Source organism: Arachis stenosperma, chromosome 1 (genome assembly GCF_014773155.1).
Source record: "Arachis stenosperma cultivar V10309 chromosome 1, arast.V10309.gnm1.PFL2, whole genome shotgun sequence".
Lineage (NCBI taxonomy): Eukaryota > Viridiplantae > Streptophyta > Magnoliopsida > Fabales > Fabaceae > Arachis > Arachis stenosperma.
In genome coordinates, this window is record NC_080377.1 from 75985620 (window position 1) to 76057708 (window position 72089).

At 35.1% G+C, this 72089-nt stretch overlaps 3 protein-coding genes, 1 long non-coding RNA gene and 1 other non-coding gene across 5 annotated transcripts; 2 read left to right on the top strand and 3 right to left on the bottom strand.

Annotated features, from left to right (window-relative positions):
* Positions 1 to 620: 620 nt before the first annotated feature.
* LOC130950684 (small nucleolar RNA R71) lies at positions 621 to 728 on the top strand. The gene has a single exon (XR_009073691.1). It is a non-coding gene; the product is annotated as a small nucleolar RNA R71 (small nucleolar RNA).
* Positions 729 to 6423: 5695 nt separating this feature from the next.
* Positions 6424 to 8730, top strand: LOC130981275 (uncharacterized). The gene is made up of 2 exons (XM_057904879.1): positions 6424 to 7091; positions 8727 to 8730. Exons 1-2 carry the CDS (start codon positions 6424 to 6426, stop codon positions 8728 to 8730), a joined length of 672 nt encoding a protein of 223 aa, XP_057760862.1.
* Positions 8731 to 30451: 21721 nt separating this feature from the next.
* On the bottom strand, positions 30452 to 31924 carry LOC130945168 (protein JINGUBANG-like). Its single transcript, XM_057873867.1, has one exon. It carries the CDS (start codon positions 31869 to 31871, stop codon positions 30825 to 30827), a length of 1047 nt encoding a protein of 348 aa, XP_057729850.1. The 5' UTR covers positions 31872 to 31924; the 3' UTR covers positions 30452 to 30824.
* A 1710-nt stretch (positions 31925 to 33634) lies between these two features.
* LOC130981284 (ornithine aminotransferase, mitochondrial-like) lies at positions 33635 to 36812 on the bottom strand. The gene is made up of 9 exons (XM_057904887.1): positions 36803 to 36812; positions 36616 to 36740; positions 35792 to 36022; positions 35187 to 35346; positions 35034 to 35089; positions 34529 to 34681; positions 34335 to 34425; positions 33994 to 34095; positions 33635 to 33883 (listed from the first exon to the last, which is right to left on the bottom strand). The coding sequence occupies exons 1-7, from the start codon at positions 36810 to 36812 to the stop codon at positions 34393 to 34395; spliced, it is 768 nt and encodes a 255-aa protein (XP_057760870.1). The 3' UTR covers positions 33635 to 33883; positions 33994 to 34095; positions 34335 to 34392.
* Positions 36813 to 37118: 306 nt separating this feature from the next.
* Positions 37119 to 37761, bottom strand: LOC130960546 (uncharacterized). Its single transcript, XR_009079157.1, has 3 exons — positions 37676 to 37761; positions 37420 to 37586; positions 37119 to 37334 (listed from the first exon to the last, which is right to left on the bottom strand). It is a non-coding gene; the product is annotated as an uncharacterized LOC130960546 (long non-coding RNA).
* Between the last annotated feature and the right edge of the window lie 34328 nt (positions 37762 to 72089).

Consider the following 72089-nt stretch of genomic DNA (forward strand, 5'->3'; position numbering starts at 1 on the left):
AAACTGAGAGTGGTCTTAGATAGATCAGAGACTATGGTTGCTAAGCTAGAGAGGCTCTGCTCAGAATTCTCTATCTGTTGCTAAGAAGATGATGGAAAAGGCTTGCTATTGCCAAACCTATTTCTCCCACCATTATTATTATTGAAGCCTTGTTGAGGCTTCTGTTGATCCTTCCATGAAAAATTTGGATGATTTCTCCATGAAGGATTATAGGTGTTTCCATAGGATTCTCCCATGTAATTCACCTCTTCCATTGTAGGATTCTCAGGGTCGTAAGCTTCTCCTTCAGAGGAGGCTTCTTTAGTACTGCCCGATGTAGCTTGCAATCCAGTCAGATTCTGAGAAATCATATTGACTTGCTGAGTCAATATTTTGTTCTGAGCCAATATGGCATTCAGAGTATCAATCTCAAGAACTCCTTTCTTCTGAGTCATCCCATTATTCACAGGATTTCTTTCAGAAGTATACATAAACTGGTTATTTGCAACCATCTCAATGAGTTCCTGGGCTTCTGCAGGGATTTTCTTCAGATAAAGAGATCCACCAGCAGAGTGGTCCAATGATATCTTAGACAACTCAGACAGACCATCATAGAATATACATAAGATGCTCTATTCTGAAAGCATGTCAGAAAGACACCTTTTAATCAATTGCTTGTATCTTTCCCAAGCTTCATAGAGGGATTCACCTTCCTTCTGTCTGAAAGTTTGGACTTCCACTCTAAGCTTGCTCATCTTTTGAGATGGAAAGAATTTGGCCAAGAAAGTATTGACCAACTTTTCCCAAGAGTTAAGGCTTTCCCTAGGTTATGAGTCTAACCATATCCTAGCTCTGTCTCTTACAACAAAGGGGAAAAGCATAAGTCTGTAGACCTCGGGATCAACCCCATTGGTCTTAACAGTGTCACAGATTTGCCAGAATTCAGCTAAGAACTGATGAGGATCTTCCAATGGAAGTCCATAAAACTTGCAATTCTGCTGTATTAGAGAAACTAATTAAGGCTTAAGCTCAAAGTTGTTTGTTCCAATTGCAGGAATTGAGATTTTTCTTCCATAGAAGTTGGAAGTTAGTGCAGTAAAGTCACCAAGCATCTTCCTTGCATCTTCACCATTGTTCTCAGGTTCGGCTGCCATGTCTGTCTCTTTTTCGAAATTTGCTGTAAGGTCCTCTTCAGAGTGTTGTACTTTAGCTTCTCTTAGCTTCCTCTTCAGAGTCCTTTCAAGTTCAGTATCAGCTTCAACAAGAATGTTTTTATCCCTGTTTCTGATCAAATGAAAAAGAAGAGAACAAATAGAGTAGTGGAATCCTCTATGTCACAGTATAGAGATTCCTTTATGTGTTAGAGAAAAAGAAGAATAGAAGAATGAGGTAGAGAGAGAATAAGAAGAATTCGAATACAGAGAGAGGGAGAGGGTTCGAACTATTAGATGAGTAGAAGAGAATTGTTAGTAAATAAATAAAATAAATAGAAAGAGATGAGAAAAATGATTTTAGAATTTTAAGAAGAGGGAAAAGAAAAATATTTTTATTTTTATTTAATTAATTAAGTTAGTTTCGAAAATTTGAAAAAGAAATACAAGAAAATTAAAACCTAAAACAATTAGTTAATTAAAAAGATTTTTGAAAAAGTGGTTAGTGATTTTCAAAAATTAGAAGTGAAAAAGTAGTTAGGTGGTTTTGAAAAAGATAAGAAATAGTAAACTTTTTAAAATTAAAACAAACAAGTCAAGTAGTTAGTTGAAAAAGATTTGAAAATAAATTTTGAAAAGATAAGAAGTTAGAAAAAGATTTTGAAATTAAAATTTTTAAAAAGATATGATTGAAATTTATTTTGAAAAAGAAATTAAAAATATTTGATTTTTAAAATTAAAGTTGATGACTTGACTAACAAGAAACTAAAAGATATGATTCTAGAATTCAAGGATTGAACCTTTCTTAACAAGAAAGTAACAAATTTGGAATTTTTGAATCAAAACATTAATTGTTAGCAATGATTTTCAAAAATATGAAATAAAATTAAGAAAAAATTTTTGAATTGTTGTGCATTTTCGAAAACATTAAAAGAAAAATGAAAAAGATTTTGAAAAATTTTAAGAATGAAATTCGAAAATCATAAAAAAATGAAAAGAATTGATTTTGAAAAAGATTTGACAAGATAAAGTTTTTAAATTAAAATTTTGACTTGACTAACAAGAAACAACTAAATTTTTAAAAAATTTTTGATCAAGTCAACTCAAAATTTTGAAAATTATGAGAAGAATAAGGAAAAGATATTTTTTTCTTACTTTTGAATTTTTAATGAGAGAGAAAGACAACAAAATGAAACAAAACATAGAAATTTAAGATCAAAACAAATAATGCATGCAAGAACACTTTGAATGTCAAGATGAACACCAAGAACACTTTAAAGATCATGATGAACATCAAGAACATATTTTTGAAAATTTTTAAGAAAAGAAAGACATGCAAGACACCAAACTTAAGAAATTTTGTACTAGGGACACTAACAATTCGAAAATGCACCAGAAAAACAAGAAAAGACACAAAATAAGAAAAATTAAAAATCAAACAATGAAAATCATCAAGAACAACTTGAAGATCAAAGAAGAACACAATGCATGAATTTTGGAAAATCTAAGAAAAATTAAATTAAAAAAAATTGCAGTTGACACCAAACTTAAAATTTGACACAAGACTCAAACAAGAAACACAATTTTTTTTGTTTTTATGATTTTATTAAATTTTTTGAAATATTTAAAAAAACATTTTGAAAAGAAAATAAAGGTTGAAACAAGAAAGAAGGTTCCCTAATCTAAGCAACAAGATGAACCGTCAGTTGTCCAAACTCAAACAATCCCCAGCAATGGCGCCAAAAACTTGGTGCACGGAATTGTGATCACACTTTTCACAACTCCGGTATAACTAACCAGCAAGTGCAATGGGTCGTCCAAGTAATAAAACCTTACGCGAGTAAGGGTCGATCCCACGGAGATTGTCAGCTTGAAGCAAGCTATGGTCATCCTGTAAATCTTAGTCATGTGGATTCAATTGGTTATGAGTTTTGATAATTGAAAGATAAATAAAACGTAAATTAAAATAAAGATACTCGTGTAATTCATTGGTGAAAATTTCAGATAGGCGTTTGGAGATGCTTTGTTGCTTCTGAACCTCTGCTTTCCTATTGTCTTTATCCAATCATGCGTGCTCCGTTCCATGGCAAGCTGTATGTTGGTGGATCACCGTTGTCAATGGCTACCATTCATCCTCTCAGTGAAAATGGTCCAGTACAGTTTCTGTACGGCTAATCAACTGTCGGATCTCTCGTCTCAGATGAAAAATACCAGGCACTGCTACAGCACGGCTAATCATCTGTCGGTTCTCACTTGTGTCGGAATAGGATCTCTCTATCCTTTTGCACACTGTCACTGTGCCCAACATTCGTGAGTTTAAAGCTCATCACAGTCATCCCATCCCAGATCCTACTCAGAATACCACAGACAAGGTTTAGACTTACCGGATCTCGGGAATGCTGCCAATTGGTTCTAGCCTCTACCACGAAGGTTCTAATCTCACTGATTCGAATGCTCTATTTTCAGGAGAGGCAAGTCAAATCCATGGATCAGAGACCCAAGAGACTATACTCCAGCTGTCGTCTAATGACTACGTTGAACATCATGTATACCGATTGTGGTTGTCAAGCACGCGGATCTTGGCTAAGCGAGTAACGAAGATAGTGGGTGATTGTCACGGGTCACCCCTTCATTCTGACTTAACTGAATTAAGTACGAGAGTATATCTTGGAGAAGAAGTAAGCGTGAATTGAAAGATAAACAATAGTACTTTCATTAATTCATGAAGAACAGCAAAGCTCCGCACCTTAATCTCTGAGGTGTAGAAACTCCACCGTTGGAAAATACATAAGAGAAAAAGGTCTAGGCATAGCCGAATTGCCAACCTCCCAAATGTGAATAATGGCATAAGATCTGAATACAATAGTAAAAAGTGCTATTTATACTAAACTAGTTACTAAGGATTACAGAAAATAAGTAACTAAGTGCAAATAGTGCAGAAATCCACTTTTGGAGCCCACTTGGTGTGTGCTTGGGCTGAGCATTGAGCTTTGCATGTGCATAGACCTTTTCTAGAGTTAAACGCCAACTTGGATGCCAATTTGGGTGTTTAACTCCAGTTCTGGTGCCAGTTCCGGCGTTTTAGGCCAGAAAAGGGTCTCTGGCTGGCGTTAAATGCCAGTTTGCGCCATCAAATCTCGGGCAAAGTATGAACTATTATACATTTGCCAATTTGGACTTCTGTAGCTCCAAAAAAATGCGTTTGAGTGCAGGGAGGTCATAATCCAACAGCATCTGCAGTCCTTTCTCAGCCTCTAAATCAGATTTTTGCTCAGGTCCCTCAACTTTAGCCACAAAATACCTGAAATTACAGAAAAATACACAAACTCATAGTAAAGTCCAGAAATGTATTTTTTGAATAAAAACTAATAAAAATATAATAAAAGGTAACTAAAATATACTAAAAACCCTAAAACCAATGCCAAAAACCGTATAAATTATCCACTCATCAAGCATCAAGACACCCCAGAGGAATGCATGAGCATTGACGTCATTGATTCCCTAGTGGAAGAAGTAAACATGGCTGAGAGTCTCAAGAAAGGGCTGAATGACATCCTTACTGATGAACAGCCTGACTTGGAGGATCCTTTGGAAATTTCTAAGGAAAAGGAGATGCCTCCAAAGCTTGAGCGCAAGCCATTACTGATGAGCGGATAATTTATACGCTTTTTGGCATTATTTTTAGGTAGTTCTTAGTAGAATCTAGCTACTTTTAGGGATATTTTTATTAGTTTTTATGCAAAATTCACATTTCTAGACTTTACTATGAGTTTGTGTATTTTTCTGTGATTTCAGGTATTTTCTGGCTGAAATTGAGGGACCTGAGCAAAAATCTGATAGGAGGCTGACAAAGGACTGCTGATGTTGTTGGATTCTGACCTCTCTGCACTCGAAATATATTTTCTGGAGCTACAAAACTCCAAATGGCGCACTCTCAACTGTGTTAGAAAGTAGACATCTAGGCTTTCTAGCAATATATAACAGTTTATACTTCATTCGAGTTTAGATGATGAAAACTGGCGTTCAACGCCAGTTCCATGCTGCATTCTGGAGTAAAACGCCAGAAACACGTCACAAACCAGAGTTAAACGCCAAAAACATGTTACAACTTGGCGTTTAACCCCAAGAAAAGCCTCTGCACCTGTAAAGCTCAAAGCTCAGCCCAAGCACACACCAAAGTGGGCCCCGAAGTGGATTTCTGCACTTAGACTTATTTCTGTAAACCCTAGTAGCTAGTCTAGTATAAATAGGACTTTTTACTATTGTATTTTCATCTTGGTATCTATCTTTGGACGTTTAGTTCTTAGACTTTGGGGGCTGGCCATTCGGCCATGCCTGGACCATCACTTATGTATTTTCAACGGTGGAGTTTCTACACACTATAGATTAAGGTGTGGAGCTCTGCTGTACCTCAAGAATTAATGCAATTACTATTGTTCTTTTATTCAATTCAAGCTTATTCTTGTTCTAAGATATCACTTGTACCTCAACCTGATGGATGTGATGATCCGTGACACTCATCATCATCCGTCCTTATGAACGCGTGCCTGACAACCACCTCCGTTCTACCTGCGAAAGCGAGAGTGAATATCTCTTGGATTCCTTAATCAGAATCTTCGTGGTATAAGCTAGAATCCATTGGTAGCATTCTTCAGAATTCGGAAAGTCTAAACATTGTCTGTGGTATTCTGAGTAGGATTCAGGGATTGAATGACTTCAAACTCACGAGTGTTAGGTGTAGTGACAGATGCAAAAGAATCACTGGATTCTATTCCGACATGATCAAGAACCGACAGATGATTGGCCGTGCTGTGACAGAGCATTTGGACCATTTTCACTGAGAAGACCTGAGGTAGCCATTGACAACGGTGAAACCCAACATACAGCTTGCCATAGAAAGGAGTAAGAATGATTAGATGAAAGCAGTAGGAAAGCATAGATTCAAAAGGGATAAAGAATCTCCATACACTTATCTGAAATTCCCACCAATGATTTACATAAGTATCTCTACCTTTACTTTAGGCTTTATTTATTTTTATATTTGAAAACCATTATAACCATTATTATCCGCCTAACTGAGATTTACAAGATGACCATAGCTTGCTTCATACCAACAATCTCCGTGGGATCGACCCTTACTCACGTAAGGTATTACTTGGATGACCCAGTGCACTTGCTGGTTAGTTGTGCGAAGTTGTGACAAAGTGTGATTCACGTTTGATAGCACCAAGTCTTTGGCGCCATTATTGATGATCACAATTTCGTGCACCAATTACCATCTTATGCTAAATTCATGAAGGACATTTTGAGTCATAAGAATGATTGGAGAGAGACAGAAATAGTCTTCCTCACTGAAGAGTGCAGTGCAATAATTCAAAACAGCTTACCAGAGAAGGTTAAGGACCTTGGAAGCTTTATGATACTATGCACTCTATGTAATGCTTGTACAAGGACAGCTCTATGTGACCTTGGAGCAAGCATCAAACTAATACCTGCTTCATTAATAAAGAAGCTTTGCTTGACTGAGAAAGTCAAACCAACCTGCATATGCCTTCAACTTGCTGATGGTTCTATTAAGATACCATCAGGAGTAATCAAAGACATGATTGTCAGGGTTGGACCCTTTGCTTTTCCCACTGACTTTGTGGTGTTGGACATGGAAGGGCACAAGAGTGCATCCCTGATTCTAGGGAGACTCTTCCTAGTTACAGGACGAATCCTCATTGATGTTGAAAAAGGGGAAGTAACCCTTAGAGTTAATGAGGAAAAGTTCATATTGAATGTTGTAAAAGCCATGCAGCATCAAGACACCCCAGAGGAATGCATGAGCATTGACGTCGTTGATTCCCTAGTGGAAGAAGTAAACATGGCTGAGAGTTTCAAGGAAGGGCTGAATGACATCCTTACTGATGAACAGCCTGACTTAGAGGATCCTTTGGAAATTCCTAAGGAAAAGGAGAAGTCTCCAAAGCTTGAGCTCAAGCCATTACCATCTTTCCTGAAATATGCATTTCTGGGAGATGGAGATACTTATCCTATGATCATAAGCTCTGCCTTAGAGCCACAAGAAGAAGAAGCACTAATTCAAGTGCTTAAGACATATAGGACTGCCCTTGGGTGGACTATAAGTGACCTTAAGGGCATTAGCCCGACCCGATGCATGCATAAAATCCTGCTAGAGGATGATGCCAAACCAGTGGTGCAACCACAAAGGCGATTAAATCCAGCTATAAAGTGGGAGGATAGCAAGTGGCAAAAAATTAAAATGCAAGAAAGCAAATAAGCATGCGAGGAAATTAAAACTCAAATCAAGTAAAGCAAAAAGGGAAATCAAGTGGGAAAAAGGACTCTTGGCAAGGATTGGAGAATTGAGAATTTCTATCCTAGTCAAAGACCACAAACATGGTAATTGCATAGAATTAATCCTAATTAATCTATCCTAACATTGAGGATAAGTCAAAAGGGCATAATTCATCTCAATCCATAAGTCCTATTCAACTCACTAATTAACTTAGTGAAAGACTAGCGTCAATGGAAATCAAACCAATTAACAATCCTAACACAATATGGAATGGACATCCGTAACTCAAGTTCACCTAATTACCTGATTCCAAGTCAAGAGTGTGAAAAACTATACAAAAGCTAAAAGAGATATTTTATCAAATACCTAGCATGCATAAAAGGAAAAATATCATAAATTACAATAAAAATAAATTCTATAACTATCAATTACAATAAAATGATAATAACAACTCAAATAAGCATTAAAGAAATATAAAACATCAAAATTTTATTAAATGAAATTAAAAGTAACAAGAGTGTTCATAAATATAAAAGTGGCAAAATTGAGAAATTAACAACAGAAATGAAGATGATCAGGACAAGAGAGCAAGAAACATAAATGAAACTACATTAAAACAAGAATTAAATGCTGAAATTAAAGAGAAAGTAAACTAAAAACCCTAAATCTAGAGAGAATGGGGAGCTTCTCTCTCTAGAAAAACTAAACAAAAACATGTAAAAACATAAACCTAAGTACTCCCCCCTTCATCCTTCTTCACTTTGGCTTGAAATAGCTTCAGAAATGATTTGGACTGGGTTTTAGAGGCCCAGAATTCGCTCCCAGTAATTTGCAATTAATGAGCTCACGTGCCAGAATTTGTGCATACACACACTTGCTAAATTCCGACTTGTGCATATGCACATATTGTATGCGTACGTACACTTAAACTTATGTCCACTATGACAAATTGTATATTGTTTTGAAGCTCCAGACGTTAGCTTTTCAATGCCGCTAAAACCATTTCATTTGGACCTATGTAGCCCAAGTTATGATCAATTTAGTACAGAGAAGTCAGGATTGGCAGCTTTCCAAATCCTTCATTTCTTGAATTCTTCGACTTTGTATGCTTTCCTTCCTTACTTCTTCACTCCATACTTGCCTTATAAACTTAAAATTACTCAAAAAAAAAAATACATCAAGGCATCAAATGGAATTAAAGTGAATAAAATTTAGTAATTAAAAGGCCTAAAAACCATGTTATTACTTTCAAGCACAATTTATGAAGAATTAATGAAACTATGCTATTTCAATAGATAAATGTAAGAAAAGTTTATGAAATCCACCTAAATAAAGCAAATATATATCATGAAATGTGGATTCATCAAGTTTCTTGAAGTGTTCATGGATGACTTCTCTGTCTTTGGAGACTTATTTGACTCTTGCCTTAATCATTTGGCCCTAGTTCTGAAAAGATGTCAAGAAACAAACCTAGTTTTAAACTGAAAAAAATTCCACTTTATGGTGACTGAAGGCATTGTTCTTGGGCATCAGATTTCAAGCAAGGGAATAGAAGTAGATCAAGCTAAGGTGGAAGTCATTGAACAATTACCTCCACCAACTAATGTCAAGGCAATCGAAAGTTTCTTAGGATATGCAGGATTTTACAGGATGAAGGTTGTGGTAGGCTTAGAGAAGGGGGGTTGAATCTATGCCTTCCTTTTAAGTTGCTGTTTTGACCCTTTTTAATCAAAGTTACACATCTGATTCTGTTTGAACTCTGCAGCGGAAATTTATGAGACAATTTATTTTTGTCTCATAAATATCAGAAAACAGAACATGACAGAGAAGAAAAAGCTAACACCAACATATATCCTGGTTCGGTTGCTTTGTGCTATGCAACCTACATCCAGTCTCCTCCACAAATATGGAAGAATTTCACTATAGTTAACTGTATTACATACACCAATTTCACACTCAAGTTCTAACCTAACTTGACATTGGCTATGCTAACACCTAACTATACCTCTTAGTGCTAACCCAACTAAGAAAGGGATACCTTTCAGGTACAAGATACAAGACACTTAACCAACCTAAAGAAATCAGAAAACAACTCTAGGCTTTTCTCTCAAGTGTATCTCTCAGCCTTTTTTCACTCATGGCTTTTTCTCAAGCTTTCTCACAATGCCTTTTCTCTCAAGAAATTACAGAAAGATAAGCTTAGAAAAGTACATTACAATCAGTAAAACATGAAGGAGATTGACTTCATCAACAGCCTCTGTGCTATGCGAAAAACCAGATTAGCAAGCCTCTGATTCAGTTCTTCATACTGGCGGAATGCACCTTTGATTAGGTTACACTGTCCAGTTAGTTGAACTTCTTCAAAGTGCTCTCTCAGAACAAACACCTCAGGTTCACTGGTTTTCTCTCCTTGCTTCAGAATGAACAACAATCTTCTTTTTATCTCCTAGCATGTTCCTTGGTTCTTCCTCCAAGGTCAACATCTTGAGCCTTGAGCTTTACCAACCACAGATTCACTTTTTCGCCTTAATCATCAAAGTAGAACCTTTCCTTCTGACTTTTCCAACTTGACCGAAAGCCACAAAGGAGTAACTGAAATTGTTTTCCAATGGTCAACCAAATCTGAACCCTTGAACACCATCTTGGTCCCCAAGTTTTGATTAAGACCGTAGATACACAGCAGAATAGGGCAGAGAACAACTTTCCCTTCAAAGCCATTTTCGGATAGAGCAGAGAGTAGGGAAGAAAGGATGAAGATCTGATGCATGCAAGATGATACGGTTTACCTTTCTTAAGCTTGATTTAGCTTGGGATTTCTGTTTTAGCTTATGTGCTTCAAGCTTCAACTCTCTCTCTCTTGCCTCTTTGGTTAATGGCTTATGGAAGAAGCTTTTCTTCTCTTTCTCTTTCTTGCCTTTTTTTCTGATATCTTGATGTGACTTGATTAGAAGGAAGAAGAACGTTGCTTTTAGTTAAGCAAGAGAGAGGGAATTTCAATTCTGAAACCAGTTCGGGCTTGGATCGGGTATTAGTATGCATGGCCCGATTTAATTTCTTTGGTTTCTTCCTTTGCTTTTGCTTGGGCTCTTTATTTTTCTTTCAGCCCAATGTTCTTTGCTGAATGCCTTTTATTCCATTTGGGCTATTAACATTTGGCCTGCAACAATAAACAATTAGTTAATAAGTAGATATAATTAATCAACACTAATTATTTATTTTGCTCAAAAATAATGTTTGTCATCATTAATTAATTTAGTTAATTTCTTAACTCAACAATCTCCCCCTTGATGACAAACATGATTTAAGCAATAATCAAAAGGAAATAAGTTTGAGTTAGGTTTAGAAAACTCCCTTTGATTTTATGTTGCTCCCCCTATCCTTTTCAACAGTAGCTCCCCCTGAATCTATGCTTTCCTCTTTATCCCTGTTTCACATTGTTCTTAAAGAAAGCACGATAAAGAGTTATGTACAATATATCTTGTATAAGGGATATCAAATGAGCAACATCACATAATCAGCCCAACATCAAACTATTATCAGCAAACAAATTCAGTATGTGAAAACAAGTATTAATGCAGCAAGAATAAGTAAGAGGTACTAGGATCTACTATCCTATCCTATCCTATTGCTAATTTTACTCCCCATTTTGTCATCAAGGGCGGATAAGAGGAACAAAAACAAAAGCTTGTATCCTGCAGAAAAGAGTTAGAGCACAGACCAAAGTACTAATTAAGCTGTTTAAAGTGCACCAATATTAAGAGTTATTACAGTCATCCAAAATGAAATAGTTCAAAAATAGCAAAAGAAGCAGAAATCATGAGACAAAACGAGAGCAGCAGCAGTTTTTATGAGACAAATCCTATGCATCAGAACCATTCCCCTCCGAAACAGCATCCTCTTCAACATCAGTGGCAACATCTTCATCATTTTGAAGGTTATCAATGAAGGTCATCAGTACAGCCACCCTATCCCTTGATTTCTTCAGGAAGTTCTCATGCTTGCTAGCCAGCTTCCTTTTGTCTTTGCTCAATTCAATCAAGTGGTTCGATTGGGAGACAAACTCTTGAGCAACATCCCTGACCACATTCAGCAGAGTGGATTTCTTCCCAGTGGAAATGGAAGTACCCTCAGTGGAAGGAGCAGTAGAATCCTCAGGGACAAAATTCTCATCTTCATCATCTAGGACGACTCGTTCAGATCGAGTGGGTCCTTTGTTCTGTTTCACTGAACCACCCCCTTTTAGGTATGAATGTCTGTTCTCATATTTCTCATTGGTCAAGTCAACACCAAAATACTCAAAAATACAAGTTAGAAACATGCCATAAGGAAGAGCTTTGTCCTTTTCACTTCTAACAGAATCAAACATGTATCTAACCATCAAATATGCAAATGAAATTTCAATTTTGGTGAGAATGGCATATAAAACCAGAGTGTCAGTGTATGAAACCCTTTGATATGAACCACTTTGAGGAAGTATGATGTGGTTGACCATTCGGTGCAACTGAGCACGTTCATATCCTAGGGCTTTGTGTGTGGGTGTAATGCCATCTATTAAGAAAACATGTTCACAAATACTAGCCAGGGCATCATTGTATGAAACACCAACTCCTTCATCCCACTTAACTGACGTGTATGCACAAGGCCCAACATCAGTATACTTCAAAGCTTCACTGATGGTCTCATTGTTTAAAATGATATTTCGGCCCTTGACATATGAATGAGCAGTGCCTTCATGATAAGTCATGTTTGCATAAAACTCTTTGACCAACAATGGATAAACAGGTTTTTTAATGTCAAAAAGGTGATTCTAATCCAGAAAAATTAAGTTGTCAACAAAAGGAAAACCTTTTCTTGTTAAAGATGGAAGATCAGCGAGAAATGAAGAGCATAGGGTACGATACTGGATGACTCCCTCATAAAAATCATTATTCATGGCAGATTTGAATCTATAGGGGTTATAGTTTGAATGAGAGGTCATAAAATGGGCTTTGTGATCAAATGGTCCAATTTCTAGTTCTTTAACATTTTTGAGAGGGACTCGAGTGTTACCTCTCTATGAACGCACAGGAACTGACCTTGCCCTGGGTTGTTGTGGCTCAGGAACAGGTTCCTCCGTCGCCGGACGCTTCCCTTTGGATGAGGGTGGCTTTGAAGAGCCAGGTTTTGAAGAGGCAGGTTTGGAAGGCGTTGCCTTTGGTGGTGGAGTTGGTTTGGCAGAGGCAGGGAACCTTGGAGTGTTCTTGGTTCGAGCCATGGGGTCACACCGAGGAGGAGAGGTAGGAGGAGAAGGAGAAGGGGTAAAGGTTCGGTCTTGAGAGCGAGTGGAAGGCTTTGTGGGTAGTTTGTAAATCTTCTCACGAGGAGCCCTTTTTGCAATGACTTTCTTCCTCATTTTGGTTAAAATAATGCCTTTGATGAAAGAGAGATAGTGGTGTGAGAGGGAAGAAACCGAAGGGTTGAGGAGAAGTTATGGAGGGAAGAGAGGGAGTGTTGGTAACCGTACCCAAAAGCAAATTTCCAAAACCATGCAACTGCATCACCATTTGAAAAGACTTGACAAGACATGACCTCATAAAAGAAAGGATTTTATTTGATTTTCAAAAATTAATTTTAAAATTTGAAAGACAATCAGCATTAAATTGAAACTCCTTTTGGACCAAAGTCAAAAAATAAGGTTGCCAAAAAAAAAACTTTTAACGAAAACTTAAACACACAAGTAAGAATGTAACATTCACATTGGGCCCAGATGTGGTTTGAATTAATGAAACATATAGGACTACCCAGATCTGAATTGATGTTGGCCCAGATTGATTTTTCACTTGCAATAAGCCCAGAACACGCTGTTTTGAAGGAAACATTCATCATCTGCCCAGAATTGTCTCATACCTGTTTATGAGACAAAATTCTCCAGCAAACACATCAGCACTTTTTAAATAAAGAATTATAACTCAAAATTCCTAGACAAGTCCTAAGCATGCAGAATCTATCCTCAGCTAATGGTTTAGTAAAAATATCTGCTAATTGCTCTTCTGATTTAACAAATTGAATGCAAATATCCCCCTTTTGGACATGTTCTCTTATTGAGTGAAATTTTACTTCAATATGCTTAGTCCTAGAGTGCAAAACTGGATTTTTAGAAATATTGATGGCACTCATATTATCACACATTAAGAGAATATTTTCAGCATTTAATTTGTAATCAGCAAGCTGTGTTTTTAACCATAAAAGCTGAGAACAACAAGAAGAAGCAGCTATATACTCAGCCTCTGCAGTGGATAAGGCCACTGTCGGTTGCTTCTTACTTGACCAAACATTTAAGGACTTTCCAAGGAAGCAACATAAACCAGAAGTGCTCCTTCTATCAACTCTGTCACCAGCAAAGTCTGCATCACAATAACCAACTGCAGAAAAATCATCAGTCTTAGGATACCAAAGACCAAAGTTGGATGTGCCATGAACATATCTAATGATCCTTTTAACCGCAGAAAGATGTGACTCCTTAGGTTTGGATTGGAACCTAGAACACAATCTAACACTTTGCACAATATCGGGTCTAGAGGAGGTTAGGTACATAAGAGAACCAATCATCCCTCTATACCTAGTCTCATCAACATCTTTCTCATTTTCTCCCTTATCCAATTTAGAATTCGGGTGCATGGGAGTTCCCATGGTTTTGGCATTTTCAAGACCAAATTTCTTAACTAATTCCTTGGCATACTTTTCTTGATGAATGAAAATACCATTTTCAGTTTGTTTAATCTGTAGCCCAAGGAAAAAATTAAGTTCACCCATCATACTCATGTCAAATTCACTTGTCATGAGCTTTCCAAATTCAGTACAAAGGGATTCATTTGCTGATCCAAAAATAATGTCATCAACATATATTTGGACTAGGATAAGAGAATCATTAGAATTCTTGATAAATAGAGTTGTATCAGTGGTGCCTCTTTGAAAACCATTTTTCAAAAGAAAAGAGCTAAGTCTCTCATACCAAGCTCTAGGAGCTTGTCTTAAACCATAGAGAGCTTTAGACAATTTAAAAACATGATCAGAATGCTCTTTATTTTCAAAACCAGGAGGCTGCTCCACATATACTTCTCTATCTATCACACCATTTAAAAATGCACATTTCACATTCATTTGATATAATTTAAAACCACAAAATGCAGCATAGGCTAGGAGAAGTCTAATGGCTTCCATTCGTTCTACAGGGGCAAAGGATTCATCAAAGTCTATTCCTTCTTCTTGGTCATATCCTTGTGCCACTAGCCTTGCCTTGTTTCTTGCAATGCTACCATCTTCTCCCAACTTGTTCCGGAATATCTACTTGGTGCCGGTCACTTTCTTTCCACTTGGCCTTGGAACCAACGTCCACACTTGGTTCTTTTCAAACTCAAGAAGCTCATCCTCCATAGCCTTGATCCAAGAGGGGTCACTAAGGGCTTCCTTGACGTTTTGAGGCTCCATTTGTGAGAGGAGGGCAATGTTTGAACCTTCATTTGCCTTTCTAGTGGAAGACCTAGTTTGCACTCCATGAGAGACGTCCCCAATTACAAATTCTTCAGGATAATTCTTCAAGAATCTCCATTCACGAGGTTTGGTGGACTTGGAGGCAGATTCGGTCACCAATGGATTCTGTATGATGCTGTCTGCAGAATTTCCTTCAGATTCATGAGACAAAATGGAATTGTCTCTTGAATTTTCAGCGTTTGCTGTTTCTGGTTCAGCTTGTCCAGAATTTTCTTTTCCATGATTCTGAGCAGCTTCATCATCCTTTTGAGCTTGATTTCCTGCATCACCATCTTCCAAAATGCTTTGCACCAAGTTAGTGTCACAAAATGTAACATGTATGGATTCTTCAATAATTCTAGCATCTTGATGATAAACTCTATATGCTTTACTAGTTGTGGAATATCCTACAAACAAGCACTCATAAGCCTTTGGATCAAATTTTCCCAAATTTTCTTTGTTATTCAAAACAAAACATTTGCATCCAAAGATGTGCAAGTAATCTAAGTTTGGTGGGTAGCCTTTCCAAAGTTCATAAGGGGTTTTCTTCAAAAATTTCCTTATGATTGTTCTATTCAAAATGTGGCAAGCCGTGTTAACCGCTTCAGCCCAAAGGAATTTTGGAACATTACTCTCACAAAGCATAGCTCTTGTCATCTCTTGTATGCTTCTATTTCTTCTTTCCACAACACCATTTTGTTGTGGTGTCCTTGGACAAGAGAAGTTGTGAGATATTCCAAATTCCTCACAAAAGGATTCAAACAAATTATTTTCAAATTCAGTTCCATGATCGCTTCTTATAGAAGAGATTTTCAAATCCTTTTCATTTTGAATTTTCTTGCAAAAAGGTTCAAAGGCCGAAAAGGCTTCATTTTTGTGTGCAAGAAATAAAACCCAACCAAACCTAGTATAGTCATCCACAATTACTAAACCATAATGTTTACCGCCTAGGCTTTGAGTTCTTGTTGGACCAAATAAATCAATGTGTAGCAATTCAAGTGGTCTTTTAGTAGAGATGTCTTCCTTTGGTTTAAAAGAACTTTTTGTTTGTTTTCCCATTTGGCAAGCATCACAAGTGATGTCTTTGTCAAACTTTATCAAAGGAAGACCTCTTATTAATTCTTTCTTTACAAGTTTGTTTATTTGAAACATACTTGCATGGCCCAATCTCTTGTGCCATAACCACTTTTCAGAATCTTTAGAATGGAGACACGCTACATTTTGATCTTTTAGTTCATCAAGAGTAAGTCCATACATATTATTGAAACGCTTGGCAACAAACATTACTTCATTTGTCTTTCCATTTACAACACAGCATTCAAGCCTTTTGAAAACAACTAAATATCCTAAATCACACAGCTGACTTATGCTCAAAAGATTGTGTTTTAAACCACATACCAAAAGCACTTCATCAATGAAAGTAGTTTGCTCATTACCTACTTTTCCAACAGTAATGATTTTACCTTTACCATCATCTCCAAAGGTCACGAAACCTCCATCATACTTATTTAGTTTGATAAAGTAAGTTGACCTTCCAGTCATGTGCCTTGAACATCCACTATCCATGTACCACATGTCCTTTTTGTTCTTGGATGCTAGGCAAATCTGCATGAAGAGTTTCAAGTAGCTTTAGGTATCCAAACTAATTTGGATCCTCTGAAGTTAATCCATCTTGGTTGCCCAAGAGCATTGAAATCACAAACAACATTGTAAACTTTATTTCCTACAACTCTCTTTTCAATGAAGCATTGTGCATATGAGTGACCAAATTTCTTGCAATTAACACAATGATTTTCTGATGTGTGCCGCTGAGATTGAGGTGAGTTATATTGCTTGAAATGATTAAATGATTGGAATTTTCTGGTTTTTGGAGGAGATGCATTTCTTTTGACAAACTGATTTTTGTTATAATTATTCTTCTTTGCAAAAATGTCTTCACCAGAATTTTTTTGAATATTTTTACCTTTCGAAAATGAGGTTTTGTTGTAAAATGGTGGTTTCTTGAAAGCATCCTCATTTTTCGAAATATAACCCAAACCTGGCCGGTTTGAACTCGGTTCAGTTTTTGGTGAATGCTCAGTTTCACTTGTGTATACTTCATCAAATTTTTCTTCAAATGTTGGAGCATTTTCAACACCAACTTTGTTTAGTATAGTTTTGGTATTTGATGAAGAAGCCACAAACTTTATAGTGGACATATTAGAAACTGCATCTTCCTTGGCTATGTAGCCTAAACCAGATTTTTCAAACAATGGTCTTTGATTTGCAAGTAATTTGTCCAAGTTACTTGAACCTTGAGCAAATTTTGCTAAGTCACCATTCAACCTTTTAATTTTATCATTTAATCTTTCATTTTCAGCAATCAACTCATGAGAAGGATCCACAATGTGCTTTCCTTTTAATTTTTCAAGTTCAGATTTTAGAAATCTGTTTTCTTCAATGATGTCCAAAGCACATTCAGTTTCCTTCACTTTTTCTTTTAAAAAATTATTTTCAGCTCTTAGCACATCTCTTTCAGATCTGCATTCATTGTATTTGTCAAGCAGTTTTGAGGTGTTTAAGGTAAGATCATCAATAATAGCATGCAAGTCCTCAATGGTCAAATCATAATAATTTACCTCATCAAGATTGTTGTTTCCAGCCATGAAGCAGTCTTTGTTATCTCCTTCTGATTCTTCTTCTTCATTTGAGTCATTCTCAAGATCCTCCCAAGCTGCCATGAGTACTCTCTTCCTTTCCTTCTTTCCTTTGTCCTCCTTTTTGAGCTTTGGACAGTTTGATTTGAAGTGTCCAGCCTCCTTGCAATGATGACACGTTACCTTGCTCAAGTCTATTTTGTGCTCCTTTGAACTTGAACCTTTGTATTTTCCCTTGCTCTTCATCATTCTTCTAAATCTCCTAGCAAAAAACAAAAGCTCGTCATCTGAAATACCATCACTAGACTCACTCTCTTTTGGTTCTATTTGTGACTTGAGGGCTATTCCTTTTTTCTTTGAGTCTGTGTTTGTGTGTGTGGCTTCATAGGCAAGGAGTTTTCCTCTCAGCTCATCATAGGTTATGGGACTTATGTTGTTACTCTCGGTTAGGACAGTGGCAGTGTTTTCCCACTCTTTTGTGAGGCTTCTAAGGAGTTTTCTCACCAAGGTTTGTTCTGCATAGTTTGTACCCATAGCATCAAGGTTGTTGATTATGATTGAGAATCTCTCAAACGCTTCATCAATGCTTTCTCCATCCTTCATGCTAAACATCTCGTACTCTTTTCGCAGCATATCAATCCTCGTTTCTTTGACTTGTTTAGTGCCTTCGTGTGTAACCTGGAGTTTTTCCCAGATTTCTTTGGCTGTCTTGCATCTAGACACCTTCTGGTACTCTTCAAAGCTGATAGCACATTGAAGAAGGTTGATTGCTTTAGCATTCAGCTCTATCTTCTTCTTATCATCTTCATTCCATTCAGCTTCTTCTTTTGGAGTCACCACTCCATCAACACTTGTTTTTGTTGGGATCTTTGGACCGCTCACAACGATCTTCCATAGGTTGTAGTCAATGGATTGGATGAAGATCCTTATCCTTTCTTTCCAGTAGGAATAGTTCTTCCCGTTGAAGAAAGGTGGTCGGTTGTTTGACTGACCTTCAGTGAGGGTGTAGGCAACTATGGTTGTGCCCAAGTTGTTCGCCATTGGATCTTTGCTCCAAGCGGTTAAGCTTGATTCTTGAGACCTTAGCTCCTGATACTAATTGAAGGTTGTGGTAGGCTTAAAGAAGGGGGGTTGAATCTATGCCTTCCTTTTAAGTTGCTGTTTTGACCCTTTTTAATCAAAGTTACACATCTGATTCTGTTTGAACTCTGCAGCGGAAATTTATGAGACAATTTATTTTTGTCTCATGAATATCAGAAAACAGAACATGACAGAGAAGAAAAAGCTAACACCAACATATATCCTGGTTCGGTTGCTTTGTGCTATGCAACCTACATCCAGTCTCCTCCACAAATATGGAAGAATTTCACTATAGTTAACTGTATTACATACACCAATTTCACACTCAAGTTCTAACCTAACTTGACATTGGCTATGCTAACACCTAACTATACCTCTTAGTGCTAACCCAACTAAGAAAGGGATACCTTTCAGGTACAAGATACAAGACACTTAACCAACCTAAAGAAATCAGAAAACAACTCTAGGCTTTTCTCTCAAGTGTATCTCTCAGCCTTTTTTCACTCATGGCTTTTTCTCAAGCTTTCTCACAATGCCTTTTCTCTCAAGAAATTACAGAAAGATAAGCTTAGAAAAGTACATTACAATCAGTAAAACATGAAGGAGATTGACTTCATCAACAGCCTCTGTGCTATGCGAAAAACCAGATTAGCAAGCCTCTGATTCAGTTCTTCATACTGGCGGAATGCACCTTTGATTAGGTTACACTGTCCAGTTAGTTGAACTTCTTCAAAGTGCTCTCTCAGAACAAACACCTCAGGTTCACTGGTTTTCTCTCCTTGCTTCAGAATGAACAACAATCTTCTTTTTATCTCCTAGCATGTTCCTTGGTTCTTCCTCCAAGGTCAACATCTTGAGCCTTGAGCTTTACCAACCACAGATTCACTTTTTCGCCTTAATCATCAAAGTAGAACCTTTCCTTCTGACTTTTCCAACTTGACCGAAAGCCACAAAGGAGTAACTGAAATTGTTTTCCAATGGTCAACCAAATCTGAACCCTTGAACACCATCTTGGTCCCCAAGTTTTGATTAAGACCGTAGATACACAGCAGAATAGGGCAGAGAACAACTTTCCCTTCAAAGCCATTTTCGGATAGAGCAAAGAGTAGGGAAGAAAGGATGAAGATCTGATGCATGCAAGATGATACGGTTTACCTTTCTTAAGCTTGATTTAGCTTGGGATTTCTGTTTTAGCTTCTGTGCTTCAAGCTTCAACTCTCTCTCTCTTGCCTCTTTGGTTAATGGCTTATGGAAGAAGCTTTTCTTCTCTTTCTCTTTCTTGCTTTTTTTTTCTGATATCTTGATGTGACTTGATTAGAAGGAAGAAGAACGTTGCTTTTAGTTAAGCAAGAGAGAGGGAATTTCAATTCTGAAACCAGTTCGGGCTTGGATCGGGTATTAGTATGCATGGCCCGATTTAATTTCTTTGGTTTCTTCCTTTGCTTTTGCTTGGGATCTTTATTTTGCTTTCAGCCCAATGTTCTTTGCTGAATGCCTTTTATTCCATTTGGGCTATTAACATTTGGCCTGCAACAATAAATAATTAGTTAATAAGTAGATATAATTAATCAACACTAATTATTTATTTTGCTCAAAAATAATGTTTGTCATCATTAATTAATTTAGTTAATTTCTTAACTCAACACAGGAGGTTCATAAAAGATTATTCTAAAATTGCAAAACCCCTGTCTAATCTTTTGGCAATTGATGTTCTATTTGTCTTTGACCAAGAATGCATGCATGCCTTTGAAATCCTGAAAGCCAAGCTTGTCACTGCTCCTATCATCTCTGCACCCAACTGGGACTTGCCATTTGAATTGATGTGTGATGCCAGTGATCATGCCATTGGCGCAGTTCTGGGGCAGAGATATGACAAGCTTATGTATGTCATTTATTATGCTAGTCATGTACTAAATGATGCGTAGAAGAATTACACTACTATAGAAAAGGAATTACTTGCAGTGGTTTATGCCATTGACAAGTTCAGGTCCTACTTAGTAGAATCTAAGGTCATTATCTATACTGACCATGCTGCTCTAAAGTATCCACTCACTAAGCAGGAATCTAAGCCCAAACTCATAAGATGGGTATTACTCCTGCAAGAGTTTGATATAAAAATTAGAGACAGAAAAGGTACAAAAAATCAAGTGGCTGACCACTTGTCTCGGATTGAACCAGTGGCAAGGACTTCTCCTCCATCCACTAACATATCTGAAACATTTCTAGATGAGCAACTTTATGCCATCCAGACAGCATCGTGGTTTGTAGACATTGTAAATTACAAGGCTATAAGGTTTATTCCCAAGGAGTTTAACAGGCAGCAAGCCCTGAAACTCATGCATGATGCAAAGTATTAGTTGCGTGTCTGAAAAAGAGGCATAGAGAATCCTATGGCATTGCCATGGCTCAGACTATGGAGGACACTTTGGAGGTGAGCAGACAGCCACCAAGGTCTCTAAAATGGCTTCTATTGGCCCACTCTTTTTAAGGACTCTAGAGAATTTGTCCGTAACTGTGATAGTTGCCAACTGGCTGGCAACCTCCCTCATGGTCACGACATGCCTTAGCAAGGAATCCTAGAGATTGAGTTGTTTGACGTATGGGGTATAGATTTCATGGGACCCTTCGCACCTTCATACACAAACACCTACATCCTTGTGGTAGTAGACTATGTGTCTAAGTGGGTTGAAGCAATAGCATCACCCACTAATGACACCAAAGTAGTAATGAAATTCCTCCAAAAGAAAATCTTCAGCAGATTTAGTGTCCCTAGGACACTAATCAGAGATGGAGGTACTCATTTATGTAATAGACGACTGGATTCTGTCTTAAGCCGTTACAGAGTTCGCCATAAAGTAGCAACACCGTATCATCTCCAAACAAATGGGCAAGTTGAAGTCTCAAATAGAGACTAAAGTGAATCCTAGAGAGGACAGTAAGCACCTCTAGAAAGAATTGGGCTAGAAAGCTTGATGATGCTCTATAGGCATACAAAACAGCTTTCAAAACCCCATTGGAACCTCACCATATCAGCTGGTATATGGGAAATCCTGTCATTTTCCAGTGGAACTAGAACATAAGGCCTATTGGGCCACTAGATTTCTTAACCTTGATGATAAAGCAGCAGGAGAAAAATGGCTACTCCAACTAAATGAGTTGGACAAATTCCACTTAGATGCATTTGAAAATGCAAAGATCTATAAAGAAAAAGCAAAAAGGTGGCATGACAGGAAGATATCTAATAGAGTCTTTGAGCCACGATAAAAGGTCATGCTCTTCAACTCAAGACTCAAATTATTCCCTGGGAAACTCAAATCCCACTGGAAGGGACCGTATGTGATTGCTAGTATATCACCTTACGGGCACATAGAACTTCAAGGTAAAGATCCTGAAAACAGGTTCACTATCAATAGACAGAGAGCTAAGCATTACCTTGAAAGAGATATAGAGGCAGGAGGTTCAACATTGATACTAAGTTAAAGTACAATGAAGTCCAGCTAAAGACATTAAAGAAGCGCTTGTTGGGAGGCAACCCAACCTTAATTAATTATTTCTATTAATTCCTTAGTTTTATTTTTCTTTAAAGTTTTTTTTAAAGGTTCATGATCATGTGCAGCAGTCAGAACAGAGATAGAAATATTCAGCAGTGAAAACAGAACACTCTAGATGGAGTGTTTTTAGAGTTGATTGCCAGCCATGGAGCAGACCTTGGGCATTCAACGCCAGTGCAGAGGGCAGAAAATTTGAATTTCCTAGTCTCTCAAGACCAGTGGGTCCCACATATTCTCCACTTACCCCCACATATCGTATTTGATCGAGGACGAGCAAAACCCTTAAGTTTGGTGTTGCAAAAGCTTTGCTTTTTGACTTCTACCACTCCTGTAAAGGGCTATGAGGGAAGAACAATAGAGACAAGGGAGTGACATTGAAGAGATCAAGCACTACACTGGATCCTCAAGGAGGAGAACTAGCCACCACCATTAAAGGTGGATTCGTTCTCTTAATCCCCTCTCCTTATTTCATTTTTTTTCTATTTTTTGTTATGTTTTATTATCTGTTCTCTTGTTCTTATTGCATGATCATTTCTATCTATGTCTTAAAGTTATAAAATGTTCCATATGTCTCTCACCTTGCTTAAAAGAAAATGTTATTTGAAAATAATTGAGATATACATAAATTTCAAGTTATATAATAAGAATAGTTCAATTATCTTGATATGATGGCATTGCTTTTGTTTTCTGCATGTATGAATAAACAGTGCATATTTGAAGTTGGAATTTTAGAATGTTAGCTCTTGAAAGAATGATGAAAAAGGAAAAGTACTATTGGTAATCTGAAAAATCCTAAAAAAATTATTCTTGAAGCAAGAAAAAGCAGCAAAAAAAAAAGAAAAAGCATGTTGCAAAAGAAAAAAATTATATATATATGCATGCAAAAAAATTGGTGGAAAAAAAAGCAGAAAAAGCCAATAGCTCTTTAAACCAAAAGGCAAGAGCAAAAAGCCAACAATCCTTTAAACCAAAAGGCAAGGGTAAAATGGATCCAAGGTTTTGAGCATCAATGGTTAGGAGGGCCTACAAGGAATAAAATCCTGGCCTAAGCAGCTCAACCAAGCTGTCCCTAACCATATGCTTTTGGTGTAAAGGTGTCAAGTGAAAAAGCTTGAGACTGAGCGGTTAAAGTCATAATCTAAAGTAAAAAGAGTGTGCTTAAGAACTCTGGACACTTCTATATGGGGATTCTAGCAAAGCTGAATCACAATCTGAAAGGTTTCACCCAGTTAAAGTTTTTGTGGCATTATGTATCCGGTGGTAATACTGGAAAACAAAGTGCTTAGGGTCACGACCAAGACTCTAAAAGTTGTGTTCAAGAATAAAAAAGAACTGAACTAGGAGAGTTAATAATATCATCTGGATTCTAATATCCTAAAGATGCCAACCATTTTGAGTTTCAATGGATAGTTAGATGCCAAAACTATTCAGAAGCAAAAAGCTACTAAGTCCCGCTCATCTAATTGAAACTGAGCTTCATTGGAAACTCTGAGATTTATTGTATCTTACTCTTCTTTTTATCCTACTGTGTTTTTAGTTGTCTGGGGACAAGCAACAGTTTAAGTTTGGTATTGTGATGAGCGGATATTTTATACACCTTTTAGCATTGTTTTCATACAGTTTTTAGTATGTTTTGTTTAAGTTTTATGAAGTTTTCATAGGTTTTAGTGTTAAATTCACATTTTTATATTCTACTTTGAGTTTGTGTGTTTTTATGCAATTTCAGGTAATTTCTGGCTGAAATTGAGGAGCTGGAACAAAAGTCTGATTCAGAGACAGAGAAAGCACTGCAGATGCTGTCCAGATCTAACCTCTTTGCACTCGAAAGATCTTCTCTGGAGCTGCAGAAGTCCAAATGGAGCGTTCTTAATGGCTATGAAAAGCTGACTTTTAGAGCTTTCCAGCAATGTATAATAGTTTATACTTTGCTTCAGAATAGAAGGCCCAAAACTAGCGTCCAACGCCAGCCTCCTGCCCTATTCTAGGCGTTTAGCGCCCAAAGGAGGAGACCAGTCTCCAAACGCCCAAAGAGGATCCCCTAGCCAGCGTTCAACACCCTATAAGCCTCCTAGTACGTGGATCTCATCAAAGCTCATCCCAAACACTCACCAAGTGGGCCCTAGAAGTGGATTTTAACACTAAAAAGACTGTTTTACCCTTACTAGTCATTAGTTTAGTATTTAAAGTAGAAGATCACTCTTTGTTAAGGATCTTCGTCCATTCTTTATCATATTTTCGAATTCTATGCTTGTATTTTCTATCAGTATGAGTTTCTAAGCCTCTTAGGTTGAGGGGAGGAGCCCGTGAGTTCTATGGATTAATAAAAGTATTACTGTTTCTCTTCAATCCGTGTTTGATCCGATTCTAAGATGTATCTTCGTTCTTCATCAATATGAATGGGTTGAAGTGGCATAAGGTTATCACATTCTACTCGGGTTTAGAGTGAGTCTTTCATTGGACAATGATAAACCACCAGCTTGATTATACATCTCTTAGACGGCTAATCCACGACTTTGTTGGGGACTTCTCGAGACACCAGTTCAGCCAAGGTATGGAGAGATTAGGGTCTTTGTGGTAGAGGTTAGAACCAAAGGCGCAACATCCTCTGATTCGGAAGATTTGACCTTGTCTGTGGCATTTTGAGTAGGATCACTAAGGAGAATGAACTGCAGGAGCTTCATCCTCAATCAGAATGGATTCGCACCAACTCTGGGGTTCAAATGTGGAGGAATATTGGTGGCTGCTCAAACCAGCGTCAATCACATACAGCTTGCCATAGAAGAAATCATTCACAATTGAAGAAGACAGTAATACCAGAGTTAATCCAGAAGGAGAAAGCATCTCCAATCCTTAACCACCTTCTTATCATAGTTTACACTATTTCTGAGTTCTGATTACCCTTTTTCTTTATTTACTTTTAAACAGTCAAACTGCATTTAAACAAATCCAATAATTCTTCTATCCGCCTGACTAAGACCTGCAAGATAACCATAACTTGCTTCAAACCACAATTTTCGTAGCATCGATCATGACTCACTTAAATATTACCTGGATGACCCAATATACTTGCTGATTCAGTTATATAAAGCATGGAGATTCGTGCACCAGAGAGTTACAGTTACTCCATTTATTTCAGCAAGAATAACAAAGTTCCATTTTAGAGATAGTCAAGAAGCAATTGATTAAATTTTTCTTATTAACAAGTGCCTGAATGATACGCAGATTTTTCTTCCTCATATTTGTTCCATCAATGTATTCACGTTCGTTACACTCAGACTTAGCTTGTGCAGAAAATAATGTTTAGTAAACCAAGATTGCAGAATGAATATTCATTCGGCTACGTTAGCACTATTTACGTATTTATTTATTTTTAAATTACCTATATATTTGATTCTTAGTATAAAAAACTTTAATTATAATAAAATGTAATGAAATCTGATGAAAAAAATTAAAGAAAAAGAATTCTTTTAACATTTTTGTTTTATATTCCAGACAACAGTTTTCATTAAAAAAAAATGAACATTAGAGGTTTTTTCTTTTCTTAATTTAATTACTTCTACATACATAATTATAATTGGTGTAGGTAATTAAACTATGAAAAAAAAAAAGATAAGATGAAAATTTTTTATTGTATGTTGTTGTTGTTTTATAGAAGAACAATACTATTTATTTATACTAATTACTGAATTAATTTTGAATTTTAAAATAAGCTAAAACAACCAGAATCTCTAGATAATTCTATTAGAGAAAGATAAGTATAAGAATAAATGATCATTTGTACCCATGAGAGATGAAAACGCTGATATTTGTACCCGTGAAAGCTCGAAACTAATCTTGTACCCATGATAGATGTTGTCCGTCTGACAAAAGTGCCCTGACTTGGATCTGAGCTTGGTTCGTGGATTTTCGAACCTACGTGGCACTCCCACCCCCCTCCCAAAACCATATCTGAGCTAACCATTCACCATCATCATCTTTATCTTCTTCACCATTATCCCCATCCATCACAGTCTCTTTCCAGCCACCATAACCTCCATCACCATCACCTCAGCACTGCCACAGCCACCTCACTTCACCACAACCTCCGGTGACAACCCACACCGCCGCTCCCCTTTCTCTTCTTCTTTTCCTCTTCTCACCTCCGCTGAGCCCAGAAACCACAGTGCCAGCTCCTCCTCTCCACCAAAGCCCAGAGCGGCAACGGCCACCTTCTCCATTCCTAGATCTCCTCTCGTCTGTCACCAAACAGCCGCGACACCCAACCTTCTCTGCAGCGTCCTTACGGCGTTCCAACCCGTCACCACTCCCCTGTCCGAACCCTAGCTCCGCCAGCCATCACCATCGGCCTCTACGAGCCACCGCAACCCTCTTCCCTTTTCTCCCCTTTGCACGTTCTCTGTCTTCCTCAGCCACACCAACGAACCGGCCACCTTCTCCTCCCTCTCTCTCACTGGCCGAACCGCTGCGCCGTCGACAAGCCACAGCGACACCGACGATGAGCCCCTTTTCCCATTTCTTCTTCCTTCTCTGTCATCCCGTCTCCCCATCGCGAACCAACCTAGCACCGTCGCGATTCCAGCCCCGTTTCCCATTCTCCCATGGAACGACCAGAACAGGGTGCAGCATGTGTCTTCTATCCCCTCCGTTTTCTCCTGTTTCATGGCTGCGTTCACTCTCTGCTACTGCAATTGAAGCAGTGCCACTACCAGGCCGCCGCTTTTGTTTGTTTTGATTTAGGTTTGTTTTGATTCATGTTGCTGTTTGAAAATTTTGGCTTATCTGATGCTGCTGGGAGCTTTGGGGGGTGGGAGTGCCACGTAGGTTCGGAAACCCACGAACCAAGCTTATATCCAAGCCAGGGTACTTTTGTCAGACAGACAGCATCTATCATGGGTACAAGATTAGTTTCGAGCTTTCATGGATACAAATGTCAGCGTTTTCATCTCTCATGGGTACAAATGGTCATTTATTCATAAGTATAACTATCTTAAAAAAATATAAGCATAATAAATTTTGTTTCTAAAAAAAATAAGATAACAAAATAAAAATAAAATAAGAATTTAATATGTCGCCGCAAGCTGGTGGATGAAAGATGTCAATAATCCATAACTTGGATAAGTTCTGATGAAATAGTTGAGAAAGATGCGTGCAGCACAGTAATGCAGAAATATAGAGGGAGATGTTGTGCTTGAGGAAGAAAGAGTAAGCCGCGATCTTCAGAAGGCAAGAACGCGTAAAGCACGATAATTGTGGGTCTATTAGACTCGAAAGGATAAGAAAAGAAAAGATGAAGGTAATGCAGAAACATAGATGGAAATCCTATGCTTGAGATAGAAAGAGCAAGCCGCGATCTTCAGAAGGCGCGTAGATCTAGCACGGTAAGAGTGCAGGTAGAACTGTCGGAAAAGAGAAGTCATAAAAGAAAAATCTTCAGAGGGCCTAATAAGAGTAATCTTCAGAGAGCGCAGTAAGCAGGGACGGTTCTACATACATTGTTGTGGGGGCAAGCGCCCCCACTATAATTTGAAATTTTTTTTAGTAGTATATGATAATAATATTTATTTGCCCCTATTAGATTATTAAATTTGACCCCACAATAAATTTTTACTCAACTTTTGGTATTTAATCGTCAATTTAAAATTTTTATATTAGAAATTCGTTAAAACTTAGAATGATCAATTCTCAAATTTAAACAAAATTAGTGTTCTTTTTTAAAAATCAACTCAAAAAAATATTATTTATCTTCTTTTCAAATTAGCTTTAATTTTTGCATAGCAACTGTATTAATTGAAAGAACTTTTTTAACTATAAATTTAAATAAGAGTCGACTTCTAATTGTGTTAGGAAGTGAATTTTTAAATAATTATTTAGTAATATATACAAAAAGAGAAAAATTTTGATGGTAGTTAACAGAAAAATTATTTAATTTTTTAAAATATAAAACCTAAAATAATAGAAATTTAAATTATATATTATTATTTAAATTACTATTTTAGTATTGTAATTTATATATTAGATATTTTGAAAGCTAATCATATTTTACAATAATAAAATATAATCATAACAATAATTATGTTATATGTACATAAAAAATAATTATTTGTATAAAATATATATTAAAATATAAATACACATTAAAAATAAGTTAAACAATACATATATTTATACACATATATATAATAATTAATAAATAATTTAATATTTAATTTTTTATATACATATATTATTTTTATTATAAAAATAATTATGATGTGATATAAATTTTGCCCCCACTACCAAAATTTTTTAGATCCGTCACTGGCAGTAAGAGTAATTTTCAGAGGGAGCGTAGAGCATAATAAGAGGGTAGACAGAACTGCGGGAAAGAAGCGCAGACGAAACTGGGGAAGGAGGCACAGACGCAACTGCTGGAAGGAACTATGCCATAGTGAATGAACTATGCCATGAATGATAGTTGTTTCTTATTAGAACATGGGTAACCAAGACTGAGGTAGGATCTTCACTTGAATGGATGTAATAAAGATTGGTTGGATTCTAAATTAAATTGGAAGATTGATTATTCATTGTGAGAGGAGGTTAAAGAAGAAACTTAATTGGTGATTTCTCACCGTAAAGATGATAGCTTATATATCCTCCTCAAAGAATATACGATGGCTCTGATACGAAAAAAAGTGAACATTAGAGGTTTCTTCTTTTATTAATTTAATTACTTCTACATATATAATTATAAGAGGCCTGTTACACATACAAGTCTTTTTGGCTTATAAGTCTTACAAGTCCAATAAAACACACGCATTACACTTAATTAACGCATTACACACTTCCACATTCAAGAGTAAATAAAACGCACGCTATTCAACAACTTCTTGTTTCCAAAGCACGCTACTCACCATGCATTATGAACGACTCTTTTTCTTCTTCCTCCATGAAAACAATTTTCTTGCCAAATTTGAAGATAATGGAACTTCAGAAATACACCCAAACGATTACAGAAATACACCCAAACGGTTACAGGAATTCACCCAAATGATTATAGAAATACACCGAAAGGATTACAGAAATACACCCAAAGGATTACAAAAATACACCCAAAGGATTTAAGAAATACACCCGAAATTCATTGAATTACACCTTATGCATATTTCAGAACTCTTTCTCTTTCTCCTCATCATCTTCTGCTGCTTCTTCTTCTTCAAAAACGATTTCAGAGCTTGATGTCAAAAAATAATGGAAATCGAGAATAACAAAGAAAAAAAACAGAGAGAAAAGCACGTAAATGAAGAAGAAAAAGAGGAAGAACAACGTGCAGCAAGAAGAAGAAGAAGGAGAAAGAGAAAGAGAAGGCAAGAAACGAAAGAAAAGAAGAAGAAGAAGAAGAAGAAGAAGAAGAAGAAGAAGAAGAGGAAGAAGAAGAATAACGTAGACCTTGCATCGCGTTTTTGGGATTTATTCGTTAATTAACTTGTAAAGCATACAAGCCGTAATGACTTGTATGCAGAACTTTTCTGTAATTATAATTAGTGTAGGTAATAAAACTATGAAAATAAGAAAAGATAAGATGAAGATTTTTATTATATGTTATTTTGTGGGAGAACATTATTATTTATTTATACTAATTACTAAACTAATTTTAAATTTTAAAATAAGCTAAAACAATCAGAATCTCAAAATGATTCTGATAAAGAAATATAAGCATAATTATTTTAGAAAAAAACAATCATAACAAATTTTATTTTTAGAAGAAAAAGATAAGATAACAAATAAAAATAAAATAAAAATGTAATAATAGGTATAATGTACTAGCTAGCAAGAAGGCCGTACAGGCTGAATTTTTAAATTAAAGGATGATGAATAAAAGAGATAAAAAAAAACCTTGCATAATTGTTAAAGCCACTACCAATATGGTCCGGTATCATCAGACGAATATCTTCTATATATAAAAGAAAGATGGTTGCATGTAACACATGCATTATACCTTCATTCTGAAACATATTATGATAATAACCTGGGTTAATGTCAAACAAATTCAACCAAGATCAGAGTACTAACACTAATTTAATTATATTATAAACTACTGGTTGAATATGTTAAATAATCAACTCATCATTTTGCGAGCTTGCTCTGCAGAGAATATAGGGATTAAGTTGAACATAAATTATAGAGATCTACGAGTTGACTAGTGACTATCAGGTATCAACCAACATTCAACAATATTATTGATGATATTGGAATATGCATTGCTCATTTCTGTGTACAATATCATTAGCTACTAGCTTGTAAGAAAGTAACAAACTAACAATACAATCACTCAACTTATACGGGTGCGTAAATTCACGACAGGATTATTACCATATATAATTTTCAAGTTTACTTTCAACCTAGGCAACTAGGACAATGATTCAAACTGGTAAATAATGTCATTTTTCAAGTAGCTGAAAATTGTGTTTTATATATTACATCTTTTACCACTTAATTACTAAGATTCGGTCTGACTATGTCTCTCATATATTTATGTGATTCTTATATATTTGTATGCCAAGATAAATTCCTCACATAAAATGTTGAAAGGAAATCAGGCCTTCGTAGTTAGAACTTATAGAAGTCAATGAAATTATATTCAAGCCAAACCAAACACCTCCCACACCCTAATATCCCCATCAAGGCTTCCACTTAAGATCGTAACGACACCGTTTGACTCATCATCACCTTCTTCACCCTTCGAGAACGCAACCAACGACTTCACCGGTTTCTCGTGCCCTTCCAAAACAAGCCTGCAACAGAACCCACTATTCTCCTTTTCCCTCTGCCAAATCCTGACCGTCCGATCCGATGACCCACTTACCAACAAACCACATACGCTGATCATACACAAAATGGCCCCACCGTGACCCCTCAACCTCTCCACCAAAACGACGTCGTTTCCCTTGTTTGCACTACACTTCCTCTCCCACCTACAGATCCCGCCATCGCATCCCCCGGAAAACAAATCCCCACCGTCCGATAATGCAAGCGCATTAACCGCCGATCTCTTCTTCCCCACGGTGCTCACGAGCACGTGGCGTTTCACCTTATCATCCCTCTCCCAAACCTTAATGCACCCATCCGCCGAAGCCGTGTAAACGGTTCCGTCAGTTGCAACCACGACGGCGTTAATAGCGTCCTCATGCGCCGCCTTAACGGACTCCAAACACCGGTAACCGTTTAAGTCCCAAACCTTGAGGCTCTTGTCCCAAGAAACCGAATACATGAGGCCTTTGTTCAGTGCCAAGCCCGAAACGGTGTCGCAATGCTGGATCCAGAGGCTCCTACGGTGGCGTCGGACGCTGACGTAGTTTCTCGGAACGATGCAGCGGCGAATGCAGTCTTTAACGGTTGGAAGGGAAGACAGGAAACGGTGTCGTTTTGAGGAGGTGATGAACCAGATTCGAATCTTTCGATCTTGGTGTGCGGTGAAGACTTTTGTGGCGGTGAAGGTTATGGATTTGACGAAACCGGAGGACGGGTTGGTGTCGTTGAAGGCGTCGACGTGGCTGTAGTAGTGAGAGAAGTCGAAGACGTTGATGAGGTTTAGGGATGCGGCATAGAGTAGGTTACGGTGCACCGCCATGCATGTGATGTGTGGGGTTAGGGTTTTGAGAGAAGTAACAAAATGGTGGTGGTTCATATTTTAGAAGTAGAAGTTAATTGAACAAGAAGAAGGAGAAGGTGTTGGTGGTGGACTGGTGATAGTGGTAATGAAGCGGGAACATTAAGTAGTGGATGGGATTTGTTGCCAGCGGGACACGCGGAGTTTTTTAAGGCTGGACCCGTGGCATCTGTGGAGGGTTTGAGGAGTTAGTTGGTGGGATCCACTGAGATATGCATGACCGAATAGGTGTGGTTGATTGGAATATTTTATAATTAATGTTTTAAAAATAAAACCAAACTGGCTGGTCGAATCCGACTAAGAACCGCTAACACAAATGAGTCAGTTTATAGGGAAAAACTGTTGGAGAGAAAATTGGAAGTGAATCCCTAAATCTGGTTGGGTCGGACCGGAATCTGGCAGATTCTGATAAAATGACGTCTTTTTATGCATATGAAAGAAAAAAACGCAGAACACCTCCTAGAGTTCGAAGTCCTTCACTCACTCTCATTCCTTCTTCTGAGTCCTCTACCAAAACACCAAAGAACAAAATCCTTGCCGCTTCTCCAATCTCCTTGTCGCTATGCCCTTCGTCGTCGTGCGCCTCTTTGTTCTCCCCAATCGCAGGCAACATCTTCGTCGTCTCACTCGTCTGCTCGTCTTCTTTAGTCGCGCTTTTGCCGCTATCTGTCCATCTTGCAGCTCTTCCTTAAAAAGGTTCTGAAAATCCTAGCCTCCATCGCGCTGCCATCCATCTCACCACCGTCACCCGTCACGCTTATCAAGATCGCCACTAGGTTTTCCATGGTCGTTCGCAATCCTCATGGTTCGTTCGTGCTCGAGGGCCCTCCCCTCGTTCGCCAACGTTTGCTCTCCAGTCCTATTTCGCAGCTCTTCACCCGTCGTCAGTCGTCGTGTTTGTCGCCAACTCGCCTTCTTCGTTTTTTTGCTCTCTTCATAAGAGTTATTGATCTTTGAATTATTCTTGAATGATTTGTGTTTTCAGTTTTTCATTCATTGATTAATTGATTGCTGATTAGCTCTTACTGATGTTTGTAATTATTCATTATAAATGTACTGCTGTCCTGCTGTTTTTTGTGATTTTGTGGCTTAATTATGACTAGATTGTGATTATGTTGATCATATTGATGAGGATAGTTGCCTCCAAGTTTGGGCGATCCAATTGACACTACAAGAAAAACACCCATTCAGGTACACTTGAAAAGTGTAGCTAAAAGTGAAAAAAAATGATGCCTTAGGCTACGGCTACGCTTTTTGGGCTACGGCTACGCTTTTTGGGGTGATTCCTATTCAGCCGTTGCCTATTCTCAAAGGCTACGCTTTTCTGCACCAAGGGCTACGCTTTTGACGTTTAGGAATAGGCTACGCTTTTCAAGTGATGCTGTCCAGGACCAAAGGCTACGCTTTTCAGCTTTCATTTTTCCAGAATAGGCTACGCTTTTCAACGCTACTGCATCACTTGTAAAGGGTAGCCACATTGTATACCATAGCTACTTTTTATAAGCGTAGCCTTAGGTCCCTCTTTTTTTTTGTATACTACAACTACTATATATAAGTGTAGCCTTAGGTCTCATTTTTTTTCTATATATATCTAATAATTATTAATACAACATAATAGTTAATAATATGATTACATATATAATAATTCTGCATTTTTATTTAAATGAGTTGAATATTATAAAATAAAAATAAATACATAATTATACTTATAATACACTTATAATAATTATACTTATAAATGCCTGGTAAGAGAAGTGGCGATTTACTACAAAGTTATGAGCTTCAAGAAATTCAAAGAAATAACACACTTATAATAAATTGCAAATCAGTATGTTCTTCTATTATCATAGAAATATCATCATGTTAAGGACATTTTTGTTGTGGGGGGGGGGACTATAAGCCAACTTGTTCAACTATTGAGTTACTAACTTCAGTCAGCTCTTGGTCAGGGCTCCTCGCCAATAGAGACACTTCCAGTCTTGCATCATTGTTGTCAGCTAGTTGAGCTTCAAAATCTTCATCAAATGCAACTGACAAAGGTGATTTCAAATTCAGAATGATATATTAAAATTGATATTATAAAGCAAAAGATAGATAGCTAGGTAAATTAATTATACAACAAAATAATTAAGTTTTGTACCTGAACCATAGAGAGACAGTAGCTTTAGCTCCTTTAGGTAAAACTTTATAATCATAGGATTTAAGAAGTTCAGTACTGGCCAATGGATTCCCGCCAAAGGTACTGTAATCAATAATATACAAAGAAGTTCAGCATTCTTCTCTTGTTTAATTAATAAACAAATTTGCTTTCATTTCAATAAATGAAATTACTCGACCTATACAGAAGACTAAAAATATTGCCAAGTGGTAAACAGAAGTATAAAACTTCAGACAACAGTCACAACTATCGGTAAGAAAATGTAAATAAAGGAATCATAATAAAGACCATTTATAAAAAGCATTTGTATGATAAAATCAAACCTTCCATGCTCTCCTGGTTTTATACAAAGCATTACATCCTTGTCTGCAAGAACTGCACTCACAGGAAAAACTCCTCCACCCAATGCTTTCCCTAGTATTTGAGTAAAAAGACAGAATAAGGTTCAACTCATAGTGCTGGGAAAGAATAAAAAGATATACAGTTCACAAGGTTAAGCTGATTTCTATTTTCTAACCACAACATCTGGGCGAACTTCTTCCCGGTCACAAGCCAGCATCTTCCATGTTCTTGCTAACCCAGTTTGTATTTCGTCTGCAATCATCAGCACATTATATCTGGTGCAAAGATCTCTAACAGCTTTCAAATAGCCATCCGGAGGAATGATTACCTTCAAATAAATAATAAAAACCTATCAAAAGATGCAACCGAGATATGTACTTTGAGAAATCAGAACATAATAAAAATATGAATATTCAACCGAATGTCATGGCTCTTGACCAAAATGAAATCTATAAGCACACCTATCTTTTTCTTAGCCAAAGAATTTGAAGAAGCAACAAGGATTTCCCACTGCATGTAAACATAATATAAAACAATCAAATGGTGAGACCAGAAATAACACCATCAAACTATAACATCAGGGTATAATGTATATAGCAACTTCTTTAGCATCTCAATTTTCAATTCAACCAACAAGGTGAGTGTTGCCAAGCAGATTAAGTGTTCTCAAAAGATCATACCCCAGCTTCACCCTGGATGGGTTCCAAAAGAAAGCCAGCTATGTGTTCTCCTTTTTCTGAATTTTTTCACAGAAAAAAAAAATCAAAGATCAGTCAATTTAAACTAAAATATAGTGATGAAAATGTAAAGCAAAGTATGGGAGCACTAAGAACCTTTAAAAATTCTTTCAAGGGCTTCTGCATCACCAAAATCAACTTTAAGATGGCCAGGCAATAAAGGACCAGAACCCCGGGTAGCTTCATTGTCACAACTCATAGATATAACAGCTAGTGTACGGCCATGGAAGCAGCCACAACATGACACAATAATAGCCTGCCACAAGTATCCGTGAACATAAATAGACAAACACCAGGAAAATTCAAATCTGCATCTCATAAACAGAAAAGAAGATGCTATATTTTGAAGAGTAGACTTCCTTCATTTTATCTTTGCAGAGGAGGAGTACCAATACATCTTACAAGCATTTAGTTTCCAAAATATTTATTGAGAACATATGTCAAAACAGATTCTTCAGGCCATAGCTAAAGCATTTCTCCCTTTAGTTTTGCAAATACTATTAATATCCACAGAGAAAACGGGGTTGGGGGAGGAAAAATAAAGTCATAAAGTATTGTGGATTTCAGCTTAGCATGTCATGAGATATTCCTTGTGTACTAGGCCACAGACCCACACTAAGCAAACATTCACTTCAACCTCAACCTTGGAAAATGTAAAACATTAAGATATGACTACTGTTAAGATGATCTCATTGTTATACCTCATCTTTGGGAATTCTTTTCTTTTCATAACCCCACTTTCTTGCTAATTTCAGAGCTGTTTCCACTCCTTCAGCACCAGTGTTCATGGGAAGAACCATATCATAACCAAGCATACTTGTCAAATGCTCAGCAAATGGTGGAAACCGATCATTGTAAAAGGCTCGAGAGCTCAGCGTCAGCTTTTCTGCCTGCTCTGTTAAGGCTTTCAGAATTTTAGGATGGTAATGTCCCTAAGGAAAAGACAGGCACTTCAATATATTTAATATTTTGCTTTTCAAATCCTAAACACAATGGGCATGAAAAATTGATCAATTTTGCTTAGACAAAGTTTCCTAGGGTTATATATTTAATATTTTTTAACTTCTCAGACCATAAATAAACAGAGGGGTTGGAGAATTTCAAAGACGGGATCAATCAAGTCTGTTTACCAACTTCTATTTGTAAGAAATCCCATTTCAATTTGGTTTCTTTTCTTATCAACAACAGAACCAACTTTCCCACCAATAAAAGTCCTCGACTCATATATATCCACCTGATCGAGAGCAATTAGAAGTAAACATACTAGATAAAATGCATTAGCTAGAATATCCTAATAAATTTAACACCATAATTGTGTTAAGAAACTGACCAAATCACTCCCCTTTGCTTCAAAAATCAAGTTTACCATGTACACCATAACATCCAATTTCAAAATAACATTTTCTTCGTTCCATACTGATAAGTCGCTTTGACTTTTCACATATATTCATAAATCAAAGTATCAAAATGACTTATAAAATATGAAATGGAGGAAGTGTGATATTAAAGATTAAAGGAGCTAAACCTCGTGTCCTTGATCCAAGAGTTTCACTGTAGTTGATATGCCAGAAAGCCCAGCTCCAATGATGGCAACTTTTAGCTTTGGTCCTCGATAATGTTCTGGCTCCGGCGAAAACAGCCCTTTTGGCGCTGGCAGGAAACCATTTCATTTGTCAAACTTACAGCTCAGCTCAATTACTTAATAACTAAACCTGGTAACATGGCAAACCAGATTCATTCATAAGCTCACACCACTCCCCTATGATATGTGTTGCGTACTCAGGTTTGAGACTTGATTAGGGTCAATAGTGGATGAGAACTCTTAATATTTTGTGTATAACTGTGTGTGTAGTATAGGTGTGTGTTGTGATATTATAATACTCAAAATTATAGGCTATCCAATTTATGACAAAAAAAACATAAATAGAAAACTGAAATATAACATGAGTAACATGGTGAATATGCAGCTAGCATACATAGTAATTAAAATATTTAATAATTGGACTTACAATGTTCCAGCAAATTGTGTGCTAAGATAAGCTTGGTCTTCAGGGAAGAACCTGGCAAGGCCAAAGTCTCCAATCTTGGGATGAAACTTATGATCAAGAAGAATGTTGCTTGCTTTGATGTCTTGGTGAACAATTCTTAGATGTGAATCCTCATGAAGGTACTGCAATCCCCTTTCCACGCCTAGAACAATTTGGAACCTAGTGCTCCAATGCAGGAATCGATCAGCATTGTTCCCTGCATGAGGGGAACATTCAAAGTTTCAATTTGCTCTGTTTAACCAATCCTAAGCTCTTGTGGGAATTAAAAAAAGAAAGGATACCATATATGAAGAGGTCCAAACTTCTGTATTCACAATCCTAACCATCCTTCACAATCCAGTATTCACCCACAGGCACAGAAATTCAGCAAAAATTAATGAAATTGAAAGTTCAAACACTCCCCTTCCCTCTCTTCCAATCCAATACAACTTCTAAAATATATTGTTGCCTACAGAGACATCGAAACTAAAATTGAAATGAGAATGAAATGAAAGTTGAAGAGGGAGAGAGAGAGAGACAGAGGTTAGGAGTACGGACAGGAGCACGGCAAGCCCTAGCTGCGGCGGCGGCTTCAATCGACCCCAGGAGCGACGACAGTGCACGGCGGAACAGCCTCCTCTCTTGTGTCGCATCTTCGTCCTCTCTCTCCATCTCGTCTGCAAATCGTCTCTCTCTCCCCTCCGGGCTCCCTGCTCTGCGACGGCAATGGCGGCGGCTGCAGCGACGTTGCGGCGGTGACCCCCTCTCACTCTCTATTCTCTCGATCGCGCTCTCTCATCTCCGTCTCCCTCCTCTCCTCCCTCTGGTTCACTCTTTCTCTCGGATCTGGTGTGTGTGTGTGAAAGGGGGCGTGGTGGCAGTGGTGAGTGATGGTGAGAATGAGTGTGAGTGTGTGGGTGTGTTAGGGAAGGGTTTTCAACAATTAATTCGAAGGTGATTTGCGAAGGTGAGGGGCGAAACTTTTTTCTGATCAGAAGGCGAAAGTGAGGGTATTCGAAGGTGAGTGTGATTTGGTGATAAGGAAAAGAAAAATTACTAAGTGTTTGGGTGCATTTGGCCTAGATACATTAGGCTACGCTTTTAAAGTGCACCCAAAACTTAACAAATAGGCTACCCTTTAAAAGCGTCTCCTTTGATATGAAAAGTGAACCTATAGATATCAACCTATGGCTACGCTTTATAAGTGATTTCTATAATACCTAAGGCTACGCTTTTTGAATGATGCCGCATTTGTGTATCCTTTTCTCTTATAAAAAGGCAACACGGAGAAAAGCGTAGCCTATTCTATGAATAGGCTACGCTTTTCAAATGTAGTTTAAAAAAAGTGTGGCTGAATGGGTATTTTTCTTGTAGTGTGAATATCTATATTTTCTGTTTTCATGATTTGTTAGTCTGTGATTATTTGAAATTTGGAATGCTTTGGCTAGTTCCATATTGTTGTTGATTTTTGAATTTGGACTTTGACTTTGTTGCGTTTTCATTTAAATTTCTGTATATGGTTGCTCTTCAGTTTCAATTTTCATTTTACACGGCCTTAACTAAACCAAGCTTTTAATATAGATTTTGAATTTTTACAGAAAATCTCTCTAGGAATGAGATTTTATGCCATTAATGAAACATGGAATCAGTAATTGGATATGTTATCTTAATAGTCTTTGCATAGGCTAGTAATTGGTATAATATTCTGAAACTAAACCGGATATTTTAGAGGATTTATTTATTTTATTATAAAGTGATTTTTTTGGTTAAATACAGTTAAATCAATTAGACTACTAAACCAGTGACTAGAATGATTTAATAATTGGTCTAATTTTTAGAACCTTACTTATAATCTCATATTGTTGCATTAGGGTATCCAATCAATAATAATGGAAAAGTATAATGAGATGATGAGATATAAATATATACTAAAATACCACCAAAATCAGTTATTAATATAAAATATATATTAAAAATAAAATTAAATAATATATATTTTTATTTCTATATAATATATTATGACTAATTTTAGTGTATAAATAATATTTTAAATGAAATCATATTTATAAAATACAAAAAAATATTAGATTGTTTTTCATTATAAATAGAGTTTAATTTGGAGATAAAAATTTTTTGTTATAAAATAAATAAATAGAGAAGAGAAATAGATATAAAAATAAAACAAAGAGAAATAAGATATCTTTATTAATATTCTTTAATATGTGTATCACATTATAATTGAGATTTTATAAGATACTTTCAATAATAATATATCACTATATAATATGTATCTTAATAGTAATAGTAATAGTAATACAAATGAGAAGTTTTTATGCAAACTACATACGTTGAGTTTGGGAATTTATTTGCTTAGGTGTCGTTACTAGAAATTTTTAATTTTTTTATCAATTAATGGATTATTTGATTAGATTGTTACTTTTTAAATTTTAAAATACGTTTTTTAAATTGTTAGGTATTTATTTTTTAATATTATTGAACTAATTTAAAAAAATTATTTATAAATTAAAAATTATTTATTTAGATGGTTATTTTTTAAATTTTTAAATTTTAGTTGCATTTTATTGACAATATTATTCTTTAAAAAAATGACTAATAATAAGTTTATATTTATTTTATTTATAAATTTAATCACCAGAAATTTTTTTAATTTTTATTTTTAATTTTAAGTTATTTACTTAGGTTATTTTACTTAGGTTAAGTTATTTGCTTATTATTTTTTATTTTTAAATTAAATATATTTTCTTAAGTTGTTAATATTTAATTTTTAATATTGTTGAACTAATTTAAAATTTTTATTTATAATTATTTATTTAAATTATTACTTTTAAAATTTTTAAATTATAGTACACAAGAAAATTGTGGTTATAATTTTTTTAAAAGTTAAAAACTAACTTCATATTTTTAAAGTTTTCATCATTCAAATTAAAAATCAGTGTTTTGAGTAGTTGTAATTCAAATTCGTTCACATGTCAAAGTATTTTTAATAGTTTATATTTTAAAACCGTCAACATGTCAAATTGTTAGAAACTAATTTCATTCTTTTAAATTGTGGTTATAAATTTTTAAAAAGTTAAAATCTAACTTAATTGGTTTAAATCGTTTTTATTATGAAAACCAAATTTCAAAAGCGTTTTAAATAGTTAGTTATTGAAATCAAAATCAATTAGATTTCAAAAAATCTTAACTATGAGTCCACTGTAAAAATACAAATTAAAGATACATAGTACAATAACTCCTTGCTCAATACAATTAATTATTTAAAATTTTTCTATCTTTTTTTTTCGCAGTTTATATTCACAAAATTGCTGAGATCAGTCCTACAGTTAAAAATTTGTGTGTATTTATACGAGTGATAAGGTTATGGACACTATCAAACTACGAAAGTTCTTCATTGTCATATTCAATTGAAATTGTTCGGCTCGATGAAGACATAAATTTCCTACCAATTTTTTAAGTAATATTTAATTTATATTATTCATATTTTAAATGTGTTTGTTTATCCTTATTTAATTATTTTTTTATTTTTGTTTATCAATTCTAGGAAGAAAAAATACACATCTCAGTTAAGAAAGTTCTTGTGTCTTGATTCGTGAATTTACTAAGAAAAGAAATATCTTATCAAATAAGATATTTTGATGTTGGGATCAATAATATGGATAACTTTAAGACTACACATCATGAGTATGTTGGATATCTTACTCGAATTGAGAGTGAGAGGACTATTGAAAATGATGGCAAATTTACCAAGTACAATGTTGTTGAATTAAAGGTTAATGATGGGAAATCATATATTTGTTTTTATAAATATAAACACTTACACATAATATATGAATAAAACAAACTCTAGAAATTTTGATATTGACTTCATGTTAGGGGTGCTCATGGATCGGATTCGATCCGTATATATGCGGTATTTATCCGAATCCAATTCGAAAATTGCGGTTATGGATCCGATTAGCGCACTAATCGGATTGGATTGTAAATTTTGTGTAAGTATCTGCATATCCGCGTATTCCAAGCTTAAAAATTAAGGATATTGAATCCGATCCGATCCGATGATTTTAGTGTAGATAGGATCGAAATTTTGGCCATATCCGATTCGATCCGATCCGCGTTCACCCTTACTTCATGTAAACTTATGTATTTGAATTTATTTCAGAAGTTTATTCTCATCTTTATAAATTGTTATTTCAACTTAGTTTATTATGAATATTTTTGTAATATTAAACTTTTTTTTTGCTTGAAAGATTTTTAATTTATTAAAAAAATTTTATTATCGGTGAAGAGATCTTTTTTCAATTTTTTTATATAAAATGTTATTATTAGCATGTTAATATTAAAAACATAAATAATAAGTATAATTTAAAAAAAACATTCTTTATGTCGTGTAATTTTTATGAATTTAAAATAATTAATTAATTAATTATTAATTTTTAAATTGTGTTTGAAATTTTAATTTAATTGCTAATTTTTAAATTTTAAAAATATAAGATATGTATATAATTTGATACTATTTTATTAGTGGTTAATTTTTAAGTTGTAATGATATGTTAATATTAAAAACATAAATAATAAGCATAATTTACAAAAATAAAAGCATTCTTTACATCGTTTGATTTGATGAATTTAAAATGATTAATTAATTAATTAATTTTTTTAAATTGTGTTTGAAATTTTAACTTAGTTGTTAATTTTTAAATTTAAATATATATATATATATATATATATATATAGTTTGATACTATTTTATTGGTGGTTAGTTTTTAAGTTATAATGTCATGCTAATATTATAAATATAAATAATAAGCATAATTTACAAAAAAAATATTTTTTACGTCGTTTGATTTTTATGTATTTAAAATAATTAATTAATTAATTATTATTTTTTTAATTGTGTTTAAAATTTTAGCTTAATTGTTAATTTTGGTATTAAATCAAGTTTGGAGTCATTAATGACTCTAACTGTACATGTTTCATAGTCTTTGACAAAGAGGTAAAATAAATTTTGAAAAAGAGCTGTGTAAAAATATCTGATCCACTTTTATTAATAGATTTCAACCAATATTTTTTTCTAAAAAAATTAGTGGAGGTATTTTTAATAATAATTTTTATATTTTTTATTACTAATATGCTAAATAATATCCTGCATAAATAAGATCTGTTGAATATACCTACATTTTTTTACTCAATCTAATTGATAAGACCTTTTTCTTCATCATTGAAGTCCAAATATATGATAATTTATATTTTTTTACCTTTTTATAAAGTTAGTAAGATGACTAATGATGTGGACCTCGTAAATAAATTCAAAGAGGCTTACCCTATTCAAATTGTGGGTACAGTTATAAGTGTACTTTCTATTAAAAATTAATTCATTTTTTGCTTTCTTGGTCTCTAGTAGTATCTAATTTATAAATAATAATTAATAACTAATTGTAATCTCAAAATGTTGACTACACCGGTGGTTTACTTCCAATCTCAAAGACATCTTCAGTCATTGAAGGCGAAGAAGTAGAATGTGTCAAGGTATTTGTTCAAAAAATAAATTTTTTATTTGTTTGTTTTCTTAAAGTTAGAGCCTAATTTTATTCAAAAATATTATTGAATTTATATTAAAAGAAGGATGTCTTTAATTTAATATAGTATTTTGTATAGAATTTATTGTTTGAATTCTCTAATGAAATTGCGGATAATGGTGAATCCAAACTGTTGAAAAATGATATTACATCAACTAAGAGACTATTCTTGGAGTCGGAAGATTTGGGGGTGAAAGGAGATACCTCAACTTGCAAAAATATCAAGATTGAGAATGAAATTTGAAAATTTGGATGCACATATTTTGAAATCCCTTTTTAGAGTCTATCTAATAAAATAATGCCAAACATATATTTATTTTGGTGAAAATATTATTTTTTCTTGAGTTGTTATTTTTCTTTTGGTTCTTTTCGATTTTTATGTTTGGAATTTAATTTTTTTTAAGTATAAGCTAAAATTATTTGATTATTACTTGTGGTTTTATTTTTCAATTCGATTTACACCGTTGATATTTTATTAATTTCTAATTTAGTATTTAATGTCATAAAGTTATAAATTTTTCATATGAATTATTGTTGATATAATTAAGTTAGTTATTAATTTTTAACGTGTACTTATTTAAGAAAATCTAATTCTAATTTTAATTAAAGTACTATGCTTAAAATTTTAAATTTAAATTTAAAATATATATATTTTTAAAATTTTTAAGTAAGCAAATGTGTTTAAGAGTATTTTTAAAAAATGTATATACTTTATAAGCAAATATTCTAACTACAAAATATTATATTAAATTAAATAAAATTATTAATTTTATTAAAATGTGAGGTTATTTATGCTATTTAAACAAAATTAATTTGATATTCTTCTATGCTTAATTTTGTTTTGTTTTGACAAAATTGAATTAATTTAGTATTTTAAAAAAATTTAAAATGTTTTTTCTAACAAACACCAATTGAATATAGTTTACAAAAAAAATCTTTATGTCGTTCGATTTTATAAATTTAAAATGATAAATTAATTAATTAAGCATAATTTATAAAAAAGATTGTTTACGTGGTTTGATTTTTATGAATTTAAAATAATTAATTAATTATTAATTTTTTAAATTGTGTTTGAAATTTTAATATATTATTAATTTTTAAATTTAAAAATATAAAATATGTATATAGTTTGGTACTATTTTATTGATGATTAGTTTATAAGTTGTAATTAGTTTTTGTTTTAATTATAATTTTAAGTTCTATGTATCTAATTGTTAATTAAAAAAATATATTTAATATTAGATATTTTATTTGACATAAAAAATAATGGAGCGTGCATTTTTTTATAATTATACATACGAGTTAAATGAGTTCCACAATTTGAATTTTTTATATGAGTTTTTACTCATTTTGTATTAAATTAAATTTTTTAAGAAAGATTGTTTTACAAAATTTCATGTATGACATAAAGATGTTCTTCAATCTTGAATATAAAAATGTCGTTCAATTTAAAAATAGGTGTGTATGTTTTTTCTTTTAATTCTTGAGTTTAAGACTACGTGTGTTATCTAACGTAATTTTTTCGCTTTATTTATTTAGCTTTGCAAGATCTAAAAGACCTAGGAGTAATATCGGTAAAATTTTAAATGAGGATGCATTCTTAAAAATTTATCAAGACAAAACTGTTGAGCAGTTAAAAAAATTAAAAAAAATAATTTCAATACGTTGCACATAGATTACATTTATTTATTTATCTTATTTATTTAGTTGTATCTTTTATATTTAAAAACCTACCACATATAGGGAATTTAAATCAGTAAATTTTTTTAGAATATCGTTTCTATTGTCTTGGCTACCATAAATTATACTATAGATATTCCAGACTAGTGGTATGGCCAATATGAATGCAATAGATTTACCTATGCTTTTACAAAAATTTTTAAATGTTTAAGTTGTGATCGTTTCTTTTTATCCCTAATTCCAAGATTTTTTTTTATTTTTTAATTTAAAGTCTAATCACAACGGAGTATATATTGAATAAATCTATATTTAACTTTTTTTATGATGATTATTTTATTAAGCAGGTACCGAATCAAGTTTGGTGTCGTTGATGTCTATGACAATGCATGTTTCGTAGTTTTTGATAAGGAGGTAAAATAAGTTTTGAGAAAGAGCTGTGTAGAGATACTTGTGTTGGAATAAATTATTTTATTAATCCAGATCATCCATGTTGAATCACCAAAAATATATCATTATGTGGAAGCTTACCTTTACTCATAGAAATCAGATTTTAGAAGTCAGAAATCGATAAAAGGATTGTCTCAGTCTTGTGGTTCTTTTAATCTTCCTCAACCAAAGCCTTCTGTATCCCTAATAGGGCTGAATTGTGACTCCTCTGATAGGGAAAGAGCAACAAAGGCGGCTTTGGTATATTGGAGACAAAAACCCTGAAGGCACTATTTATATTTGAGCATGACACCCATTAAACCCTAAAGCCTAAATAAAAATAGTATCTAAAGTCCAAAAGATAATATATCTAAAATCCAAAAGATAATTATCTAAAGTTCAAAAGATAATATTTGGTTTTATTCTCATTTAATTCTAAATCAAAAGTAATTATGACTTATTCAATTTAGTATTTATAACAATAAATGATATCACTATTATATAAGTCATTTAATTTGAAATAGCATAATTTGTGATTATAATTAATATATGTATTGCCCATAAACAAATTAGGAAATTAAATAATTTCCTAACAATCTCACACTTGGGCTATACATATATTCTTTCTAGACATAATCACATCTTATAAACTTTATGCGCTCATCTGAATGTTATTTTCTTTATTACTTTAACAATCTGGTCCGTCTCATACATTAGATAAGGAATTACCACTGCTTTTATCACATTAGTGTCATGACTAAACCACGATGATCACCATACTAATGTATTTAACGGCATAGATCAAATTTGGATGAGTAATATGGAAATTACATGCCAAGTGATCTCATGCATGTCTATTTTCAGCTGGTCCAACTTTAAAACTTTATTGAGATCAACACACAAAACAAATATTTCAAAATGGACATTTCACATAAGATGAAATAAACCATAAACTTAATTTTGCAGAAAAATAATTCAACATCTGTCATGGGACATATAGCATAAAATAAACTCCTACTAAACCAAGGCATCACAAATATTGACACCCATTTGAGTAATGTGCTCATGAAAGACTTTAGGGATCAATCCCTTGGTAATGGGTTTGCTAGCATATACTCTGTTCCTATATGTCCTATGAAAATCTGTTATTCTTAAACTTTCTCCTTGACAACTGGTGGACGAAATTGTGATCCATATTCTTTTGTATTTGTATGAAATCATTATTATGGCACCAGTTGAATTCACAACTCCGTTCAACTAACCAGCAAGTGTACTGGGTCGTCCAAGTAATAAACCTTACGTGAGTAAGGGTCGATCCCACAGAGATTGTTGGTATGAAGCAAGCTATGGTCACCTTGTAAATCCCAGTCAGGAGGATAAAATTATGGAATTTAGAAAATCAAATATAAAAAGAAAATAAAAGGGACAAAAATACTTATGTAAATCAAGAGTGGGAATTTCAGATAGGCATATGGAGATGCTGTGCTCCTCTTGAAACTCTACTTCACTATTCGCTCTTCCAATCCTTCTTACTCCTTTCCATGGCAAGCTGTATGTAGGGCATCACTATCATCAATGGCTACTTTCAATCCTCTCGGGAAAATGGTCCTATGCGCTGTCACTGCACGGCTAATCGTCTGGAGGCATCACCCTTGGTTGATAGCTACATCCCATCCTCTCAGTGAAAACGTTCCAAATGCTCTGTCACAGCACGGCTAATCATCTGTCGGTTCTCAATCAGGTTGGAATAGAATCCATTGATTCTTTTGCGTCTGTCACTAACGCCCAGCCTTCAGGAGTTTGAAGCTCGTCACAGTCATTCAATACCGGAATCCTACTCGGAATACTACAGACAAGGTTAGACTTTCCGGATTCCCAGGATCCTACTCGGAATACCACAGACAAGGTTAGACTTTCCAGATCCCCATGAATGCCGCCATCTATCTAGCTTATACCACGAAGATTCTGTTGGGGAATCTAAGAAATATGCGCCCGGCCTAAGGTAGAACGGAAGTGGTTGTCAATCACGCGCGTTCATAAGTGAGAATGATGATGAGTGTCACGGATCATCACATTCATCAAAGTGTTGTGCAACGTATATCTTGGAATAAGAATAAAAGAGAATTGAATAGAAAGTAATAGTAATTGTATTGAAACTTGAGGTACAGCAGAGCTCCACACCCTTAATCTATGGTGTGCAGAAACTCCACTGTTGAAAATACATAAGTAAAAGGTTCAGGCATGGCCGAATGGCCAGCCCCCATGTTCTGAGAACTAAACGTCCCAATATGTCTAATACACTAGTAAAAAGTCCTATTTATAATAAACTAGCTACTAGGGTTTACATGAGTAAGTAATTGATGCATAAATCCACTTCCGGGGCCCACTTGGTGTATGTTTGGGCTGAGCTTGATCAATCCACGAGCTGAGGCTTCTCTTGGAGTTGAACTCCAAGTTATGACGTGTTTTGGGCGTTCAACTCCGGATCATGACGTTTTTCTGGCGTTTAACTCCAGACAGCAGCATATACTTGGCGTTCAACGCCAAGTTACGTCGTCAATTTCCGAATAAAGTATGGACTATTATATATTGCTGGAAAGCCCTGGATGTCTACTTTTCAACGCCGTTGAGAGCGCGCCAATTGGAGTTCTGTAGCTCCAGAAAATCCACTTTGAGTGCAGGGAGGTCAGATTCCAACAGCATCAGCAGTCCTTTTGTCAGCCTTTTTCAGAGTTTTGCTCAAGTCCCTCAATTTCAGCCAGAAATTACCTGAAATCATAGAAAAATACACAAACTCATAGTAAAGTCCAGAAATGTGAATTTAATATAAAAACTAATGAAAACATCCTTAAAAGTAGCTTGAACTTACTAAAAACTACCTAAAAACAATGCCAAAAAGCGTATAAATTATCCGCTCATCACAACACCAAACTTAAATTGTTGCTTGTCCCCAAGCAACTGAAAATCAAATAGGAGAATATACTATAAATTCCAGAATATCAATGAATATTAATTATAATTAGATGAGCGGGACTTGTAGCTTTTTGCTTCTGAACAGTTTTGACATCTCACTTTTTCCTTTGAAGTTCTGAATGATTGGCTTCTTTAGGAACTTAGAATTTTGGATAGTGTTATTGACTTTCCTAGTTAAGTATGTTGATTCTTGAACACAGCTACTTATGAGTCTTGGCCGTGGCCCTAAGCACTTTGTTTTCCAATATTACCACCAGATACATAAATGCCACAGACACATAACTGGGTGAACCTTTTCAGATTGTGACTCAGCTTTGCTAGAGTCCCCAGTTAGTGGTGTCCAGAGCTCTTAAGCACACTCTTTTGCTTTGGATCACGACTTTAACCACTCAGTCTCAAGCTTTTTACTTGGACCTTCATGACACAAGCACATGGTTAGGGACAACTTGATTTAGCCGCTTAGGCCTGGATTTTGTTTCCTTGGGCCCTCCTATCCATTGATGCTCAAAGCCTTGGATCCTTTTTACCCTTGCCTTTTGGTTTTAAGGGCTATTGGCTTTTTCTACTGCTCCTTCTCTTCTTTTTTTTTTCGTAAGCTTTTGCTATTCACTGCTTTTTCTTACTTCAAGAATCAATTTCATTATTTTTCAGATCATCAATAACATTTCTCTTTGTTCATCATTCTTTCAAGAGCCAACAATTTTAACATTCATAAACAACAAGATCAAAAGACATATGCACTGTTCAAGCATTCATTCAGAAAACAAAAAGTGTTGTCACCACATCAATATAATTAAATTAAATTCAAGGATAAATTCGAAATTCATGTACTTCTTGTTCTTTTGAATTAAAATATTTTTCATTTAAGAGAGGTGAAGGATTAATGGATTTTATTCATAGCTTTAAGACATAATTACTACATACTAATGATCATGAAGTAAAGGCACAAAACATAAATAAACACAACATTAAAAACCGAAAACAGAAAGAAATAAAGAACAAGGAATGAATCCACCTTTAGTGGCGTCTTCTTCTTGAAGGACCAATGATGTTCTTAAGCTCTTCTATGTCCCTTCCTTGCCTTTGTTGCTCCTCCCTCATTGCCCTTTGATCTTCTCTTATTTTTTGGAGAATGATGGAGTGCTCATGATGTTCCACCCTTAATTGTTCCACATTGTGGCTTAAATCTTCTAAGGAGGTGTTGAGTTGCTCCCAATAGTTGTTGGGAGGAAAGTGCATCCCTTGAGGCATCTCAGGGATTTCTTGATGATGAGCTTCCTCATGCATCTCTTGAGAACCGTGAAGGGCTTCTCTTGCTTGCTCCATCCTCTTCTTGGTGATGGGCTTATCCTCTTCAATGAGGATGTCTCCTTCTATGATGGCTCCAGCTGAGTAACATAGATGGCAGATAAGATGAGGAAAAGCTAGCCGTGCCATAGGTGAGGGCTTGTCGGCTATTTTGTAGATTTCATTGGAGATGACCTCATGAACTTCTACTTCCTCTCCAATCATGATGCCATGAATCATGATGGCTCGATCCACAGTAACTTCAGATCGGTTGCTAGTAGGAATGATGGAGCGTTGAATGAACTCCAACCATCCTCTAGCCACAGGCTTGAGGTCCAGTCTTCTTAGTTGGACTGGCTTGCCTTTGGAGTCTCTCTTCCATTGAGCTCCTTCCACACATATGTCCATAAGGACTTGGTCCAACCTTTGATTAAAGTTGACCCTTCTAGTGTAGGGGCGTTCATCTCCTTGCATCATGGGCAAGTGAAACGCCAACCTTACATTTTTCGGACTAAAATCTAAGTATTTCCCCCGAACCATTGTGAGATAATTCTTTGGACTCGGGTTCATACTTTGATCATGGTTTCTAGTGATCCATGCATTGGCATAGAGCTCTTGAACCATTAAGATTCCGACTTGTTGCATGGGGTTGGCTAGGACTTCCCAACCTCTTCTTTGGATTTCATGTCGGATCTCCGGATATTCATTCTTTTTGAGCTTGAAAGGGACCTCAGGGATTACCTTCTTCTTTGCCACAACATCATAGAAGTGGTCTTGATGGCTCTTAGAGATGAATCTTTCCATCTCCCATGACTCGGAGGTGGAAGCTTTTGTCTTCCCTTTTCCTTTTCTGGAGGATACTCCGGCCTTAGGTGCCATTGGTAATGGAAAAACAAAAAAAAGCTTATGCTTTTACCACACCAAAGTTAAAATATTGCTCGCCCTCGAGCAATAAAAGAAAGAGGAGAAGAAGAAGAAGAAGAAAATATGGAGGAAAGGGAGAGAAGTAGGTTTGGCTATGTGGGAGAAGAAGGGGTTGTGTTGTGTGAAAATGAAGTAGAATGGAAGGGTATTTATAGGGAGAGGGGGGAGGTTATGTTCGGCCATTTTGGGTGGGAATGGGTAGGAAAAATGTTTTTAAATTTTGAAGGTAGGTGGGATTTATGGGGAAGAGTGGATGGATGTGAGTGGTGAATGGGGTAGTTGGGAAGAGTGACATGGGGATTAGGAGAGTGTAATTAGGATTATGAGGTAAGGTGGGAATATGGTAGGTGGGGATCCTGTGGGGTCCACAGATCCTGAGATGATCCTGTGGAGCCCACAGGTCCTGAGGTGTCAAGGAATTCCATCCTTGCACCAAATAGGCATGTAAAATGCCTTGGCACCATTCTGGCGTTTAAATGCCCATTGGTGCACGTTTTGGGCGTTCAACGCCCATGTAAAGCATGTTTCTGGCGTTGAACGCCAGTTTCATGCTTGTTACTGGCGTTCAGCGCCAGCTTTTCTTCTCTGGGCACATTCCTGGCGTTCAGCGCCAGAATGTTGCTTGTTTCTGGTGTTCAGCACCAGAATGGTGCTCTGTTCTGGCGTTGAACGCCGGCCAGATGCACCTTACTGGCGTTGAACGCCAGCCTGTGCGTCCTCCAGGGTGTAAATTTTTTCTTCTGCTGTTTTTGATTCTGTTTTTAATTTTTATGATTTTTTCGTGACTCCTCATGATCATGTACCTAATAAAACATAAAATAACAATATAATAAAATAAAAATTAGATAAAATTGGGTTGCCTCCCAACAAGCGCTTCTTTAATGTCAATAGCTTGACAGTGGCTCTCATGGAGCCACAAGGTGATCAGGTTAATGTTGTATAGTTGCCCACACCAAACTTAGAGTTTGGATATGGGGTCTTAACACCAAACTTAGAGTTTGGTTGTGGCCTCCCAACACCAAACTTAGAGTTTGACTGTGGGGACTTTTCTTGACTCTGAACTGAGAGAAGCTTTTCATGCTTACTCTCTATTGTCACAGAGGGATGGCCATGTGCCTTAAACACAAGGTAGTCCCCATTCAATTGAAGGACTAATTCACCTCTGTTGACATCTATCACAGCTTTTGCTGTGGCTAGGAAAGGTTTTCCAAGGATGATGCATTCATCATCTTCCTTCCTAGTGTCTAGGATTATGAAATCAGCAGGGATGTAAAGGCCTTCAACCTTTACTAGCACGTCCTCTACTAACCCATAAGCTTGTCTCAATGACTTGTCTGCCAATTGCAATGATAACAAGGCAGGTTGTACCTCAATGATCCCCAGCTTCTCCATTACAGAGAGTGGCATAAGATTTATCCCTGACCCCAGATCACACAGAGCTTTTGCAAAGGTCATGGTGCCTATGGTACAAGGTATTAAGAATTTGCCAGGATCTTGTTTCTTTTGAGGTAGGGTTTTCTGAATCCAAGTATCTAGTTCACTAATGAGCAAGGGAGGTTCACTTTCCCAAGTCTCATTACCAAACAACTTGGCATTCAGCTTCATGATAGCTCCTAAGTATTGAGCAACTTGCTCTTCAGTCACATCTTCATCCTCTTCAGAGGAAGAATAGTCTTCAGAGCTCATGAATGGCAGAAGGAGATTTAATGGAATCTCTATGGTCTTTATATGAGCCTCAGATTCCTCTGGATCATTAATAGGAAACTCCTTCTTGCTTGAGGGACGTCCCAGGAGGTCTTTCTCACTAGGATTTTCGTCCTCCTCCTCCCTTGTGCATTCGGCCACATTGATCACATCAATGGCCTTGCACTCTCCTTTTGGATTCTCTTTTGTATTACTTGGGAGGATACTGGGAGGAGTTTCAATGACTTTCTTACTCAGCTGGCCCACTTGTGCCTCCAGATTTCTAATGGAGGATCTTGTTTTATTCATGAAACTGAAAGTGGCCTTTGACAGATCCGAGACCATATTGGCTAAATTAGAAGTGTTTTGTTCAGAATTATCTATCTGTTGCTGAGAAGATGATGGATATGGCTTACTATTGCTCAGCCTATTGCATCCACCATTGTTAAAACCTTGTTGAGGTTTTTGTTGATCCTTCCATGAGAAATTTGGATGATTTCTCCATGATGAGTTATAGGTGTTTCCATAAGATTCACCCATGTAATTAACCTCTGCCATGGCAGGGTTCTCAGGATCATAAGCTTCTTCAGAAGCTGCCTCTCTAGTACTGTTGGATGCATGTTGCCATCCATTCAGATTTTGAGAGATCATGTTGACTTGCTGAGTCAACACTTTGTTCTGAGCCAATATGGCATTCAGAGCATCAATTTCAAGAACTCCCTTCTTCTGAGGTATCCCATTATTCACGGAATTCCTCTCAGAGGTGTACATGAACTGGTTGTTTGCAACCATGTCAATGAGTTCTTGAGCCTCTTCAGGCGTTTTCTTCAGGTGAATAGATCCACCTGCAGAGTGGTCCAATGACATTTTCGAAAATTCAGATAGTCCATAATAGAATATATCTAATATGGTCCATTCTGAAAACATGTCAGATGGACATCTTTTGGTCAGCTGCTTGTATCTTTCCCAAGTTTCATAGAGGGATTCACCATCTTTTTGTTTGAAGGTTTGAACATCCACTCTCAACTTGCTCAGCTTTTGAGGAGGAAAGAATTTATCCAAGAAGGCTGTGACCAGCTTATCCCAGGAGTCCAGGCTATCCTTAGGTTGTGAATCCAACCATATTCTAGCTCTGTCTCTTACAGCAAAAGGGAAAAGCATGAGTCTGTAGACTTCAGGATCAACTCCATTCATTTTTACAGTCTCACAGATCTGCAAGAACTCAGTTAAAAACTAATAAGGATCTTCAGATGGAAGTCCATAAAACTTGCAGTTTTGTTGCATTAAAGCAACTAGCTGAGGTTTCAGCTCAAAGTTGTTGGCTCCAATGGCAGGAATGGAGATGCTTCTTCCATCAAATTTGGACGTTGGTTTTGTGAAGTCACCAAGCATTCTCCTTGCATTATTATTATTTTCGGCTGCCATCTCCTTCTCTTGTTCGAAAATTTCTGAAAGGTTACCTTTAGAATAATTTAATTTAGCTTCTCTTAATTTCCTCTTCAGAGTCCTTTCAGGTTCTGGATCAATTTCAACAAGAGTGCCTTTTTCCCTGTTCCTGCTCATATGAAAGAGAAGAAAACAAGAAAAGAAAGAGGAATCCTCTATGTCACAGTATAGAGATTCCTTTATGTTAGTAGTAGAAGAGTGAAGAAGGATGGATTCAGATTTTTGGATGAAGAGAGGTGAAGAGAAGTGTTAGTAAATAAATAATTAAATAGAATAAGAAAAGAGAAGGGAAATTTCGAAAATAGTTTTGAAAAAGAGATTAGTAATTTTCGAAAATTAGAGATAAAATGTAATTAAAATTAAAACATGAAACACTTAATTAATTAAAAAGAATTTTTTGAAAAGGAGAGAGGTATTTTCGAAAATTAGAGAGGGAAAAGTAGTTAGGTGGTTTTGAAAAAGATAAGAAACAAACAAAAAGTTAGTTAGTTGATTGAAAAAAATTTGAAATCAAATTTTAAAAAGATAAGAAGATAAGAAGTTAGATAAGATATTTTGAAATCAAATTTTGAAAAAGATAAAAAATTTTTTGAAAAAGATAAAATAAGATATAAAAAGATTTAATTCAAAAATTTTGAAATTATTTACTTCACTAACAAGAAACTACAAGATAAGATTCTAGAACTTAAAGATTGAACCTTTCTTAACAAGAAAGTAACAAACTTCAAGTTTTTGAACCAATCACATTAATTGTTAGCTAATTTTCGAAAATTAGATATAAAAGATAAGAAAAAGATTTTGAAAATAATTTGAAAAAGATTTTTGGAATTTTTCGAAAATAATAAAAAAAATAAAAAAGATATGATTTTTTAAAAAGATTTTGAAAAGATAAGATTTTTTTTTTAAAATTGAAAATTTGACTTGACTTGTAAGAAACAACTAATTTTGAAAATTTTTGACTAAGTCAACTCAAATTTTCGAAATTTTGGAGGGAAATAAGGAAAAGATATTTTTTTTATTTTTGAATTTTTAATGAGGAGAGAGAAAAACACAAACATGACCCAAAACATAAAAATTTTGGATCAAAACACAAAATGCATGCAAGAACACTATGAATGTCAAGATGAACACCAAGAACACTTTGAAGATCATGATGAACATCAAGAACATATTTTTGAAAATTTTTGATGCAAAGAAAACATGCAAGACACCAAACTTAGAAATCTTTAATGCATGGACTCTAACAAACGAAAAATGCACATGAAAAACAACAAACAACACAAAACAAGAAAACATCAAGATCAAACAAGAAGACTTACCAAGAACAACTTGAAGATCATGAAGAACACTATGAATGCATGGAATTTTCGAAAAAATGCAAGAAAAATTTTTAAAGCATGCAATTGACACCAAACTTAAAAATTGACTCAAGACTCAAACAAGAAACACAAAATATTTTTGGTTTTTATGATTTTATGATTTTTTGTATTTTCTTTAATTTTTTCGAAAAATATTATTAGAAAAACGAAAAAGAAAAGAAAAAAAATTTTGAAAAAGATTTTGAAAAGAAAATTACCTAATCTGAGCAACAAGATGAACCGTCAGTTGTCCATACTCGAACAATCCCCGGCAACGGCGCCAAAAACTTGGTGGACGAAATTGTGATCCATATTCTTTTGTATTTGTATGAAATCATTATTATGGCACCAGTTGAATTCACAACTCCGTTCAACTAACCAGCAAGTGTACTGGGTCGTCCAAGTAATAAACCTTACGTGAGTAAGGGTCGATCCCACAGAGATTGTTGGTATGAAGCAAGCTATGGTCACCTTGTAAATCCCAGTCAGGAGGATAAAATTATGGAATTTAAAAAATCAAATATAAAAAGAAAATAAAAGGGACAGAAATACTTATGTAAATCAAGAGTGGGAATTTCAGATAGGCATATGGAGATGCTGTGCTCCTCTTGAAACTCTACTTCACTATTCGCTCTTCCAATCCTTCTTACTCCTTTCCATGGCAAGCTGTATGTAGGGCATCACTATCATCAATGGCTACTTTCAATCCTCTCGGGAAAATGGTCCTATGCGCTGTCACTGCACGGCTAATCGTCTAGAGGCATCACCCTTGGTTGATAGCTACATCCCATCCTCTCAGTGAAAACGTTCCAAATGCTCTGTCACAGCACGGCTAATCATCTGTCGGTTCTCAATCAGGTTGGAATAGAATCCATTGATTCTTTTGCGTCTGTCACTAACGCCCAGCCTTCAGGAGTTTGAAGCTCGTCACAGTCATTCAATACCGGAATCCTACTCGGAATACCACAGACAAGGTTAGACTTTCCGGATTCCCAGGATCCTACTCGGAATACCACAGACAAGGTTAGACTTTCCGGATCCCCATGAATGCCGCCATCTATCTAGCTTATACCACGAAGATTCTGTTGGGGAATCTAAGAGATATGCGCCCGGCCTAAGGTGGAATGGAAGTGGTTGTCAATCACGCGCGTTCATAAGTGAGAATGATGATGAGTGTCACGGATCATCACATTCATCAAAGTGTTGTGCAACGTATATCTTGGAATAAGAATAAAAGAGAATTGAATAGAAAGTAATAGTAATTGTATTGAAACTTGAGGTACAGCAGAGCTCCACACCCTTAATCTATGGTGTGCAGAAACTCCACTGTTGAAAATACATAAGTAAAAGGTTCAGGCATGGCCGAATGGCCAGCCCCCATGATCTAAGAACTAAACGTCCCAAGATGTCTAATACACTAGTAAAAAATCCTATTTATAATAAACTAGCTACTAGGGTTTACATGAGTAAGTAATTGATGCATAAATCCACTTCCGGGGCCCACTTGGTGTATGTTTGGGCTGAGCTTGATCAATCCACGAGCTGAGGCTTCTCTTGGAGTTGAACTCCAAGTTATGACGTGTTTTGGGCGTTCAACTCCGGATCATGACGTTTTTCTGGCGTTTAACTCCAGACAGCAGCATGTACTTGGCGTTCAACGCCAAGTTACGTCGTCAATTTCCGAATAAAGTATAGACTATTATATATTGCTGGAAAGCCCTGGATGTCTACTTTCCAACGCCGTTGAGAGCGCGCCAATTGGAGTTCTGTAGCTCCAGAAAATCCACTTTGAGTGCAGGGAGATCAGATTCCAACAGCATCAGCAGTCCTTTTGTCAGCCTTTTTCAGAGTTTTGCTCAAGTCCCTCAATTTCAGCCAGAAATTACCTGAAATCACAGAAAAACACACAAACTCATAGTAAAGTCCAGAAATATGAATTTAACATAAAAACTAATGAAAACATCCTTAAAAGTAGCTTGAACTTACTAAAAACTACCTAAAAACAATGCCAAAAAGCGTATAAATGATCCGCTCATCAACAACTAAGAACTTGATGTCTATATGCTTCAATTTTGTCAAGCTCTTATTGTTGTTGGAGTATGGTATTGCTGACTTATTGTCACAAAATATCTTTAATGGTCTTTCAGTGTCATCTACTATACGAAGCTTAATGACAAAGTTTTGCAACTATATGCCATAAAATTGGAATCAGAGTACCCAATGATCTCCAAATTTTCTGATATCCGATAAGTAAGCATGTAATCCTTTGTTTTCATTAGATAACACATTATGCGTTTAACAACCATCCAATAATCCATGCTAGGATTGCTCAAGTATCTACACAACACTCCCACTATGAGTGATATATCGGGACGTTTGTAGACTTGAGCATACATTAAGCTCCCCAGTGCTGATGCAAAAGGTTTATTATGCATTGTTATCCTCTCAAAATCATTTTGGGACATTTCTTGAGACTGAACTTGTCTCCTTTAGCTACGAGTGTGTCCATTGGTCTACAACTTTTCATGCCATATCTACTTAAATTTTTTTATATTGTTCTTTTGTGATAATCCAAGAATACTTTGAGAGCGATCTCTAAGTATCTCAATTCCTAATACAAAAGAGGCATCACCAAGATTTTTCATTTCGAATTTGTTCGATAGAAATTTCTTAGTTTCAGGCAACAAGCTTATATCGTTACTGGCAAGTAGAATGTCATCAACATATAAGACCAAAAATATGTATTACTGAACTTGCAATATACACATTCATCTATAATATTTACCTCAAAACCATTTGTGGTAATGACTTGATTAAACTCGTGATACCATTGACGGGAAGCTTGTTTGAGGACCATAGATGGATTTTCTCCTTTCTCTATTGGATCTCCTTAATGACATTTCTTGAGGTTGTTGAGCTTGCTGTATAGGTTGGGGTTGAGGGGGATTCTCATTATTTTTCTGTACTGTGGCAGCATCTTAAGCAACAATAATATTCTCATTATTCTCTTGTACTGTAACTGGATCTACAGTTGGATTCTCATTGTGCTCTTATACTATAATTGTATCTTAAACAATAATAGGCACAAAGACCTGATCATTGTCAGTTACAGAATCCTAATCAAAAGCAACATTCCTAATATTTTCTTTCCCCAAACTCAATATCCTCAAGAAATCTCGCATTTTTTGTTTCAAAAATAGACCTTGATGCAAGATTGTAAAACTTGTACTCCCGTGAACGCTCAGCGTAACTAACAAAGTAACAACTAATTTTTTTTGAGTCCAATTTTTTTCATGCAGCCTATAAGGTCGCACCTCAGTTGGACATCCCCAAATGTGCAAATGCTTTATACCAGTCCAAACTTCATAAGGAATTTTGTTAACTACTTTGCTTGGCACCCTATTAAGGATGTATGCTGCAGTCTTTAAGGCTTCTCCCCAGAGTGATTCAGGTAAGGAAGAATGACTAATCATACTTCTCACCATGTCCTTAAGAGTTTGGTTCCTTCGCTCTGTAATACTATTCATGCTAGGTTTGCCTGGCATGGTGTATTGCGGAACAATGCCGTATTTCTCTAGGAAAGAGCAAAAGGCCCGGGACATTATTCACCTGAACCGTCATATCTTCCATAGTAGTCACCACCATGATCAGATATGACAACTTTAATTTTCTTTCCAAATTAAAGTTCAACTTCAACTTTGAAAGACTTGAAAACATCCAAGGCTTGGGACCTTTCATGAATTAAATATATATACACATAACGAGAGTAATCATCTATGAATGTAATAAAATACCGTTGTCCATTCTAAGAGACAATAGAGAATGTGCCACATATATCGATATGTATCAGTTCTAAGACATCTTTAGCTCTCTCGGTACCTAATTTCCTTTCATTTCTCCTTTTCCCCTTTATGAACTCAATGCAGACTTCAAAGTCCGCCAAATTTAGGAGTTCAAGAATTCCATCCGCAACAAGCCTCTGAATTCTCTGTTTAGAGATGTGACCTATGCTTTTGTGCCATAATGATGCTAAATTCTCATTTAGTTTTTGTTTTGTACCTGTTTGCAGTATTTCATTATTATAGGAATTCAAATCAAGACTATATAGATTATCCACCAAACGACCAGAGTGAATATTATTCAAATTATAAGAGACTGACTTTATTGTTTCCAAACGAACAAAAATAACCTGATTTGTCCAAACGAGAAATAGAAACTAAGTTCCGTCTAAATGACGGTACATAAAATGTCTCAAATAAATCCAAGTAAAATCCATTCGTGGAACATAATTTAAAGGTTCCTATAGTTTCGACTGCAACTATATTGATGTCTGCCACATAGATGTATCTTTCGGCATCACTTGGTAGTCGGCTCCACAGGCAACCCTGCATAGTAATAGTTATATGAGTAGTAGCAGCAGAATCTACCCACCAAGTATCAACAGGTGTATAACTTAAACTATCCTCAGAACAAACAAAAGTAAGAATCATATCCTTCTTTACACGTCAAGTGGCATATTTGGTACAATCCTTCTTTATGTGTCCCACCTTCTTACAGAAGAAATAGGTTGAAGCTTGATCCTGTTTCTTAGCCTTTTTCTACCGAGAAGGTGCATCCGCAGTAGTGTCACGCTTTCTTTTATACTGAGAAGATGAAGTCATATGAGCACTTTCAGTCTTATCTTGTTGTAGCCTTTCTTCTTCTTGCACACAGTGAGATATAAGCTCATTTAAGGATCAAGTGTCCTTTAGAGTGTTATAACTCACTTTGAATTTTCCAAAGTGTACAGGAAAGGAGATCAAAATGAAATATACAAGTAAATCTTTAGACAACTCTAACTTTAGTGCTTTCAATTTTGAAGCAAAATGAGACATTTCCATAATGTACTCCCTTATGTTCCCTTTACCTTTATACCTCATGGAGACAGTGCTCAAAAGGCTACTTGCCTCCGCCTTTTCATTCTTAGCAAAGAATTTTTCAACATCTTTTAGGAACTCTTTGGCATCTTTATCCTCAGTAATTGAGCCCCGAAATACCTCAGGAATTGAGCGTTTCATGATCATAATGCTCATTCGATTGGATATCTCCCACTTCTCTATTTTAACCTTATTGAGATTTTCTAGAGTGGAAGTGGGTTTCTCCTCTCAAAGAGTTATATCCAGATCCATACAACCAAGGAATACTGCTAATTTTGCAGAAACATTGGTAGCTAAAGCCAAAGATTCTGGATTAGAATAAAAAATATGCAGTAAACATTAGTTAAATAATGGAAAAAAATCCATATTGAGATATCTAGAATAACATTAATTTTCAATCTTTGGATAGAAAAATTAATTGTAAGTGATACTCTCATTGTAGTAATCAAATATTGTCAAAATTCCTATCACACATTAAACCTTTCTTTGGACCGATTAAATGCGCACATGGAAACTTAAACTTTGCAACCTATTTATTAACACATATATTTTTTATTAATTGGCCAAATAATAACCTTCCTTTAGGTTGATTATTGATCGCATAATTAATAAAAAGTAAACAAAAGTGTGTAATGCTCATTATTTGGCCAAACAATAACCTTCTTTTGGGCCGATTATTGTTTGCATAAATAATGAACATTATTTTCTATTATTCAAATATTATTAATGTATACATATAACTTGGCTAAATATAAATCTTCCTTTAGGTAGATTAATATTGGCATAAGTGACATATACATAATAATCTTTTTTTATATAAAAGGCTAAAAGAACCATATCAAGCAAATATATATAAAAAAAGGAATGCCCATTAATTTCATATGCCATATATTATCAGCAACTTATTATCAATTGTTTTCTTTTTTTTATATATAAAAAAGAATCCATGAACAAATAATGAAGAAAGGTATCTATGTGTGCATGATCATTATTCACATATATATATTCCTTGATCATGTATCAGGGCGCAGTGCATTCACATCTATGAAATACATTACTTTATGAACAAATAAATCAATATATAAAGAAAGCACTGCAATTTACAGAGTCTATGTATGCACATTAAAACAAATAATAAATTCACTGGAGCCATAAAATTAAATTCGATCCAAATAGAGAGCAACGACGCAAATATATTTTGATCCAATGAAATTAAAACTTAATTTCTCAATGATTTAATTATGAATAACTCTGATACCACTTGTTGGAATAAATTATTTTATTAATCCATATCATCCATATTAAATCACCAAAAATATATCATAATGCGGAAGCGTACCTTTACTCATAGGAATAAAAAATTAGAAGTCAAAAATTAATGAAAGAATTGTCTTAGTCTTGTGGTTCTTTTTATCTTCTTCAACTAAAACCTTCTGTATCCCTAATAGGGCTGCATTGTGACCTCTCTAATGGAAAAAAGCGACAAAGGCGGCTTTGGTATATTGGGGACCGAAACCCCGAAGGCACTATTTATATTTGAGCATGACACCTATTAAACCCTAAAGCCCAAATAAAAATAGTACATTTAGAGTTTCGGTCCCCAATATATCAAAGCTGCCTTTGTCGCTCTTTCTCTATCAGATGAGTCACAATTCAACCCTATTAGGGATATAGAAGGCTTTGGTTGAGGAAGATCGAAAGAACCACAAGAATGAGACAATCTTTCCATCAATTTCTGATTTGTATCAGTAAAGGTACGCTTTTGCATTGTGATATATTTTTGGTAATTCAATATGGATGATTTGGATTAATAAAATAATTTATTTCAATAAGTGGTATCAAAGCCATTCATAATTGAATCATTGAGAATATTAAGTTTTAATTTCATTGGATCAAAATATATTTGCATCGTTGCTCTCTGTTTGGATTGAATTTAATTTTATGGATCCGGTGAATTTATTATTTGTTTTAATGTGCATACATAAACTCTGTAAATTGTAGTGCTTTCTTTATATATTGATTTATTTGTTCATAAAGTAATGTATTTCGTACTGTGAATGCACTGTGCACTGACACATGATCAAGTAATATATATGTGTAGATAATGATCATGCACACATAGATACCTTTTTCATTATTTGTTCATAGATTAGTTTTTTTTATGTATAAAGAAAAAAACAATTAATAATAATTTACTGATATATATGGCATATGAAATTAATCGGCATTCTTTTTTTATATATATATTTGCTTGATATGGTTCTTTTAGCATTTTATAAAAAAAGGAATGTTGATTAGTTTCATATGCCATATATTATCAGCAACTTATTATCAATTGTTTTCATCTTTATATAACAAAATGAATCCATGAACAAATAATGAATAAAGGTATCTATGTATGCATGATCATTACCCACACATATATATTACTTGATCATGTGTTAGGGCGCAGTGCATTCACATGTACGAAATACATTATTTTATGAACAAATAAACCAATATATGAAGAAAGCACTGCAATTTATAGAGTCTATGTATGCACATTAAAACAAATAATAAATTCATCGGATCTATAAAATTAAATTCGATCCAGACAGAGAGCAATGACACAAATATATTTTGATACAATGAAATTAAAACTTAATATTTCTCAATGATTCAATTATGAATGGCTTTGATACCACTTATTAGAATAAATTATTTTATTAATCCAGATGATCTATATTGAATCACCAAAAATATATCATAATGCGGAAGTGTATCTTTATCCACAGAAATTAGAAATTATTAGTCAGAAATTGATGAAGGATTGTCTCAGTCTTGTGGTTCTTTCGATCTTCCTCAACCAAAGTCTTCTGTATCCCTAATAGGGATGAATTGTGACTCCTCTGATGGGAAAAGAGCGACAAAAGCGGCTTTGGTATATTGGACACTAAAACTCTGAAGGCACTATTTATATTTGAGCGTGGCACCTATTAAATCCTAAAACCCAAATAAAAATAGTATATAAAGTCCTAAAGATAATATATCTAAAATCCAAAAGATAATTATCTAAAGCTCAAAAGATAATATCTGGTTTTATTCTTATTTAATTCCAAATCAAAAGTAATTATGACTTATTCAATTTGGCATTTAGAATAATAAATGGGATCACCATTATATAAGTGATGCCAAGGCATCTTAAACTAGTTTCATTAGCCTTTTTCAATTGTTTTCATTAGGTTTCATGTATTTCTTAGGCAATAAGTAAGTATTTGGATAAGAATTTCATGCATGCCTTGATTCATTCAAACATTGTTAATTTTGTGCATTTTTATGAGATTTATGCTAGATTTATTGTTTATTATGAATGATGCATAATCTTGTGAATCTAGCAAAGCTTTGATGCATATGTTTGATTGATAATAGGTAGAAAGAAGCAGAGGAAGAGTAAGCAAAGGGGGCAAGGCAACGTTCTGAATCTGGTGCCAACGTTGGAGGGAACATTGGTAAATCAACGTTACCTCCAACGGTTTTCAATACAACTTACTATTTGGAAATTTGAGAATTTAGCATCGACGCGCACGTGTGGATCGTGCAATTTTGATAATCCACGCGTACGTGTAGGTGATGCGTACGCGTGGAAAGGCCAACATTGGTGGGAACGTTGGTGAGCCAACGTTAACTCCAACGCCTGCGATAAGAATGCTAAAACTGAAATTGGGAAAATTGAATCGACGCGTACGCATGGATGCGCATTGTGGCCTTACGCGCACACGCCTGAGCGACGCATACACGCGAAAACCTGTTCAATGCGTACACGTGGACGATGCGCACGTGTGGATTGGCAAAATTGGTCATGCACGCGTACGCGTGAGCCACGCCTCTCATGCCTGCACGAACGTTGGTGCACCAACGTGGAATCAAACGTTGCTGGCAACACCCAGACTTCATTTTTTCCAAGTAACGTTTGACCCAACGTTTTTATACAAATGTGGACACCAACGTTAAGGCTAAATTCATTCCAAAATACACCAATACAGAATATGAACGTTAGTTGCCAACGTCCATCATCAAAGAACCACTCCTAACTATTTCAATCAAGGCCACAGCTCACATCCAAGTACATGAAGATCCAATTGAAGATGAGAAGAATAGTATAAATAAAATAATTGTTGAAGACTGAAGGGAGCTCTCTGGAGGCCCTGAGGGGGGCTCTGGGAGTTCAGACTCCTGATTTCACTTTCTCTGCACTTTTCTTTTAGCATTATGTATTTTCTTTTTCTTTTCCTTTTAGGGGGTTAGCCATTTCAGAAACCCAATTGGGGAAATTCCTTCTCTATACTTCTTTCTGTTTTCTACACTTTTTCTTTCTGTAATTTGAATTGATCTATGATGAATTAAACCCCCCTTCATTGGGTTAGGGAGCTCTGTGTAATTCAATGGATCAATATTAGTTTTCATTCTTCTTCTTCTCTCTTTTCTCTTGATTTTGCTAGAAAACTTTTGTTCTTTATCCAATTGGATAGTTATCTTGGAAAAGAAGCTATTCATAATTGGATCTCCTCTGAACCTTGGAAGAGGAATAAGGAGATTATGCTAGAAATGCTTTCTCACATTGGATTAGATTGGGGTTTCGATGGATATTGTGACATGTAATCCTACCAATACTTTGGTCTATGAATATGTGTGGTATAATCAGTGACCATACTTCATCTCTTCCCATGAGCACTTAAATCAAGGAATTGGGCAATTGTTCATGCTTAGAGAGATTAGATTGCCAAGGAATTGGTATCTAATCACCTAAGATTGCCAAGGAGATCAATAAATGTATTGATTGAGGAAGAGATGAACATGAATTTGATCCAGAGGATTATCACATCGCTTGACCCCAATGAGCTCTCCTACTTTTGATCATACCCATTCTTTTAATCCTGCAATTTACCTTGGTGCTTAACAGCCCCATTCCCTTTTAATTTCTTGCAATTTAAGCTTCTACACTTTAATTTCATGCAATTCCTTTTCTGCCGTTTAATTTTTGCCATTTACCTTCAGTTATTTATATTTCTTGTACTTTAAGTTTTTCCGCCAATTTAATTTCTGCAACTTCAATTCAATTTTGATTCAGTTCAACTAGAACAATTCTCCAATTAAATTTGATCAACCAACCAATTCCTGTGGGATTTGACCTCACTCTATAGTGAGTTTTACTTGACGATAATCCGGTGCACTTGCCGGTAGGAAATTTGTTGAGAGACAAGTTTTCGTGCATCAATAAGACATTTAATTTGAAAAAGCATAATTTGTGATTATAATTAATATATCTATTGCCCACAAACAATTAGAAAATTAAATAATTTTCTAACAACTTGATTCACTCCTATTGGTAAGTTTTAACCAATATTTATTTCAAAAATATTAGTGAAGGTATTTTTAATAATAGTTTTTATATTTTTTATTAGAGTAAAATATCATTTTTATCTCCAATATTTGAGGTAAATCCTATTTGTGTTTCTAACGTTTAAATCGTCATATTTGTATTCCTAACATATAAAAGTGATTCAATTTATCCTGCCGTCAATTATACTAACAGATCATATTGTACTTTTCAATTATTCTCACTTGAATGTATTCATTCTTAATTAGGTCTAACTTAGATGTGTTCAATTTCAATATTGTTTCCACTATTTGTGTTCAGATTCAATTATGTAAGAAAGTGAATTATGTAAATGTTGCAGGGATTAGTTTCAACTTTGGATGAGCTATTATCTGGAGTGGATAATCGGTTTTGTCCTAGACATTTGTATTCTAACTTCAAGAATAGATTTTTAGAACTCCAACTAAAGCTCATGATGTGTAATTGACAGTAGGATAACATTGAATCACTTTTACAAACGTTAGGAATACAAATAGGACGATTTAAACGTTAGAGACACAAATAGGACTTACCCCAAACGTTGCGGGAAAAATGATACTTTACTCTTTTTTATTATTAATATGTCAAATGATATCCTGTAGAAAGAAAATCTATCAGATACACCTATACTTTTGCTCAGCCTAATTGACAAGACCTTCTTTTTTATTGTTGAAGTCTAAATATCTGATAATCCATATTTTTCTTCTTCTTATAAAGTTAGGAAGATAACTGACGATATAGACCTCATAAATAAATTCAAAGAAGCTCATCTTATTCAAATTGTGGTTGCAGTTACAATTATAATTTTTATTAAAAACTAATTAACTTTTTGATTCCTTGTTCATTAGTGGTATCTAATTTATATAAAATAATTGATAATTAATTGTAATCTCAAGATGTTGACTACATCAATGGTTTGCTTCCAACCTCAAAGACATTCTCAGTTATTGAAGGGAAGAAAGTAAAAGGTGCCAATGTATTTATTCAAAAAGATAAATTTTATGTTTGTTTGTTTTCTTAAAGTTTAAGCCTAATTTTATGTTGCTTTGTCAACAATTAAGAGTCACAGTGGCCTCAAGGTTCTAATTCTGGATGAAGACGACAATCTAAAGTCATCAATGATAAATGTTGTGTTTAAAGAATTTTTAATAATATTTTGGTAAGAAAAATAGTATTTTCATTTTAATAACATTATGATTTACACTTTTGTACAAATATTTACTGTAGATATAACTAATTTATCTATAACTCTGCCTTCAGACTTGAGATGAAATGTGTAACAGGAAGCACAACATCATATGCCAATTGCTTTTCTAATGAGGTTAGTAAAGTACTAGGTTGTTGATAAATTTTCATTAGCCTTTTGGTATAAAGTTTAGTGTAAAATTGACATGCTACTAATACAGATATATATGTTCTTATTTTTTCAGGTCTCTTTTCTTATAGTTCAATAATATTATGGTATCAAACTGTTCCATTTGTATTTTACTTAGAATAAAGATAAAATAGTATATTCATTACGTTTGTTATATAATGACGATAATAGTGTTATACTAAACTCGAGAAATTTATGATTATAAAATGTTATTTTACCAATCATGTTAAATTTAAATATAAGCTTGTGCATCGTACATGTTTAACACTAGTATATCACTAAAGAAGCACTCTTGTTTAAACTTCTTTTATATGATATTGTATTGTATATGTTCTTGCTACATGATGGCTTTTTATAGACAACTTAAGTTACCATGTTTGACATTAAATTAGTTTGGTATGATGCACGAGGCATCTCCAAACTTGACATCCACACCACATATAATATAACAATATTATAACATTATTGTGTTAATTATTTAATTAAATTTATGTATTTTAATGAATTTTTAAATAATAAATGTAAAAATAGTTCTTTTATTAATGTGAAAATACATAATTAGATGTTAGTGTAAAACTCTTTTTACAATGACAAAGGAGCTTCCATTACAATTTTGTCAAAAACCTAGTGCAAATCTTTGGCGGTCGTAAAATATACAATATGTATAGTGAAGACTGAAGAGAGATAGATTATAGCTAGCCGGATTGTGCCATATATATATGTTAATTTCATCCAATGGCTTTGCACTTAATGTGATGCGAGTGTAATTCCGATGTAATATTTTTGGTTCCCACACCTAGGTATTTTACTAGCTCTTGGTTTGTGTAGAATAGGAAGTGTTGTTAGTATCCTCTTGAATTCTTGAAAAGTCCCTTCACATCTTTCGGTCCAGTCAAACTGTTTTGTTTTCATATTGATTGGAAAAAGTGGTATGACTTGCGGGCCATATATGGCTAGAATTTTAAGAGTGCTGCCAGTCAATCTGTTAATTGTTGAACTTCTTTGATTGTCTTGGGACTTTGCATCTCTAGTACTGCTTAGCACTTGTCCAAATTCATTTCAATGCCTCTAGAAGTGAGCATAAAACCTAGGAATTTTTCACTCTGGACACCAAATGCACATTTTTCTAAATTAAGTCACATGTTGAAGTGGAACAGCTGGGTAAATTTTTAGCGAGGTCCTCACACTGACGTCCTTCGATCGAGGTTTTGGTTACCATGTGACGTCGAGATTTTTACTAGTAAAGAATTTTATAAAGTCGCGTTGTAAGTATAGATTCTGAACCAACAGAAATCCCTTCGTACAAACGTTTTGTTTGTCACAAGTAACAAACCCCTAAATAAATTGATAACCGAAGTATTTAAACCTCGGGTCGTCTTCTCAAGGAATTGTAGGGAGGTGTGTTCTTATTATTGGTTATGAGTTTTGTAAATTGGGGGTTTTGAGAATGAGGAACAAGTATGATAAATGACAAATAAAATAAATAAATGACTGTAAAATAAACTCTTGGCAAGGTATGAGAAATTGGAAGTCCTATCCTAGTTATCCTTATCAATGATGATGAAAATTGAATCTTAATTCCACTTAGTTAACCTCTGCTGGTGCGAAGGAAGGTCAAGTGGCTAATTAGTTTGATCTTCAAATCCTAGTTAATTCCTAGAGAAAGATTGGGATTATAGAAGTTCAAGCTAATTAGCAAAGATAGCGATTATCGATCACGTTGAGTTTGATAACTCAAGAGTTACTGATTTCTTAACCAAAGCCAGGAATGTAGAAAGCTAAATTAAAATCATAAATATCTGGAATATCTCAAATAACATTCATTCAAAGCAGTCAAATTTAACATGGAAAATATTCATAAGCCAATTGGGCAACATAAATCAAACATAAATAAAAGCATTAAAGTATCTCAAAGTAGAAGAGAGGTCAAAATAAAGGAATACTGAACCTGATATGAAGAGTTGAATTAAATCCTTAAATTCTAAAGAATCCTAATTTCTAAATCCTAAGAGAGAGGAGAGAACCTCTCTCACTAAAACTACATCTAAACTATGAAAAGTAACTAATTGACTAGCTCTCTTTTTTCCTTTCGGATGCATTCCCCCACTTCATAACCTCTGGTCTGTGCTTTCTGGACTTGGATTTGAGCCAAAAAGGGCTTCAAAAATTGCTGAGATCGCTTTCTGTAATTTCTGGTGCGTGGCCTCTGTCACGCGTCCGTGTGGGTCACGCGGTCGCGTCATGTGGAATTTTCCTTGTCACGCGGTCGCTTCAGTCATGCGTCCGCGTCATATGCGTTTTGCTTGTGGCGCGCGATCGCATCAATCATGTGATCGCGTCACTGCCATTTCGCGCTGGCATGAGGCCGCGTCGCCCATGCGATCGCGTCGTTGCCAGTTTCTTCAAAAACTCCATTTTATGCTTTCCTTTCATTTTCGCATCTTTCCTTTTCATCCTTTAAGTCATTCCTGCCTTAGAAGATCTGAAATTACTCAACACACGAATCATGGATCGAATGGCAATAAAAGATAATTAAAATTAATACTTTTAAAGCCTAGAAAACATGTTTTTTACATACATCTCATAATAAGGAAGGGAAGGTAAAACCATGCAATTTCACATGCATAAGTGGGTGAAGGATTGAATAAAACACTTAAATTCAGCACAAATTATATCATAAAATATGGGTTTATCAACCTCCCCACACTTAAACAATAGCATGTCCTCATGCTAAATCCAAGATAAAGAGTAAGGTAAAGTGGTGGAATCTCATGCAATGCAATCTATTCTAAATGCATCTACCTAAATGAGTCATGCAAATCTAGTTATTATCCACTTATATATAAAACTTTACATGTAGGTAAATTAATTCACATTCTCAAGGAATCATATATGCATAGCCAACCTTAGATAATGTTAAGGCACTTTTACAATTGAGATGGGTAAATAAAATATTTTTCAAACTTGCAAGATAATTAATAATAGGAGTAGAGATATATGGTGATGAGCTATTGAACCCTTACTGGATTTTGTGTTTACTCTCTAGTCATTCAGTGTTTATTGGGTTAATCACTCTATTCTTCTTTTTATTCTTGTTTTCCATAACTTTGTTCTTCATCTATCCAATCAACAATTATAGAATATAGGCATACAAAAATCATGAGGTCTTTGATTAAGGTTGTAATGGGGCCAAGGTAAACGTAAGGATATATGTATAAGGCTAAGTGAGCTAATTAAGTGAATCCTTGATTAGTCTAAGATCTCACCTAACATACATATTTTGTAAAGCAAAGCTTCTTCACCTATTTTCCCCATATTTCTCCTATTTTTATATTACATGCTCATATTCTGATTTTTTTCTATTTATTTGTATTCTATGTGCATTGCTTTTTTTTTTTTACACATGGTAATTAATTTATTTTGACTTCACATGAGCATGCTTCCCAAATTATTTTCACATAACTTGTTTAATTTAATTTCCTACTTTTCTATCATCCCATGTTCCCATAAAGTTCCCTACACTTAAATTTTACACAAAATCTATCTTAAGCTAACTAAGGATTCAACTTGGGATTTTTATTTTGTTTTTCTGCTTAAGGCTAGTAATGTGGTTATAAGGAAGAAGGGGATTAAAAGGCTCAAGGGGGCTAACAAGGGTGATGTAAAAGGTAGGCTAATTTGGGAGTGGTGAGCTAGAATCAAACGATGGCCTCAATCACTTTCTTGGTACGTATCTATGTTCTATAATCGGACATATAGATTAAAACAAAGTAAAGAACACCAGAATAAATAAGAAGGGCGAAACACACAGGAATAAAATATTATGGTTTAAATGTAACCATACAATTAAGCTTAAAACTCACAGGCTGTGTGTTCTCTAACTTAAAAATCATATATCACTTATATATGTCATGCAGGTAGAAATCAAGAGTTCCCATTATTCTCAATGTAAAATATATATTGGATGGCTTTAAACTTTCAGTGTTCCTCCTTGATGAAATGTTGTTAACTAACTAACATGTAATGCTATATATACAAGGTGTGGATTGTTTTTATTCTGTTAAAGTTTCTAGCTTACTTCCTTTTTATTTTCAATCAAATCAACTATCATATGCTAAAAAAGGTAAACTATACTAATTAATCCACTTAAAATATAACTACTAAACTAATGTGAAACTCAAGCTAAAATATCCAAGATAGTATACATATAGCTCAAAGTGCATAATGCAAAAAGTACAATAAAAAAGAAAAAAGAAAAAAATATGCAAAAATACAGAAAATGAACAAAATAAGAAGAGAGTTTGTAGTGGTTCACCAAAATAAATATATGCCAGAGATGGCAACCTCCCCACACTTAAATAATAGCATCATCCTCGATGCTCACTCAAGCTGGGTGTGAAGGAGTGTCATCTCCGGAAGGATGGGCTGCTGGTGCCTCGATGGTAGGAGGAGGGTCTGCAGTTGCTGTGAGGATCGGAGGAGTGGTCTGCTGAAGCGGGGGCTCTGTCCGTAGAGGAATCTCCGGATCTGCAGTCTGTAGCTGGTGGTGCTCTGATGAGAGAACTTTTGCATGGTCTAGAAATTTGCGGATAAATCCTCGTTGCAAGTATAGTTTCTAAACCTTCAAAAGTCCTTTCATACAAACGTTTTGGTTGTCACAAGTAACAAACCCCTTTAAAATTGATAACCGAGTATTTAAACCTCGGGTCGTCTTCTCAAGGAATTGCAGGGAGGTATGTTCTTATTATTGGTTATGAGTTGTAAATTGGGGTTTAGGAGGTAAAGTGTGAATATATTATATGATAAGTAAAATAAAATAAAATAATAGCTGTAAAATAAACCTTTGGCAAGGTATAAGAACTGGAGGTCCTTTCCTAGTTATCCTTATCAATTGTGATGAGAATTGGTTTTTTCTCCCACTTTGTTAACCTCTAACTATGAAGGTAAGTTAAGTGGATGAATTCCAATTTTCAATCAACAATGAGTTTGATAACTCTAGAGTCACCAATTATTTAACCAAAGCCAAAAGGGGAAAAACTAAATCTACTAGAATAACAATATCCTCAGATTGGGAATAATGAAAAGGGACAATCATAAACTAAAATACCTCAAATATCATTAAATAAAAATGTCATCAACAGCCAATTGGGCAACATCAATCAAACATAATAAAAGCTTCAGAGTAATCAAAATATAAAAGAGAGATTTAAATAGAAAATAGGAATATTGAACCTGGATCGAGAGTCACTCTAGAAAGCTAAGAGAAGTTCTAAATCCTAATTTCTAAAAACACTACCTAAATCCTAAGAGAGAGAGAGAGGAGAGAACCTCTCTCTCCAAAGCTACATTTAAAACATGAAAAGTAAATTATGAGAGCATGATGATGAATGGATGCATTTCCCCACTTTATAGCCTCTAATCTGTGTTCTCTGGGCCAAAAACTGGGTCAGAAACAGCCCAGAAATCACTTCCAGCGCTTTCTGGTCCGTACAGGTCGCGGAAAAGTGACGCGGCCGCGTCATCCACGCGACCGCGCGGATTGGGTGTTAGCCAGGTCACGCGTCCGCGTGAGCCACGCATTCGCGTCGCCTGGCGTCAGGGCAACTATGGCAAATTATATATCAAATCGAAGCCCCGAACGTTAGCTTTCCAACGCAACTGGAACCGCATCGTTTGGACCTCTGTAGCTAAAGTTATAGCCGTTTGAGTGCGAAGAGGTCAGGCTGGACAACTTAGCAGTTTCTCCAACTTCTTGCATTCCTTCCACTTTTGCATGCTTCCTTTCCATCCTCCAAGCCATTCCTGCCTTATAATATCTGAAAATACTTAACACACATATCAAGACATCTAATGGTAATAAGAGAGGATTAATAATAAGCAAATATAAGTCCAAAGAAGCATGTTTTCAATCA

What these genes read in the sequence shown, in the direction of transcription:
- LOC130981275 (XM_057904879.1), top strand. Translation starts at nt 6,424, where the DNA reads ATGAAGGACATTTTGAGTCATAAGAATGATTGGAGAGAGACAGAAATA.
- LOC130945168 (XM_057873867.1), bottom strand. Translation starts at nt 31,871, where the DNA reads ATGAACCACCACCATTTTGTTACTTCTCTCAAAACCCTAACCCCACAC.
- LOC130981284 (XM_057904887.1), bottom strand. An exon ending in AAAGAATTCCCAAAGATGAG is followed by an intron (nt 35,347 to 35,791) that starts GTATAACAATGA and finishes TACTTGTGGCAG; the next exon opens with GCTATTATTGTGTCATGTTG. An exon ending in AAGTTCGCCCAGATGTTGTG is followed by an intron (nt 34,426 to 34,528) that starts GTTAGAAAATAG and finishes CTCAAATACTAG; the next exon opens with GGAAAGCATTGGGTGGAGGA.